The sequence below is a fragment of the Peromyscus maniculatus genome, chromosome 1 (assembly GCF_049852395.1).
Source record: "Peromyscus maniculatus bairdii isolate BWxNUB_F1_BW_parent chromosome 1, HU_Pman_BW_mat_3.1, whole genome shotgun sequence".
NCBI lineage: Eukaryota > Metazoa > Chordata > Mammalia > Rodentia > Cricetidae > Peromyscus > Peromyscus maniculatus.
This window is the reverse complement of record NC_134852.1, coordinates 15,417,642-15,478,327: the sequence shown is the minus strand read 5'-3', so window position 1 is coordinate 15,478,327 and position 60,686 is coordinate 15,417,642. Positions and strand designations below refer to the sequence as shown.

At 42.5% G+C, this 60,686-nt stretch overlaps 2 protein-coding genes and 2 pseudogenes across 2 annotated transcripts; 2 read left to right on the top strand and 2 right to left on the bottom strand.

The window, feature by feature from the left end:
* Positions 1-9,758: 9,758 nt before the first annotated feature.
* LOC143271969 (elongin-B pseudogene) lies at positions 9,759-10,052 on the bottom strand (annotated as a pseudogene).
* Positions 10,053-24,687: 14,635 nt separating this feature from the next.
* On the bottom strand, positions 24,688-29,729 carry LOC143271968 (pre-mRNA cleavage complex 2 protein Pcf11-like). Its single transcript, XM_076564910.1, is given in 4 exon segments — positions 24,688-28,658; positions 29,120-29,340; positions 29,342-29,387; positions 29,390-29,729. Coding segments are annotated over 4 exon segments (4,578 nt in total).
* A 1,606-nt stretch (positions 29,730-31,335) lies between these two features.
* LOC143273772 (ubiquitin carboxyl-terminal hydrolase 29-like) lies at positions 31,336-34,278 on the top strand (annotated as a pseudogene).
* Positions 34,279-48,044: 13,766 nt separating this feature from the next.
* On the top strand, positions 48,045-54,437 carry LOC143271965 (pre-mRNA cleavage complex 2 protein Pcf11-like). The gene is given in 5 exon segments (XM_076564904.1): positions 48,045-48,312; positions 48,315-48,536; positions 48,539-49,370; positions 51,783-53,979; positions 53,982-54,437. Coding segments are annotated over 5 exon segments (3,975 nt in total).
* The last annotated feature ends 6,249 nt before the right edge of the window (positions 54,438-60,686 follow it).

The window sequence follows — 60,686 nt, the reverse complement described above, 5'->3', positions numbered from 1 at the left end:
GATTTGCTTTGTGGCCAAGTATGTGGTCGATTTTAGAGAAAGTTCCATGGGGTGCTGAGAAGAAAGTATATTCTTTCTTGTTAGGATGGAATGTTCTGTAGATATCTATTAGGTCCAATTGGGTCATGACATCGGTTAAGTCCTTTATTTCTCTGTTAAGTTTCGATTTGGGAGATCTGTCCAGTGGTGAAAGTGGGGTGTTGAGATCTCCCACTATTAATGTGTGGGGTTTTATATGTGGTTTAAGCTTTAGTAATGTTTCTTTTACATATGTGGGTGCCCTTGTGTTTGGGGCATATATGTTCAGAACTGAAACTTCATCTTGGTCGATCTTTCCTGTGACGAGGATGTAATGTCCTTCTTGATCTCTTTTGATTGATTTTAGTTTGAAGTCTATTTTGTTGGATATCAGGATGGCTACCCCTGCTTGTTTCTTAAGACCATTTGATTGAAAAGTCTTTTCCCAGCCTTTTATTCTTAGGTAGTGTCTATCTTTGAATTTGAGATGTGTTTCTTGTATGCAGCAGAAAGATGGATGGGTCCTGCTTTCGTATCCATTCTGTAAGTCTATGTCTTTTTATAGGTGAATTAAGTCCGTTGATGTTAAGGGATATTAATGACCAGTGATTCTTCATCCCTGTTATTTTTGGTGGTAGTGTGTGTGTACTTCTCTTCTTTGGGGTTTACTGTTGTGGCTTTATCTATTGCCTGTGTTTTCAAGTGTGTATCTGACTTCCCTCGGTTGGAATTTTCCTTCTAGTGCTTTCTGTAGGGCTGGGTTTGTGGATAGGTATTGTTTAAATCTGGCTTTGTCTTCGAATGTCTTGTTCCTTCCGTCTATGATGATTGAAAGTTTTGCTGGGTATATTAGTCTGGGCTGACATCCATGGTCTCTTAGTGTCTGCATTACATCTGTCCAGGTCCTTCTGGCTTTCAAAGTCTCCATTGAGAAATCGGGTGTTATTCTGATGGGTTTACCTTTATAGGTCACTTGGCCTTTTTCCTTGGCTGATCTTAATATTCTTTCTTTATTCTGTACATTTAGTTGTTTAATTATTATGTGTCGAGGGGACTTTTTTTTGGGGTCTAGTCTGTTTGGTGTTCTATAGGCTTCTTGTATCTTCATAGGCATTTCCTTCTTTAAGTTGGGAAAGTTTTCTTCTATAATTTTGTTGAATATATTTTCTGTGCCTTTGAGTTGGTATTCTTCACCTTCTTCTATCCCTATAATTCGTAGGTTTGGTCTTTTTATGGTGTCCCAGATTTCTTGGACATTTTGGTTCATGACTTTGTTGGCTTTAGTGTTTCCTTCGACTGATGGAACTATTTCTTCTACTGTATCTTCAATGCCAGAAATCCTCTCTTCCATCTCTTGCATTCTGTTGGTTATACTTGTATCCGAAGTTCCTGATCTTTTACTCAGGTTTTCTATTTCCAGCATTCCCTCTGTTTGTGTCTTTTTTATTTTTTCAATTTCCCTTTTCAGTTCTTGGACTGTTTCCTTTGTTTGTTTCATTGCTTTTTCATGATTTTCTTTCAGTGCTTTATTGTTTTCTTCCAGGACTTTAATGTTTTCTTCCAGGACTTTATTGTTTTCTTGGAGGGCTTTATTGTTTTCTCCTAATTTGTTTGCCCTTTCCTCTAGTTGTTTACAGCGTTCTTCCAATTTTCTTGTCTTTTCCTCTACACAAGCCTCTACCTTCTTCATGAAGTTACTCATAAGGCTACTTTCTTCTGCTTCTTCCAATTTTTGGTGTTCAGGTCTAGATGTTGGAGGCGAGCTAGGTTCTGGTGATGCTGTATTGCTCTTCATTTTGCTGTATGTACTTCTGCCTTGACGTCTGCCCATCTCCTTGTGGTTCCTTCTTGGTCTTATCAGTGTACTTGTTTCACAAAGAGCTGACAGACTCAGGAAGACTCTCTCTCTTGTCCAAAAGGGAGTTCTCTTGTCCAACTCTTTGGTCCAGAAGGGAAGTCAGGGGCAAGCTCTGGTCCAGAATGGCAGTCGGGGACAGGCTGGGAGCTGGGGGCCGGTCTCTAAGTCTCAGGAAGTGGCTGGGGTCTTGGGCAGATGGGCGTGGGAGCAGGGCGAGGAGATTGCAGGGGCTTCCGGGGGGGGGGGGGCTGGAAAAGGGGATCCCTCCTGGTGGGGCTAGAAGGGGAGCTGTCCGGTGGCCAGAACCTGGTGCCAAGTTGGGCAGGTCCTCCCGGAGTGGCTGGTGCCCAGGGATGGGGTCCGGGCTGGACCCAGGCACTCACCTCTGGTCCAGAAGGGAAGTCGGGGGCAGGCTGGGAGCAGGGGGCCGGTCTCTAAGTCTCAGGAAGTGGCTGGGGTCTCGGGCAGATGGGCGTGGGGGCAGGGCGCGGAGACTGCAGGGGCTGTCTGGGGGCTTGGAAAAGGGGATCCCTCCCGGTGGGGCTAGAAGGGGAGCTGCCCGGTGGCCAGAACCTGGCGCCAAGCTGTGCAGGCCTCCCCGGAGTGGCTGGTGCCCAGGGATGGGGTCCGGGCTGGACCCGGGTACTCACCTCTGGTCCAGAAGGGAAGTCGGGGGCTACTTGCTATATTTAAATCCTGATGATATGAGAAAATGGAGGGGTTCAAGGGACAGGGGGTCTGAGACAGACAGTCCTTTAGGTGAGAGCCTCCTATATTAGCACAAACTGCATGGTGGGGTTCTAAAGAGAACATTTTAGTTCATAAGACAAAGCAAGGTTCCCCTTAGTTCCCAGGAGTAGTAAGAGATCCTGTGCCATGAAGCAGCAGACTTCCTTAATACATAGCCCAAAAGACAGACTTGTTTTCAGCCTGTTAACCTGATTCCTGGTTAGCAAGTGGAAAGGGAAACCAGCTGGGGTTGCTGGCTATGAGGGGTGCAGCCTGATCTGAGATACCCACACCACATCTGTTTCAGATGCACCAAAACATAGTACTGATCCTCTGAAGGGGCTGGGGAGATAGTTCAGCAGGTCAGCGCACTTGCTCTGTCGGCAGGAGTACCTGAGTTCAAATCCCCAGCACCCACATAACAAGCTCCTCATTGCTGTGTGTGCCTGTGACTCAGCACTGGGGAGTAGACAAGGGTGGATTCCACAGCTCACTAACCATTCGACATGGCCACAATGGGAAGTGTAAGGTTCAGGTGTGGGACATTCACCAGAGAAAACTGCTGGACCAATGTGCTAAGGTCTGGGGCCCTGTTCACAGTTAGATTGTATTTTGAAAAGGAAACATGTGGGTAGTGATAGAAAACACCCCATGTCCTCTGGCCTTCACATGTGCAAGCTCACAGGTGAAAACACCACACAAAGGATATTTTCCAAATTCCTTATTTGGGCTGCAGAAAGTGTTAAGATCACTTGCTACACTTTCAGAGGACCAAGGTTCTCTTCCCAGAATCCACATGGTGGTTTCCACTCTCTGTAACTCCAGATACAGAGGATCAAATGCCCTCTTCTGGTTTTGTGGTATGCAGACAAAACACCTCTACATTATAGCACTGCCCACTTCCACCATCAAAAAGGCACAACACAGCTTTGTGGCTAATTTAAAGAGCTAATACAATTCCCAGTAACATACTGTGTAAGAACATATGCATAAGTTAACATTTTGAGGGTAGAAAACATACTAAAAGCCTGGTAATGTATAAAATATGGGGCAAAATTAAATGAGGGTCATAGGCGAAAGAAGAGATTAGTTAAGAACAGTAGTTCAAAATACCCAATTATCCAATTAAAAAACTGGGTGCAGATCTAAACTGAGACTTTTCAACAGAAGAATCTCAAATGGCCAAGATACACTAAAGGAATTGTTCAGCATCCTTTGTCATCAGGAAATTCAATTATTTATTTCGCCTTTGTGGTTTTTCTCTGCATAACATGCACACAGTGCCCACAGTGACCACAAGATGGGGGTAGATACCTTGGAATTGTGACCAGAGAGAATTGTGAGCCACATTTAAGGTGCTGGAGCTTAACAGCCATCAATCTGGACCCTGAATTTAGAATTCATAAAAGAATCTAAAGATCCTAATGTACAACAGATAGGAATGCTTTAGGGAATAGACAGATTTATCCTCAGTGAGACCTCAAGCAGAACAGAAGGAAGCCTTGAGATCCACAGATGCAACAATTGACAATGTAAAAACAGGTTTTAGCCATGATCATAACTTGCTGCAAAAAGTGATTCTTAAGATTGGCATAGCATGCAAGTGGACACCTGAGAAGGAACCAGCACATCTCTGCCTTGAGTTTGGGAATTGCAATTGATCAAACCCTTGTATGGAGAGGTGTGACAGTTATATCCAATGTTAAACACCCACTCCTGCACAGGCTAAGAATGAGGCCACCTCCAAAACCTCTGTGGATAAGAGGATTTTTTTTTATTTATTGGTTGGCTTTTTGAGAAAGGGTTTCTTTATGTAGCCCTGGCTGTTCTGGAATGGCTCTGTAGACCAGGTTAGCCTTCAGTTAAGAGAGCTGCCTGCCGCTGCCTCCCCAGTGCTGCATTTAAAGGCATGCACCACCACTACCCTGCCTTATATCTCCTTTTCCGTTAGTGTACATGTTCTTCTCTAATAAGCCCTCCATATACATGAACATGTTGAAAAAGACAGAAAACCTACTGTTGTGGGTGTGGATAAATACACGATCATGTCCAGACAAGGTGAACACATTTTGTTCCCTGAAACCACCCCACCTTGTCTAGACTTCATCCCCAGATGTAACACTGAAACATAAAATTCCTGGTGTCTTTTCTTTTAACAAGGTTCAGAAAGATGGTTGCATGCATTAGCCTCAGGGTTTTGATTAGATTGCATAGTATTTAAAGGTTCAATTTGTTTTCTGCAAGAATATAATATTCAGTGATCCCTGCACACAAGGCCATGGAACACCTTTTTTATATTTCTATATTTCTTTAGAATCCACCTGCTTCTGCATCCAGAGTGCTGGGATTAAAAGTGTGCACCCACCACAAGCCCAGCCTTGTTATCATTTTGAGACAGGGTCTCACACTGCACTGGAACTTCATATCTAGCCCTGTTTGGCTTCTCACTCACAGCAATCCTCCTTCCCAGCCTTCTGAACACTGAGTTTCTAGGCATTAGGCACCACACCTGCCTTCAGTGATGGATTCCTACAGATGGAGATTTGCTGTTACAGGGAGAGTGACCTTTGAGGACATCACTGTGACCTTCACCCCAGAGGAGTGGCAGGTTTTGAACCCTGAGCACAGACACTTGTATAAGGATGTGATGTTGGAGAACTACAGCAACCCGGCCTCTGGGTGAGGAGGGCTTTGGGACTGGGGAGGGGGGTGATGGCCTGAAGTCTGAAATAGACAAGGACCTTTTCCAGGTTGAGCAGGTTTGTTTCTGGTCCACTTTTCACTGTTGGGGTATCCTATGTGAGTCAGGATTAGGATGAAGCAAGAGAGGAGTGTGGAGCCTAATTTTGTGATTGCTTTATTGCTTTGCTTGTGTGTGTCTGTGTCTATGTCTGTTTGATGTAATGTCTGTCAGTGTGAACATGAGCGTGTTCATGTCATGGCATGCCTGGTGGAGGTCACAGGACATTTGGAGGTTCAGCCTCATTTCACCCTTTGACTGTGTTGGAGACAAGGTCTCTCATTCAATCCTGAATACAACTGACTAGCTGGTCCACGAGCCTTTGGGAATTCTCCAGTCTCTGCTTTGCTGACATTACAGAAGTGTCTCTGCCATGTCAGTTTATACCTGAGTCCTGGGGATTCAAACTCAGGTCCGAGCACTCTCACAGCCAGGGCTTTACCACAAGCCATCACCACACAGACCATTTGTTGTTTTTGTTTAAGGATAATTTTTCTAAATTTAGTGTGTGTGTGTGTGTGTGTGTGTGTGTGTGTGTGTGTGTGTGTGTGTGTAGGGCATGTGTATTAAGGTGGCACTAAAGGTCAAAGAGGCCATCAGTCCCCTAGATCTGGGGTCATAAGTCTTATGAGCCACCAGAAGTAGGTGCTTGGAGCCTAACTGGGGTCCTCTGGAAGGGCAGCAAGTGTTCTTACCTGCTGAGCCACGTCTCCAGCACTGGTTTCTTTTATATTTAATTGTGTGTATCTGTGTGTCAGCATGTTTATGTGAGTCCAGAAGAGGGCATCTCTCCAGCCCCTGACCAGTGCTGCTGGCAGTTCATCCCTGGTAGCCAACCACCTTGGTTGAAATAGCTGATCAGACACTTCCTCAGGGAGGCTAGACTAAGGCCAAATCCCTGAGACCAGAATGGCCCCACTTGGTGATTTCTAGCATCCTCATCTCAAATCACAAGAGTGGAAATTTCTAATAGAACATTTCTCTGTAATTCAGTTCAGAAAAGGAGCAGAATACGGAAAGGCATGTTAGGATGTCCATGAATGTGGAGTAGAGTCTCAAGAGAGGAGCTGTATCAATACACACACACACACACACACACACACACACACACACACACACACACACACACACACACAAAACATTCACTAAGCAAAAAGGTGCTGTACATGAAAAGTTATTTCTCCCAAGCAATGATGATGTTCGTTCAACAATCAGACTCTCTGAAGTCAAACCTGAAAACATCAGAAAAATCAGGGTGGATAAAAAGCATATGCATGTAATGCATGTGGGAAATCCTTCAGCAGCAAAGAAGCCTACATAAAATTCCATATTGTGCAAAAACCTTATAAATGCTCTGAGTGTGGAAAAGGCTTTGCAGAGAAGTTGTATTTTGATGGACACCAGAAAAGATTTCACGCTAGGTAGGGGCTTTGAGCACTTCAGAAATATGAGGAACTTCATTTATAGAATGGCATGGAATAGTCATGCTAAAAATGGGCTGCAAAATGGTTACAATTTTTGAGTCTATTACAGAGAACATCGAGGTTTAAACTCAGAGACTTTCTCTTGAAGATAGGATTAGCTCATTCATTCACAGATATTTGTTTTGTCTTTTAAAATATGTGTCCTTGTGTATGTATGTAACGGGTTTATAGGTGCCTGGTGTGTGTGGACCCACAGAGGCTCCCCCATAAGACCTTACTCAATGTCAGAGAATCTGAGCTCACTTTACCTAGCATGGCTGCAGAATTGGGATAATTTGGCCACAGGATGGTTTTCAGGCGTTTTGAAGGGTCTACATTGGGCTATTCATTGTGCTTTGATCTTGAAAGTAGGAGGTCTTTTGCTTCTCCCCTTGGGAATGCACTAGCAGCTGGGAATAATATAATGTCTTTATTGCAGTGGGTATTTGTTCCACCTGGGGTAACCTGTGGTACCAGCCCCTAGTCATGGCCTCTTGGCCAGTTCAAGACCTGAAGAGCACCAATTCGAGGAGCTCTTTCTCTTGTGCTTGCTCGAATTCTTGGAAGGCTGAGAGCTGGTCCCACGCTGCTTCCTGCTGCCTGAGTCAGTCTCTACCATCAGAGGAGAGGGAGAGAGAGAAGGAGAGAGTGGGAGAGGCAGAGGGAGCCCTGACTGTGTGTTCTTTGGGTCTTAAGCTAGCCTTTAATGGAGGTTAGGCTTTTGTGGTGTTTTAAAATTCTATCTCTTGTCAGTGTCTGACCATTTATCAGACCAAAGAAAAGTATAAAATTAAAAGCAAACAAAACATATTTAATGAACAATGGTCACTGATTTTTTAAAAAGATTTAAACTTAAGGCTATACAATTTGATAATTTTAAATTTAGTGCAGTTTTAATTTTGAGGTTACGATTCAATTATTAGGTAACAGGATACTTAGAATTACCTGAGAAAGAATCACAGAAAATCCTGAAGGAGAAAACAATTTCTTTTTCTTTCTTTCTTTTCCTCCCACCAAGTCCCTCATTTTTTTTTATTTATTTTCAGCTCAATACAGTATAAATTCTTATCCTAATATGAAATGTTTCACTGAAGCTTGTCCAGTGATTGAGTAAAACCACAGTCATCCTAGGGTCCCCCCTGCTATGTAGCCACCCTGGTTCTGTGGTTGCCAGGCTGATTGTTCTTTGCTTTATATCTAGTATCCACTTATGAGTGAGTACATACCATGTTTGTCCTTCTGGGTTTGGGTTACCTCACTCAGGATGATATTTTCTAGTTCCATCCATTTGCCTGCAAATATCATGATGTCGTTTTTTTTTCTGCTGAGTAGTACTCTGTTGTGTATATGTACCACATTTTCTTAATCCATTCTTCAGTTGATGGGCATCTACGTTGTTGACAGGTTCTGGCTATTACAAATAATGCTGCTATGAACATAGTTGAACCTGTATCTTTGTGGGATGGTTGAGCATTCCTTGGGTATATGCCCAAGAGTGGTATGGCTGGGTCTTGAAGTAGACTGATTCCCAGTTTTCTGAGACACCACCATACTGATTTCCACAGTGGTTGTACAAGTTTGCACTCCCACCAACAGTGTCAATGTAATACACCATATAAACAAACTGAAAGAAAGAAACCACATGATCATCTCATTAGATGCCCAAAAATCCTTTGACAAAATCCAACATTCCTTCATGATAAAGGTCTTAGAGAGATCAGGAATACAAAGAACATACCTAAACATAATAAAGGCAATTTATAGCAAGCCAACAGCCACCATCAAATTAAACTGATAGAAACTCAAAGCGATTCCACTAAAATCAGGAACAAGACAAGGCTGTCTGCTTTCCCCATATTTATTCAATATAGTACTTGAAGTTGTAGCTAGAGCAGTAAGACAACAAAAGGAGATCAAGGGGATACAAATTGGAAAGGAAGAAGTCAAACTTTCACTATTTGCAGATGATATGATAGTTCACGTAAGTGACCCCAAAAATTCTACCAGGGAACTCCTACAGCTGATAAACTCCTTCAGTAAAGTAACAGGATGCAAGATCAACTCAAAAAAATCAGTAGCCTTCCTATACACAAATGATAAAATGGAATGAAGAAGAAGTCAGAGAAACATCACCCTTTACAATATTCACAAATAATACAAAATACCTTGGGATAACACTAACTAAACAAGTGAAGGACCTGTTAAGAACTTTAAGTCTCTAAAGAAAGAATTTGAAGAAGAACTCAGAAAATGGAAGGATCTCCCATGCTCATGGATAGGTAGGATTAACAGAGTTTTTTTTTCCTTTATGTAAGAAAGAAAATTTAGAATCAGCTCATATTATAAATGAAAGCAAAAATGTAAATAATATCCAAGCATGAGAGATCCACAGAGGAAGAACTTGTTTAAAGGATTTATCTTTTACTACAGTGTGGTATAACAGATCTTTAGCCTGTTACAAACTAGTTTTTGACAAACAAACAAACAAAAAAACAAAAAGGAACTAAAAACCCTTTAAAATAATCTATTTTTTATTGACTGTATTTTGGTTTAATTTCCTATGGCCTTCAAGGTAATTTGAGAAGTATATAATTATATTTGTATTTTTATGCCTTATTATTTAGTAGATAGTTTAAAAGTCTTTTCATTTTAATTTATTTTTAATCCATCCTAATTCTGTTTACATTGTTATTTTAAGTTTATTATGTTGTACAAAAATAAAATTAAAAATTGAAGTTTTAGTAATAAAGACAGGATACAGTTTGTATTTTGTTAATGTTAAAGTGTGTTATTGAATGGGTGCTAAATTAACGATGTAGTCATGTATTAAATATTTCCTAATTTAAGTAACCTTTTATTTTGACAGCCACATCGTCTTCATTGAGGGAATAGGTCTCTAGGCCTGGGAACCTCACTGCACACCTTGTTCATTGGCACTGCCTCCAGAATCCTATGGGTTCATCACATCTGGAAGCTCCAGAGGGATGGAGAAGGGCTCAATGTGCAGGGCTTCACAGGCATCAAAGGCCAGGCCCACTGTGGCTGGGGCCTGTATTCGTGCTGTCTGGCTAGTGAAGCCACAGTCTCCCAGAGTTTTTCTGTCATCAAGGAGCTGGTCATCCTTGTACAGCCTCTGCTCTTCTGGAGGCCGCTGGAGCATGCCTTGGACAACACGCTTTAGCTGGAACACGGTACTCGACTCCTTGGCTTCCGTGAAGATGGTGGTCTTGTGGCGGCGAATCATGAGAAATCCCATTAGGATGGCAAGCCCGTGTCAACCCCAGCATGCAGCCCCGGCCCTGCCCTGTTCCCTCCCTTATCATCTACACCGCCCCCACTCAGCCCTGAGCCCCTCACACTTATTATATGTTATAGCAGATCTAATTTTTTACACAAGACTTGAATCATAGATATGTGTTATATAATCATATATATATATATGCTATAGCAAACTAAAATCACATATATGTAGCTCATTTTCTCTTCAGCCTTTTGTTACAAGTTTTAAGTTAAATTAAAAAAAAAACCTATAACAGGAGACTTTACAGACTTTTTAACCATACCCAATGATCTTATAAATCTTGATATAAGGAGTATATTGAACAGAGAGATTCCATTAAAAAGAAAAACCTTCGAGCTGGAGAGATGGCACAGTGGTTGGGATTGATGGCTGCTCTTCCCGAGGACCAAGTCTGTCTGAGCAACCACATGGCAGCTCACAATGGTCTATAATTCCTGTTCCAGGAGACCTGACACCTGCACCCAAACAGAACACCAACGCACATAAAAAACTAATTAATAATTCTTTAAAAAAAGAATGAAAAGAATACCTCAAGCAGGCATGGTGGTACATGCCTTTAATCCCAGCACTTGAGAGGCAGAGGCACAAAGATCTGAGTTTGAGGCCAGCCTGGTCTACAGAGAGAGTTCCAGGACAGCCTGGATTATACAGAGAAACCCTGCCTCAAAATTGCTAAAAGCAAAAGAGAGTACAAAAGGAGAGAGAGAGAGAGAGAGAGAGAGAGAGAGAGAGAGAGAGAGAGAGAGAGAGAGAGAGAGAGAGAGAGAGAGAGATTTCCTAAGCCATGTGTCCTAGAGCTTGCCTTTAATGCTAGGATTCAACATGCAGAGACAGGAGAATCTCTATGAGTTTAAGACTTGAGTTTGAGGCAACCCTGATCTACAAAGCAAATTCCAGGACAGCCAGGAATTACACAGAGAAGCCCTGTCAAAAATAAACAAAAAACTTCTCAGGCTTAACATGGTAGCTCATATCCTTAATTTTAGTATGAGAGGACCTGATGCAGGCCAATCTCTTGAGTTCCATGCCAGCCAGAGCTGCACAGTAGACCAAGTTTCAAAACCAAACCCCACACAGGAGCTACACATATAACCCAGTCAGTCTTGTGATTGCTCACCATACATAAAGACCTGGGTTTGATCCCCAGTACTACTAAATGGAGCTTAGTAATGTGCACATGTCATTTAACTCTAGGAAGTGGAGGCAGGAGAATCAGCATTTCAAGATTATCTTCCACCAAAGACACAAGAGTTCCAGAAAGGACTACATGAGACCCAGATCATGCCCATGAAGAATCAGGAAATGAGTCTCATGACTCAGGATATATCTGTAAGAACTGAAGAGTCAAATTGCTCCAAATTCAAAAACTTCTGAACAGCAGAAAGAGCACTGATTGGAGTGAAGAGAAAGTCTAGAAAATGGGAGAAAAATCATTGCCAGCTCTTTTCTCTTACAAGGGATAAACAACATCCAGAATATACAAAGACCTCAAAAATAAACAGCAAACAACAGAACAGGGTATCCAATCAATGAATAAGCAAATGCACTCAACAGTCAGAACAGACAGAAGAAGAAATACAAATTATCAATATCTACACTATCACAACTCAAAAAAAAAATAATAATGCTTTACTTACCCAGGCCCACTCAGGAATGTCACAGCTGTTACTCACAATCCTGCTGCAGGCAGAATAGTCATAGAGTCCAGAAAATGGTGGCACACACGCCTTTAATCCTATCACTTGAGAGGCAGAGATCCACCCGGATCTCTGTGAGTTTAAAGCCACACAGTAAATAGCCAGGCATGACGACTCACGACTTTAATCCCATGAAGTGAGTCTTTGATCCCAGGAAGTGATGGCAGAAATCAGAAAGGAATGTAAAGCATAAAATCCAGGAAATGACTGGTTACGCTTTCAGGCTTTTGAGAAGCAGTTCAGCTGAGTGTCATTCAGATAAGGACACAGAGGCTTCTAGTCTGGGGAAACAGGATCAGCTGAGAAGTTGGCAGGTGAGGTAGTTGTGGCTTATTCTTCTTCTTTGGAGCAGAGTTTGCCTTTCTGTACAGTCGCCAATAAACCTCTTGCTATTGTATCAACTGGACTGGAGTCTGGGTTCTTGGGGCGTGCACTTGAGATGCTAAATTTTGGGGTCCAACGCTAGAACATATTTATAATGTGAAGAATCATTCTTTTTTACCATTTAAAGAAGGAAAAGTTCTTAGACTTATTTATGCATGTGTTTTATGTATATAAGTGCTTTTTCTTCACACATGCTAGAGGAAGGAATCAGATCCCATTTCAGATGATTGTGAGCCACCATGTGGATGCTGGGAATTGGACACAGGACCTCTCAAACAGCAGTCAAAACCCTTAACTGCTAAGACATCTCTTCAGCCCCCACACCCACAATTTGTTTTAAGTGTCAGGGAACTGATAACATAGCTTCCTTGGTAGATTGTGTAGCTAACACACAGTAAGCCCCAGGATCACCTTCACCAACACATAAGCCAGGTGTGGTGTAGCAAACCTGTAATCACTGCATTTAGGCGATGGAGGCAGGAGGACCAGGAGTTCAAAGTTTAATAATGAGTTTGAAGCCAGCCAGGGTTACACAGAATCTGTTTTTTTAAAAAATGGGGTCAGGGTATTCTAGCCAGTTTTTCACTTTACTCTTTATGGGCCTGCCACTCAGTTCCCAAATAAATACACAGAGGCTTATTCTTACTTATAAATGCCCAAACTTAGCTTGTCTTATTTCTAGACAACTTTTCTTGAATTACTCCATGTACCTTTGGCCTCTGGGCTTACCTTTCTCTATTTCTGTAGGTCTTTTCTTTCCTTCTTAATCCTTGTTGCATGTGAAGATGGGCGGCTGGCCCCTGGCATCCTTCTCTCCACCTTTTCTCACACCGCTTTCTTCTTCCTTTTATTTATTCTCCCTGCCTGCCAGGCCTGCCTAAACTTTCTCCTGCCTCACTATTGGCTGGTCAGCTCATTATTAAACCAATATGGTCTTTGAAGCAGGCAAAATGACACAGCCTCACAGAGTTAAACAAACGCAACATAAAAGAGCACAATACATCTTTGCATCACTAAAACAACATTCCACAGCATAAAAGAATGTAACACATCTTAAATAATTATTCCACAGCAGGGTTTCAGGGAGGTGGTTCAGTAGGTAACTCTATTTGCTACCAAGAATCTGAGTCTGATCCCAGGGACCCATATGAGGAAAGGACAGAAATCATTCCCACAAGTAGTCCTTACTCTGACCTTCACATGCCACCACCCCAAATAAATAAAAATGTAAAATGAAAAATAAAAAAGTTTGGCTGAGTGTGGTGTGTTAAAATTCTAATCCCAGTATTAGGGAAGAAGGGGAAGGTGGATCTTAGTTTGTGGCCACCCTCCTCTACACAGTGAGGTTCATGACAGCCAGGGCTATACAGAGAAACCCTGTGTCAAAAAAATAAAGATTATAAAATGCTTGTTCATGTGTATGTATATGTAAGCAAAATGAATCCACACAAAATAACTCATGATTTTATTTAGATAGGATTTTAATGAACTGAAAATCAAATACTGTACTTGAAATGGATATTAACTTTGGTTTCCAAAAACTTCTTGAGTCATCTGTGTATAATGTATGCATGTTCATGTTTGTGTGTGTGTGTGCATGTATATGTGGTATATGTATGTGTAGTGGGGTTGGGTCGATGTTGGGTATCTTCCCCTGTCTCTCTCCCCACCGTAATCTTTTGGAGACAAGGTCTCTCAGTGAATCTGGATCTCACTGAATCAGCCTGACTCTGTGACCAGAAAATTACTAGATCCTGTTGTCTCCCCTTCCTCAGCTCAGGAATTACAAGTACACAGGAGTGTGCCCAGATTTCTACATGGGTGCAGTTACATATATGAGATTATAATGCAAAGCCTCATATTTGGGTGGTTAGCACTTCACCCTTCCCTAGTATACTAAACACCTATTTTAACCATCAGCTAATCTCAGCTTTGTGAATGCCTTAGCCAGATGTTGTAGTCCATGCGTGTAATCCCAACTCTCAGGAGGCAGGTTCCAGGCTAACCTACATTAGTGTGAGACCCTCATCTCTACCTCCAGCCCTAAACAAGACTAAGTCAAATGGCATCTGCTGGCTACCTAACATTCCAGACTTTCTGACTATGGCTTAGTTGGGTAACAGACTTGTCAGAAGAAAAAACATTCAGGAGTAACTAAGGTGAACAAATCTTGCAAGACTGGAAAATAAACTAACAACAATAACAACAAAAATCTACAGGAAAATCTAATTTGTTGTGGATCACTATTACTGATTGCTTTTCATCCAATACAGCAGTTGAGATAAATTATTCTCTCTGGAAAAATCATATGAGGTGGTGAAGGCCAGAGCCTTAAAGTCAGAAAAACATGAATCCCAATTGCTCTACATCCCTGCAATTAAAAAAAAAACAACAACAGCTAGGTTTTCTATTTGTGTCAGTGGGCCTCTGTGTATTCTATATTTGTGGGTGCATTTTAGGCCAGAAAAGAACATCAGATCCCTTCGAGGTGAAGTCAGGCAAAACTAGGGCTGGAGATGGCAGCAGAACTCATAGCATTGTCTGTTTTTCCAAGGACTTGGGTTCAAATTCCATTATCTACATGGCAGTCACAAACATCTATAACTCCCTCCCAGGAGTTCCAAAGCCTTATTCTGGCCTCCATGTGTACCAGGCACACATGTGGCACATGCATACATGCAGGCAAAACACAACACAACACACACACACACACACACACACACAAACACACACACACACACACACACACACACACTGCATGAATGAAACAGGAGGTGGAGAGATGTCTCAGCATTTAGGAACACTTAATGTTTTTCCAGAGGAATGAAGTCAGTTTCCAGCTCTCTATTGAGGCAACTCACAAAAACCTGCAACTCTATGTCATCATTTGGCTTCAGCAATGTGGGAGGATAGCTCCACACTGTTGAAGGATTCTTGGGAGAGGTGAGTGCAATGAGGAAATAATAGAAATATAGGCAGAGATGCAGAGAAAGACAGAGATACAGAATAGCTGTGGGTGGGCCTAGGGTGAATACCATGTCTCCTCAAGATTTATTATAATGGGCTTTTTGTACCATACAAAGGGGAGAGGCAAAATCGTACCACTATCAAGATCAAATCACAATGTACAGCCAAGTGTAGACCCTTCAAAATACCTGGTAACCTCGCCTATGGGCAAAGAATCTCATTCTACAGCCCTGCTAGGTAAAGCAAGCTCAGATTCTCTGACCTTGAGTAAGGTCTCACCAGGGGAGCTTCAGTGACACCCACAAATTCCCCCTTATAATAATATAAAGATCTTAATGAGGGTGCAGACCTTGACTCTAGTCAGCTTTTACTAAGAGCTAATAAGTATCTGGAATAATCACACAAATACACATTGTCCTTTATGGCTGCTATAACTCCTAATAAAACAGTAGAAGATGATCAAGATAGAATGTCTGTTTTCAATAGGTCTGGTATGTCTATAGCAATTTTAGCTACATCAAGCACTTTTTAAAATCAATAAACCCCTGATGCAACGACATCAAATATAAGAACTCCTTAGCATCACCATTCACACTAACACATTGACATCATAATTTTAGTATGAATATTACTATACACAATTACAATTCTCACAAAATTACATCCAAAAGTAAACTCTTAAAAGAACTATTTACACTTCTTAAAATTCACCAAACATCCAACTTAACTTTTTTGCATTTCTTACTAACAAAACATAGGATATATTAATACAAGATAACATTATCCATACAAAGAAAAAGAAAGTGTTTTGCATTTGAGCTGCTCTAATCCAGGAGCAAATACTTTATCCCAACTTCTACTCATCAGTACATTTTTTAAAATAAATAGACTAAGGAATATAACATATCTCCCGTACTTTATATTTTTTGAAGCTTCATCTTGAGCCTGGGCAGAAAAAAACAAACTTCTCTATTACAACAAAAAACAGTTTCATTTTTACAAAAACAGTTACATTTCTACACAAAACAGTTTGTAAGTCATCACAGTTGATTGTGTGTCTGTGTTTGTGTGTGTGTATGTGAGTGTGTGTGTAGCCAAAACTGTTCCATTGCTATGAACTACTCTTGTGTATTCCATTTCTTAAGTCTGAAAAGTTCAGTCAGTTCTAATACTAGCCTTAAAGTTCCACTGAAATCTCAAGATCTGGGCCTGGCTCCTCATATGCATTGAAATCTCTATAGAGCTGTATAAGACATAATGGACCTTAAGCAAAATGATCAAAAAATTAAGAGACCCACAACCAAAAATTTGTTGCAGTTCCCTTGAATGCAACAACCCAATTTAAAAAAGAGTCTCTAAAACTTTTGCTCTGCGCTTCAGAGGCACTTTATGGACTGATTGCTAGCCTGGCCCTAAGAACCTTGTCCCAAATGAAGTAAATATTGTGTCACCATAGCTGAGTAGCTGTAGACCTCTTCCAAAGACCTCTCTGTGCAGCCAGCATGAACCAGGAAGCTGTGTCTTAAGGAAGCCATGTATTTTTCATTGCCAGCAAACAGAGGCTGCACAGCTTTGGCTGCTGACTCCAACCCATTCAGTTTTACAATCCCAGCCCTGAGACCTGAGGGATTTCAATCTCCCATGCTGCATGGGATAGAGTTGCCTCAATGTCCCTATGAGCTTTCCATTCAGCATGCTGGTCCTATTACCTGCTCTGCTGGTGGCCTAGATTCCTCTGTGTGCTGACTTCTGGTAGCCAGACATTCATCCTGGAGTAAGACTCTACCTCATTTAGCAGTTCAAGTACTGCTGCTAGGGAATCAGACCCTGTGCACAAATGCTTTGCTGCCCTCTCCATACCTGGGCCCTCCAGCAGCAGTCTCCCTTGGATCTACAGCACTGCTTCCATCAGGCTTCCATCTTTGGGGATGCTGCCTCATCTCCACAAGGACCTTGGTGTTCCCTGAATGCATACACACTCAGAATGGAAGGTACCTGCTTCCTGGTCCACCTAGGGTGCACACCCTGGCATCTTGGTGCCCTGCAGGATCACCCTCCACTGCCTGCTGACAGACCTATACTGGTGCTGGGGTTCAAAGCCTCTGGCTGCAATTTCTAAGCCAGCACCACTGCCTGCCTTTCAGCTCTCCCATGGCATCTCTATGTGGCTCCTCAGGGTTGCAAATGTCAGAATAGCTCCCCCACACACTCTGTCTGATTGTGCTCTCTTCACTCTGGCTTCTTCAAAGCAGAAAATGTACAGACCCTTGGTGCTCTGCTGGCTCTCTGGGGTATCTGCTACCTGTGACATAATGATGCCCTGCATGTCTCACCAGTTCTGATGCTCCAGCTGTTGCTGTTCCCAGTGGGAGCTTTGAAAGCTGCTGATCATACTGGGACTGCTAAGTTTGCAGTGGCTGCTGAGTTCTGGATGCTGCTTTCTGCATCCTAGGTTCCTTAACCAGGAAAATATACTCTATACTGTTACTGTTTTGATGTTGTTGTTGTTGTAGTTACTTAAATAATTTAAAATATGCTTTAGATCTCGCAAATAATTCTCCAGAGACCAAAAGAAATCTGATGGTTATTTGATTCTGTTTTGTCCAGGTCAAGGCTTCTCAGCCTGGGCCATGGCCATTTGCAGAGGAGAATCTGCTGTTGTGAGCTATTCTGTACATTGTAGATGTGCCCCAGATTCTACCCTCCAGATACCAGAAGCAACATCAGTGTCAGCAGACACAGTCCAGGGCCAAGAGCTTGGTCTGCCCTGTGTGGACAGGGATAGTTGCCTGTGCTCAGGATGAACACTGCCTCAGCCTCTGCAGGGAGATGTGTGTGAGCTCACAACACAGATGAGTCTTGTCTTATGTGAAAATGGAGTGTCACACCTTCTTCAGAGGGGTGGGATAGAGGAATATTGGAGTCGCACAAAGATGAGGACATGAACTCAACAATTTTAGTATAGCAAAATACTTTTATTTATAATTTAGAGTTCAAAAGTGAAAATCGCATATTTTTACATATTTTATTAAATTAAAGAGACTGAAGAATATAACAAATCCCCTTAACTTTATATTTTTTGAAGCTTCATCTTGAGCCTGGGCAGAAAAAAACAAACTTCTCTATTCCTACAAAAAACAGTTTCATTTTTACACAAACAGTTACATTTCTACACAAAACAGTTTGTAATTCATCACATTTAATTGTGTGTGTGTGTGTGTGTGTGTGTGTGTGTGTGTGTGTGTGTGTGTGTCTGAAATCAAAATTGTCCCATTGCAATGAACCACTCTTGTCCATCCCATTTCTTAAGCCTGAACAGTTCAAACAGTCAGTTCTGATACTAGCCTTAAAGATCCACTGAAATCTCAAGATCTGGGCCTGGCTCCTCATATGCCCTGAAATCTCTGTAGAGCTGTCCAAGTCATAATGAATCTGAAGCAAAATGTTCTAAATATAAAGAGACCCAAAACCAAAAATTTGTTGCAGACCCCTTGAATGCAACAACCCAGTTCACACAAGAGTCTCTAAAACTTTTGCTCTGAGCTTCAGAGGCACTTCATGGCCTGCTAGCCTGGCCCTAAGAACTTTGTCCTGGGACAAAGATTGTGTCACCATAGCTGAGTAGCTGCAGACCTCTTCCAAAGAGCTCTCTGTGCAGCTAGCATGAACCAGGAAGCTGTGTCTTAAGGAAGCCATTTATTTGTTCACCGCCAGCAAACAGAGGCTACGTGGCTTTGGCTGCTGACTCCAACCCATTCAATTTTACAATCCCAGCCCTGGGGCCTGAGGACCTTCAATTTCCCATGCTGCATGGGTTCAAGGTGCCTCACTGTCCCTATGAGCCTTCCATTCAGCATGATGGTCCTGCCTTGCATCCTCTGTGGACTGCATTATGGTAGCTTGACATTCATGGTGGAGTAAGGCTCTGCCTCATTTAGCAGTTCAAGGTCTGCTGCTAGGGAATCAGACCCTGTGCACAAAAGCTTTGCTGCCCTCTCCATACCTGGGCCCTCCAGCAGCAGTCTCCCTTGGATCTACAGCACTGCTTCCACCATGGCTTCCATCCTTGGGGATGCTGCCTCATCTCCACAAGGACCTTGGTGTTCCCTGAATGCATACACACTCAGAATGGAAGGTACCTGCTTCCTGGTCCACCTAGGGTGCACACCCTGGCATCTTGGTGCCCTGCAGGATCACCCTCCACTGCCTGCTGACAGACCTATACTGGTGCTGGGGTTCAAAGCCTCTGGCTGCAATTTCTAAGCCAGCACCACTGCCTGCCTTTCAGCTCTCCCATGGCATCTCTATGTGGCTCCTCAGGGTTGCAAATGTCAGAATAGCTCCCCCACACACTCTGTCTGATTGTGCTCTCTTCACTCTGGCTTCTTCAAAGCAGAAAATGTACAGACCCTTGGTGCTCTGCTGGCTCTCTGGGGTATCTGCTACCTGTGACATAATGATGCCCTGCATGTCTCACCAGTTCTGATGCTCCAGCTGTTGCTGTTCCCAGTGGGAGCTTTGAAAGCTGCTGATCATACTGGGACTGCTAAGTTTGCAGTGGCTGCTGAGTTCTGGATGCTGCTTTCTGCATCCTAGGTTCCTTAACCAGGAAAATATACTCTATACTGTTACTGTTTTGATGTTGTTGTTGTTGTAGTTACTTAAATAATTTAAAATATGCTTTAGATCTCGCAAATAATTCTCCAGAGACCAAAAGAAATCTGATGGTTATTTGATTCTGTTTTGTCCAGGTCAAGGCTTCTCAGCCTGGGCCATGGCCATTTGCAGAGGAGAATCTGCTGTTGTGAGCTATTCTGTACATTGTAGATGTGCCCCAGATTCTACCCTCCAGATACCAGAAGCAACATCAGTGTCAGCAGACACAGTCCAGGGCCAAGAGCTTGGTCTGCCCTGTGTGGACAGGGATAGTTGCCTGTGCTCAGGATGAACACTGCCTCAGCCTCTGCAGGGAGATGTGTGTGAGCTCACAACACAGATGAGTCTTGTCTTATGTGAAAATGGAGTGTCACACCTTCTTCAGAGGGGTGGGATAGAGGAATATTGGAGTCGCACAAAGATGAGGACATGAACTCAACAATTTTAGTATAGCAAAATACTTTTATTTATAATTTAGAGTTCAAAAGTGAAAATCGCATATTTTTACATATTTTATTAAATTAAAGAGACTGAAGAATATAACAAATCCCCTTAACTTTATATTTTTTGAAGCTTCATCTTGAGCCTGGGCAGAAAAAAACAAACTTCTCTATTCCTACAAAAAACAGTTTCATTTTTACACAAACAGTTACATTTCTACACAAAACAGTTTGTAATTCATCACATTTAATTGTGTGTGTGTGTGTGTGTGTGTGTGTGTGTGTGTGTGTCTGAAATCAAAATTGTCCCATTGCAATGAACCACTCTTGTCCATCCCATTTCTTAAGCCTGAACAGTTCAAACAGTCAGTTCTGATACTAGCCTTAAAGATCCACTGAAATCTCAAGATCTGGGCCTGGCTCCTCATATGCCCTGAAATCTCTGTAGAGCTGTCCAAGTCATAATGAATCTGAAGCAAAATGTTCTAAATATAAAGAGACCCAAAACCAAAAATTTGTTGCAGACCCCTTGAATGCAACAACCCAGTTCACACAAGAGTCTCTAAAACTTTTGCTCTGAGCTTCAGAGGCACTTCATGGCCTGCTAGCCTGGCCCTAAGAACTTTGTCCTGGGACAAAGATTGTGTCACCATAGCTGAGTAGCTGCAGACCTCTTCCAAAGAGCTCTCTGTGCAGCTAGCATGAACCAGGAAGCTGTGTCTTAAGGAAGCCATTTATTTGTTCACCGCCAGCAAACAGAGGCTACGTGGCTTTGGCTGCTGACTCCAACCCATTCAATTTTACAATCCCAGCCCTGGGGCCTGAGGACCTTCAATTTCCCATGCTGCATGGGTTCAAGGTGCCTCACTGTCCCTATGAGCCTTCCATTCAGCATGATGGTCCTGCCTTGCATCCTCTGTGGACTGCATTATGGTAGCTTGACATTCATGGTGGAGTAAGGCTCTGCCTCATTTAGCAGTTCAAGGTCTGCTGCTAGGGAATCAGACCCTGTGCACAAAAGCTTTGCTGCCCTCTCCATACCTGGGCCCTCCAGCAGCAGTCTCCCTTGGATCTACAGCACTGCTTCCACCATGGCTTCCATCCTTGGGGATGCTGCCTCATCTCCACAAGGACCTTGGTGTTCCCTGAATGCATACACACTCAGAATGGAAGGTACCTGCTTCCTGGTCCACCTAGGGTGCACACCCTGGCATCTTGGTGCCCTGCAGGATCACCCTCCACTGCCTGCTGACAGACCTATACTGGTGCTGGGGTTCAAAGCCTCTGGCTGCAATTTCTAAGCCAGCACCACTGCCTGCCTTTCAGCTCTCCCATGGCATCTCTATGTGGCTCCTCAGGGTTGCAAATGTCAGAATAGCTCCCCCACACACTCTGTCTGATTGTGCTCTCTTCACTCTGGCTTCTTCAAAGCAGAAAATGTACAGACCCTTGGTGCTCTGCTGGCTCTCTGGGGTATCTGCTACCTGTGACATAATGATGCCCTGCATGTCTCACCAGTTCTGATGCTCCAGCTGTTGCTGTTCCCAGTGGGAGCTTTGAAAGCTGCTGATCATACTGGGACTGCTAAGTTTGCAGTGGCTGCTGAGTTCTGGATGCTGCTTTCTGCATCCTAGGTTCCTTAACCAGGAAAATATACTCTATACTGTTACTGTTTTGATGTTGTTGTTGTTGTAGTTACTTAAATAATTTAAAATATGCTTTAGATCTCGCAAATAATTCTCCAGAGACCAAAAGAAATCTGATGGTTATTTGATTCTGTTTTGTCCAGGTCAAGGCTTCTCAGCCTGGGCCATGGCCATTTGCAGAGGAGAATCTGCTGTTGTGAGCTATTCTGTACATTGTAGATGTGCCCCAGATTCTACCCTCCAGATACCAGAAGCAACATCAGTGTCAGCAGACACAGTCCAGGGCCAAGAGCTTGGTCTGCCCTGTGTGGACAGGGATAGTTGCCTGTGCTCAGGATGAACACTGCCTCAGCCTCTGCAGGGAGATGTGTGTGAGCTCACAACACAGATGAGTCTTGTCTTATGTGAAAATGGAGTGTCACACCTTCTTCAGAGGGGTGGGATAGAGGAATATTGGAGTCGCACAAAGATGAGGACATGAACTCAACAATTTTAGTATAGCAAAATACTTTTATTTATAATTTAGAGTTCAAAAGTGAAAATCGCATATTTTTACATATTTTATTAAATTAAAGAGACTGAAGAATATAACAAATCCCCTTAACTTTATATTTTTTGAAGCTTCATCTTGAGCCTGGGCAGAAAAAAACAAACTTCTCTATTCCTACAAAAAACAGTTTCATTTTTACACAAACAGTTACATTTCTACACAAAACAGTTTGTAATTCATCACATTTAATTGTGTGTGTGTGTGTGTGTGTGTGTGTGTGTGTGCGCACACGTGTGTGTCTGAAATCAAAATTGTCCCATTGCAATGAACCACTCTTGTCCATCCCATTTCTTAAGCCTGAACAGTTCAAACAGTCAGTTCTGATACTAGCCTTAAAGATCCACTGAAATCTCAAGATCTGGGCCTGGCTCCTCATATGCCCTGAAATCTCTGTAGAGCTGTCCAAGTCATAATGAATCTGAAGCAAAATGTTCTAAATATAAAGAGACCCACAACCAAAAATTTGTTGCAGACCCCTTGAATGCAACAACCCAGTTCACACAAGAGTCTCTAAAACTTTTGCTCTGAGCTTCAGAGGCACTTCATGGCCTGCTAGCCTGGCCCTAAGAACTTTGTCCTGGGACAAAGATTGTGTCACCATAGCTGAGTAGCTGCAGACCTCTTCCAAAGAGCTCTCTGTGCAGCTAGCATGAACCAGGAAGCTGTGTCTTAAGGAAGCCATTTATTTGTTCACCGCCAGCAAACAGAGGCTACGTGGCTTTGGCTGCTGACTCCAACCCATTCAATTTTACAATCCCAGCCCTGGGGCCTGAGGACCTTCAATCTCCCATGCTGCATGGGTTCAAGGTGCCTCACTGTCCCTATGAGCCTTCCATTCAGCATGATGGTCCTGCCTTGCATCCTCTGTGGACTGCATTATGGTAGCTTGACATTCATGGTGGAGTAAGGCTCTGCCTCATTTAGCAGTTCAAGGTCTGCTGCTAGGGAATCAGACCCTGTGCACAAAAGCTTTGCTGCCCTCTCCATACCTGGGCCCTCCAGCAGCAGTCTCCCTTGGATCTACAGCACTGCTTCCACCATGGCTTCCATCCTTGGGGATGCTGCCTCATCTCCACAAGGACCTTGGTGTTCCCTGAATGCATACACACTCAGAATGGAAGGTACCTGCTTCCTGGTCCACCTAGGGTGCACACCCTGGCATCTTGGTGCCCTGCAGGATCACCCTCCGCTGCCTGCTGACAGACCTATTCTGGTGCTGGGGTTCAAAGCCTCTGGCTGCAGTCTCCAAGCCAGCACCACTGCCTGCCTTTCAGCTCTCCCATGGCATCTCTATGTGGCTCCTCAAGGTTGCAAATGTCAGTCTAGCTCCCACAAACACTCTGACTGACTGTGCCCTCCCCGCTGTGGCTTCTTCACAGCAGAGATGGACAGACCCTTGCTGCTCAAGCTGCCTCTCTGGGGTATCTGCTACCTGTGATGTAATGATGGCCTGCATGTCTCACCAGTGCTGATGCTGGCTCAGCGGATACTCCAGCTGTTGATGCTCCTAGTGGGAGCTTCTGAAGCTGCTGCTTATTCTGGGACTGCTAAGTCCACAGTGGATACTCAGTTCTGGATGCTGCTTTCTGCATCCTAGGTTCCATGATCAACAAAATATATTCTCTCCTGTTACTGTTTTTTTTATTAAATAATTTAAAATATGCTTTGGATCATGCAATGAACTCCCCCAGAGACCAAGGGAAATCTGATGGTTATTTGATCCCATTTTGTCCAGGTCAAGGCTTCTTGGCCATGGTCATTTGCAGAGGAGAATCTGCTGTTGTGGGCTATTCTGTACATTGTAGATGTGCCCCAGATTCTACCCTCCAGATACCAAAGCAACATCAGTGTCAGCAGACACAGTCCTGGCCAAGGGGCAGAAGCATGGCTGTGTCTAGCAGGAAGTATCCCCACACAGTCCCCACTGTTCAGGGACAACACAGTGCTGAGGCAGTAAGGGCAGAATTGTCATGCCAATCCTGGAGGTGTCTGGCCACCAGAGGCCTTGGTGGACCCAAGAGCCTGGTCTGGACAGGGACAGTGGCCTGTGCTCAGGATGAACACTGCCTCAGCGTCTGCAGTGTGATGTGTGTGAGCACACAACACAGATGAGTCTTGAACCAAACACTTATGTGAGAATGTAGTGTCACAGCTTCTTCAGAGGGGTGGGATGGAGGAATTTTGGAGTACAAAAGCAGCTTTTCTTACAAAAACAAAACCCTAACTTTCTCATTTTATCTAAACTGACTCAACTGTGTCCTCTTCTGTTTTTATGTCAGTGGGGGTTGCTACACTTTCTTCTGCACAGGCTGGTGGGGCATCTGTTTGCTCTTCCTTAACTTGGGGACTTTCACAGGGTTCTTGCAAATCGTTTTTGACAGTGTTCAACATAATGTTCCAAGGGTTTTCAAATGGAATCTTGATGGCAGATGGTGTACAAGCAAAAGAAGATGTATTTTGGTCACCTGCATAACACGATGGATGGCAAATCTTTCCGTCTACTCCAATGGCATTTTTTAAGTGCCATTCTTCCTCCTCTCCATCCCAGTACTGTTCAAATTGTTCTTGACAGATTTCACAACTCTCAAGTGCTCCAGCTGGTCCAGCAGGGACACTGTGGATCTCCTTTTCTTTAGCAGCCTCCTGAGATTTGAGGACAACCTCTTTATGAACCTTTTCGAAACAACGGCGTTCTGCACCTTCTTCCAGATCAGCTATTTCTTCAAATTCTATCCAGGCTGTTAAACTGCAGTACCAACGTCTATGAGTGACCTTTCTGCTAACATCTTTCTCACTTCTATTTTGCCGATAACGCCAGTCCAAGTGATCTGCATAAACATCTCTCTGGGATGTCGGAAACCTCATTCCACAAGAAGAAAACGGAATCCCAGTGTACAGCCGGTTTATGACACTGTCATAACGTTGTTTCAATTCTTCAGTTGTAAAATGAGTGAGATCTGGAACATCTTGATCTTCATTCTGATCCTTCCCCTCTTCAGGGGGACGCTGAGCATCAGCCTCCTTTTCCTGGGTTGTAGTTGAATCAGGCTGTGACAATTTGAGAATTCCTGCTTCTACCAGTTTTGAAAACAATTCATTTACATCCACCTCACTGAGATGATGATCAGGATATGCTTCAGGAAGACCTCCTGAAGGATTTTGAATGAAAGCTCCAGCATTCTGTGGATGAACTGGTAAAAACTGTTGTCCTTGGCCAAATGCTACTGGCTGAGCAACACCAGTCACAACCTTTTGAGATGGCTGAATATCTCCTCCTGACATCGGACTAGGTAAATTGCCCAAGTTTCCCAACTGAGAACTCTGAAGATTCTTTTCATCAAAAGAGTGTCCTGAAGCTCTGGTAAGGGCACTTGGGAAATTCTGGTTTCCAGGGCCATGAGGTCCATTACAATTTGGTCCTTGAGGTGCATCAAGTATCTGTTCATGTCTTTGGAATTGTAGTCCTTCAGATGGAACATTCAAAGCATTGCCAGGTGGGTCATTATATGGGCCAGTCTGATTGAAAGATTCAAGCCTTTGTGAAGGATGAATGTCATATTGGGGACCTTGCAGACTGAGAGGAATATCAGATCTTGATGCTTGATCCTGTTGTGGCCCATGAAATCTTTGAGGTACCCTACCAAATCTCAGTTGAACCTGCTGTCCAGGTGGCCCAGCAAATCTCTGTGGACCTGGCTGAACAGTTCTTTCCAATCTAGGACCTGGCTGGCTGTGTGTTCCATCCAATCTTGGCAAAAGTGACGGCTGACCTGGCTGTCCATCAAACCTTAGAGAGTGACAACCTTCAAATCGGGGACCACCTTGACCCAGAGGTGATTCAATTCTCCGGCCACCTCCTGGTTCAGGACCCTCAAACCTCATTCCACCTCCCTTTTGTACTAAAGGTCCTTCAAACCTGATCCCAACACCTGGTTGGCCATGTGGTCCCTCAGAAATAAGGTTCCCACCTAGTTGATTATATCCTTCCAATCTCAGACCAGCTACGGACTGACCCTGGGGACCCTGAAACCTCATTCCAGCAGCTTGCTGTAGCAAAGGGCCCTCAAATCTGATAGCACCACCTGGCTCACCATGAGGCCCATCAAACCTAATTGCTGCCCCTGATGGACCATGATCCCCCTCAAATCTGAGACTACCCACGCTCTGTCCATGAGGGCACTCAGACCTCAGACCACCCCCAGGCTTACTCCCTGGTCCTTCAAATCTCCTAACACCTGTAGATCCCTGAAAAGTCACACGAGTTGAACCTTCAAATAGAATACTGCCTCCTCCTCGTCCTCGTCCTTGTCCTCGTCGACCATGTCCTCCTTGTCCTCCTTGACCAATTGTCCCTCCACACCACAGAGGTGTTCCTACTGGTCCTGGAGGAACTTGAAATCTCAAAGGGCCCCCACCTCCAAACTGACCTTTTGGTCCTTGGAATGGCATAATGCCTCCTCCTCCCATTGGTCCTGGTGACCCATCAAACCGAAAAGAACCTGCTGTAGGAGGTCCATTCATTCTAGGGCTTAATTTATTAGGTCCATCACAAATTATCTTGGCTGGGCCATCTCTCTTCACAGATGGCTTACCAGGCCCATCAAATAATGGTCGGTCTGCAGCTAAAGCTGGAAGCCGCTCATTTGTTTGGAGGCCAACAAATCTTGATGCTGGGCCATCTACAAACGCTTTATCTGAATCTTCATATCTAGGTCGCTTAAGTGGAAATCCATCAATGAATTGAGATGTCTGCTCCTCTCCTCCAACTTCTTGATCCTCAAAAAGCTGTCAAAATTGATGCACAACACCAAGGAACTCATCCTGTGTAATTTCACCAGAAGCTAAACGTTCACTCGACTTTTGAGGGTATTCTCTATGGCTTGCAAGAGTTAAGTCTTTAGGAATCTCAAGATTGGCATCTACCCTTGCTCCATGGGGCTGCTCTGGGCTTCCAGGTGACAAGATTCCTTTAGTGCTTGACCAGCTCTCCTTATGCCTTAGATGAGGTGCTTTACTCTGGTCATCACACTGTTGGAAGCTTTGACTTTCTTCCCAACCAGATTTCCATCTTTCTGCAGACTTAGAGCTTTGCCAATCCTCTATATTCTCTTTTGGCTCAGCATCTGACCTCATAGAATGTTTACTTGCAGTTTCTTGAGGCCGACCTTCATGCATCATTTTCAGCAGTCTGGGATCTCGAACATCCTGCTTAGTACTTTTCTTAACATTTCTTTCTTCCCTATGTGACTGTGTAAGTCCTGACTGATGCATCTTTACAGCTGTGGGGGCCAAAGTTGGAAACATACTTTTTTGCCTTTCTTTGGGTGACCGTTTATCTCTTCCCTTTGGGGAATTTATAGTTGGTGAACAAGACTTAGGTGACCTCGATCTTGATCTCTTTCGAGTGTTTGATCTCCCTGGTTTTGTCCCCTGGTTTTCCAATTCTTCTGTAACCATGTCCTGTTTTTGCACAATGCCATTTATGATTTGACTTCTACCTCCAATCAGCCTGTGTTCAGATGATTTCATGTGCTCATCTTTATCCTTTTTCTCTGCAGTACTTCTCTTTTCTTTGACATCTTCATCTTTGCCCTCAGCTCTATCCTGAAGATACATTTTTATAATTGGATCTCTCTTGTTCATATCACACAACCTCATCCATTCTGATTCTTGACTTTTCAAGTCTTTGGGGTGGGATAATTTGTTTTTCAAAGGTGATTTAGATTCAGATTTAGAATCTAACTGCTCAAGTTCTTGCTTGGTTATTCTTTCACTTGATTCACTTGTCTCTTGCTTGGGAAAATTGAGTTTATCAGAGGGGACAGTTTGACCTGTTTTAACATCAGACTTGTTGAATGTGTTCATTACAAATTCCTTCCTATGACTCTGCTCTTTGCCATGGGAAAAATGTTGGCTCCTCCTGTTAAGACGGGGATCCCATGTAGTTCCTTTCAATTCTCGAATTTGTAAGGATGGACCTGGTCTGCTTTCCTCAGGTTTTCCAGGAACCTGATGGGGAGGTTTAATGGCCATGGTGGGAATCTGTGGAACACGACGTAATTTAGATGGTGCTGATCCAGCACCCAAGTTGGCTGTCTCCTGCTGAATGCTAAGAGATACTGCCAGTTGTGCCTTAGCTTCTTCTAACTCAAGCTCCAGCTTTTTTTGCTAAAGTTTTGACAACTGCTTTTGTTCTGCAAGTAATTGTTTGTAGACGAATTTCTAAAGAGTCTTATTAAATAAGAAACACAGAGCCAAATACAGGGGTAATAGCCGAAGAGATGAGAGAAATAACAAAAAGCCACCAGGGGCCTTACCTTACCAGCCCGCTGTAGCTTTCACAGAGAGAGCTTCTTCCTGTCTAACCTCTGCTTTTATAGGCTTCCTGTTCTGCCTTCTCATTGGCTCTAAGCCCAGCCACATCACTTCCTCTTCACTGCCTATCTATACAGACCTCCAGGTCTCTATGGTTGCTACTAGAAATACAGGGTGTGTCACAGAGACCACTCCTGTCCCATGATGGGATTAAGGGATTAAGGGTGTGTGCTACCAACACCTGACTGCTGTTTATGGCTTTCTTTGTGACCTCTGATCTCCAGGCAAACTTTATTGATCAACATACACATACAATATCACATTTCAGCACCAATAAAACATCACCACAACTGTTGTCTTATGAGTTGTTTTTCAGGAAGATTCTTTTGTATGTCAGGTACAATCAGAGGAGTAGAGATACTGGGTCAGCTGACCACTGTGCCAGGTGCTGAAGGCTCCTCAGGTGGTTTATTTAAAAATGTGGGCTTTATGTGGCTGCTACACGTCTTCCCATTAAGGGGTAGAGGTTTAATAGGCTAAGAAGTATCTAATGAATGGACTCTGACATCCAAGACACAGTTTCTTCAAAGGGAATATTTCATCCCATGTGGAACGTAATTTAATAAACTTTTTCTAGTATTTTCATCCACCTTTTCAAACACACAAATCAATGTTGCAACTAGATTGTTAGTAAAGGCAGTCAGATACACTCTTTCAATGTTTTCCACGATAGAATCCATAAGGTACATAAGAGGAAGCTTCTCTCAGGAGGAACCTTGGCTTTTGGGGCCTCAATGAGAGAGGATCTTCCTGGCAAAGGGCAGGTTCTCCTAGGTTACTATGGTCAGCATATTGATGTGTGGTTCGCCATTGAAGGTCAGGTCTTCCAACAAGGACTGATAATCCAGACATGTGTCCTCCCTTGTCCCCAGAGACCTGGCCTCAGCCAGAGTCTGCTCTGACATGGCACCTGGGCCGCCTCTCTCTGCAGTCAGTGCTGCCAAAGCTGAAGCTGCTCCACACCATGCCTCCCTTCTAACACCTAGGCCACGCTCCCCAGGTCTATAGGGGCTGTGACTTCAGCAGAGGATGATCAAGGAGGAAGGATGGGGAACAATCCAGGGGAACCTCGCGGAAGAAACCCCACAGTTTCACCGGGAAACTCTGGCCGCTTCCAGAAGCCACTGAGGCTCCTTTCCCTACAGACACAAAAAGGCCCAGGTAACTGTTTCAATGGGGTTCCAGAGTGTTCAAAAGTTGGGTTTCCAGAAGGTGCCCTCTTACTGGGAAGGTCTAGACTTAACTTTACAGGCTCCAACCTAGGGAAAGGTCCATCATTTTAGACTTGACCTTACAGGCTCCATCTGAAGGAAAGGGCCACCATCTTAGACTGCCTGCTGTCCTCAGTAAGAGTTTAGTAGCCTGGTGGTGGTGGCACAAGCCTTTAATCCCAGCACTCCAGGAGGCCTCTGAGTTTGAGGCCTGCCTGGCCTACAAAGTGAGGTTGAGCTTTGGAGATCACTGCCATTCTATCCCTCCATACAAGGGTTTGATGAATTTTAATCCCCAAGCTCAAAGCAGCAACATGTGTGTTCCTTCTCAGATGTCTGCTTGCCTGATCTGCCAATCTTCCTTTCTTTCTTTGTTTGTTTTTATTTTTTCAAGACAGGGTTTCCTTGTGTAGTTTTGCTGCCTCTTCTGGACCTCACCTTGTAGACCAGGCTGCCTGCAAACTCACAGAGATCCTCCTGGCTTTGGCTCCCAAGTACTGGGATTAAAGCCTTGAGTCACCTCTCCTGCTGTTCTCTGCCAATCTTTTTTTTTATTTTTTAAATTACACTCATCACTCATGATATTCATTACTTACACTCATGCTACTAATCACATTTGTGGTATTCATAGATTACGTTCCCAGTATGCATTCAATTATATATACATATTTTAATTTTAAATATGGAATGTCATTTCTTGAAGGGGATAGGAGTTTATATACAGGCTTACAGCACAATGGGAGGATCCCGGAGGGCGGAAGTTCGCTACTGATGTTTTACAATCTTGCATCTAAGCTGTTAACACCCATTATTCAGGATACACAGACAAGGAACTTCACTTAAGCATTCAGGAGGTGGAATTGGGCTGGGAATTAGCATTGGGAGGATATCAAGGTCAAGGTCTGCAAGCAAGGCAACAGTTACCAAAAACGGGCACCAGGGCACTGCAGGTCCCCCTTTTATTAAAAAATGAGTTTGAGGCCTGCCTGGGCTACAAAGTGTGTTCCAGGAAAGTGGCAAAGCTACACAGAGAAACATTGAGACAGACAGAGAGAGAGAGAGAGAGAGAGAGAGAGAGAGAGAGAGAGAGAGAGAGGAGTTTACCACGGGAAGAAGACCGAAGTGGGTGCTTAGGCCTGTGGGAAATGATTGTGCAGGAAGAAAGGGAAGGGATGAGATGGACCTGGCTTGTTATAGGTGACCCCCCTCCCCCCTCCCCCCCCCCCCCCGTCCCCAACCCACGCACAAGCACATATGGTTTTAAGTAGCTCTGCCCCACCTGCACATAGATCACGTGATCATGCTGCACACATAGTATGAGACCAAGATGCACAGGGATCAGGTAGGAAGAAAGGCACCCAGAGTCTCACTAGAAATTCTGCCATCCTCTCTGGTCTATTTTCTTTTTATGGTCAGAGGGGTGAGAGAGAGATTGCCTTAGAAGTTTCTGTGTTTCTTATTTTCACTTGTGGGTCTGCAGTCATCAATAACACTGCAAAAGAAGCTTCCTTGCCCCTCCCCCTCTTTTTGAGCCTTCCTCTGCCTTTGCCCACTTGGTTTGGAATTGTGGACCTTCCTGCCTCAGCTTCACAAGTAGTTGAAATTACAGGCCTGAACCCTAGGTCCAGATATATTTTTGTTTTCATTTGATTTTAGAAATGATTTTTAGTTTTATTTTTTTAATTTTAATTTATTTGTATAGTTGTTTTGTCTACATGATTATGCATCTGCCCTGGTAGATTTCAGTGTTTCTTTTTTCTGATAATTCCTTACTATTCATTCCTTTTCCATTTTAGAATTTGGAATGTATATTTTGTGGTGAGGTTATATGTCAGAAAAATGTCACGTATATGGTATTCTTTTTTTGTAGAAAGGGTTTTGCTGAGTAGCCCTGGCTATCCTGGAACTCACTATGTAGACAGGTTGGCCTGGAATTCAGAGACCTGCATGCCTCTGCCTCAGTGCTGAGTGCTGGGATTAAAGGCTTGCACCACCTGGTAGAAATATGTTTACCAGGAGCTGCCAATGTAAGGAGTGCCAAGAGTTTCAGTGTCTGAATGGACTTTGGACTCATTATTATTACATTTACTTCGTGTGTGAGTGTGTGTGTGTGTGTGTGTGTGTGTGTGTGTGTGTGTGTGTAACATATTGGGTATTGTCATCAGAGGACCACTTACAACAGTTATTTCTCTCCCTCCATCAAATGGTTCCCAGGAATGGAAATCAGGTCCACAGGCTTGGTCACAAGTAGCTTCACCTGCTGAGTCATCTTGTCAGCTTGGGCTTTGGGCTTTTAGATAGTGTTGGAATAGTTAATGATGACAGATCTTTTGCAATTTGACTGAATGCATTTTGTGTGATTAAGTCTCTGAACACGTGAAAGCGGTGATCCATTTTGCAGAAAGCACCAGGAGTCAGTTTGTGGATCCTTGAATACTATACAAGAAAGTGGAGCTCCATTCCCCATGAAGATGCCAGTTTTAGGGCCAAACTCCAGCAGTAGTCATGTTGAGAAAGAGAGTGGAGAAACACAGAGCAAAAACAGGAAGATAAATGTAGCATGAATCGTAAAAGGTCTTAATATAAACAAACCCAGAGCCAGATATTGGGGTGAATGCTGGAAGATCAGAGAAATAGAACAAGCCTCAGCTTCCTAACCTTGCCAGTTCCTCAGATGATCGTGTTTCCTCAGACTGGAAGCCTTGAGTCCTCATCCAGAATGAATCTCACCTGAACTGCTGCTAAAAGCTTAACCAGCTCCACTTCCTGGTTTTCACACCTTATATACCTTCCTGGGATTAAAGGCTCACTTTGTGGGATTAAAGGCATGAGTCACCAGGCCTGGCTGTTTCGAATGTGGCTTTAAACTCAGAGAGATCCAGATGAATCTCTGTCTCCCAAGTGATAGGATTAAAGGCATGTGTGCCACCATTTTCTCCTCTCTATGTCTATCTATGGCTGTTCTGTCCTCTGACCCCAGATAAGTTTATTAGGTTGCACAATATTTTGGGGAACACAATATCACCACAGAGAAAATCCACCTCCAGTGTAGAAATGAATGAGGACATCTTAAAGAAAAATAATCCTGAATCAGAAAAGAAATCCAATACCTCTAACTCCAGGAATAAAAAGGGTGAAGGAGAGAAACCAATGGCTTTAAGAGATTAGGAAAAGGCTGACATTGGGAAACTTGAACCCTCATTCTATCCCAACATGTGCTTGAAGCCTAAACTGGATGACACTATTGTTCCAACACTAACATGATCTGATGAAAGTTGATCAAAGTTTAGCCAGGAGACCCACACATACACATACAATGAAGTCCAGCCTTCTCAAGACATTTATGTAAAGGAATTGAAATGTGAAGGCTTATCCAATTTGGGAAATACCAGGTACATGAATTCCATTTTACAGCCTGTCTTTGGGATTCCAACCTTTGCAAAGGACTTGCTCACACAAAGTATCCCATGGGAAAAAGTTTCAAATGATGATCTTATCAAGCCTGTAAGCCAACTGCTTGTCTTGAAAGACATCCAGGATATAGAGGTCAAAGGAATGTTACTCATGGATATGAAGAAATCCATTATCACAGTTGCAGACACATTCTTGGGTGATGAACAGAATGATGCCCATGAATTTCTAAGTCAGTGTTTAGACCAGTTGAAAGTGAAAATGGAAAAACTAAATACCATGTAGATTATTGAGAGAGATAATGAAGCCAAGAGGTCATCTCCCTCACCGTATGCTGGGACTGCCACCACCAAAAGGTTTGTTTGTCATATCAGTGCTAATTTTGAATTAGAGCTGCAGAGCTCTATTGTTTGTGAACCCTGTGGTGAGGCTACTCTCAAAACTGAAGTGAATAATTACCTCTCTGTTGACCTGTACCAATGAACAAGAGAAGAGCCTCTATCTATTCAAAAGTCTCTTGATCTCTTTACACCAGAAATAAAATTGTTTTAATCATGAGAAGTACAAGAACAAGAATTCATTTCTCGGGTACACTTTGAAGAGGCTCCCCAGTGTCCTCATTGTTCACCTGAAACGCTACCACTTGATTGCTAATGGATTCTTGATCAGTCGGCAGCCAGTTGAGATTTCTAAGTATCTAAATGTATCTTCCCACTATAATGAAAACAGGAAACCACCATTTCCCTTGACTGATTAGGTCCCTCTTGATGACTGTGACGTCCCAAATGTCTCTGGAGGGAATCTGCCTCTCAGCCAGTCAAAAATCATCTAGGAATGTGAAGAACTATGAGAAAATTAATGCAGATGGGATGTGAGATCATCACACTACCACTAAGATTGTCAATTGTTATTGTCACCTTGATGAAGAAACAAATCTGGAAATTCTCACTAAAAGGCTAAACAGCTGCTCCCTAATCATTGGAATAGATTCCACAAGGAATACCTTTCTCAGGCATCACCGTAATGTGTTAAGGGTACTCAGGAGGAAACAGAGGAGGATCTGAAAAAGTCTTCAGAATTGAGAGATCAGAAAGATGATGAAAATATCCTCAGTACATCAGGGAATCCTAGAAATAACAATGTTCCAGGAAGCAACAACACAGTAGATGCTGACGAGTCAAAAAATGTGGCATTGAAAGATGATCCTCAGAATTATAGTCTTATCAGTGTTGTTAGCTATTTTAGGAGTTCCCAAGATTCAGTTCATTATTTAAGCTATGTGTATGATTTTCCAAAGCAAGCATGGCTCCTGTCAGGGATGTCCAAGTGTTTGAGATCCCAGAGGCCTTGACTCAGGAGAATTAGCTTCACATTGGATATTTTTTTAAAATGCATAAGGTGATATTGGAGTGGCTGCTGAAGAAGGCATCAGAGTGCTAATCACTTGCAAGATCTAAAGAACAAAAGAAGCTGGGTGGTGGTGCCACAGGTCTTTCATCCCAGCACTCAGGAGGCAGAGGCAGGCGGATCTCTGAGTTCAAGGCTAGCCTGGACTCTAGAGTGAGATTCAGGACAGGCACCAAAACAACATAGAGAAACTCTGTTTCAAAAACAAACAAACAAACAAATAAATTGAATATTTTTTAAAAGAGCAAATGAAGAATGTGGATCTCTTCTCATCATTGCTTAATGGCTTTACACACTGCCTAGAAGAATCCTAAATTCTACTCACAGTGAAGACTCATTTAGGTCAACTGAAAACTCAGTAAACAAAACAAACATCATATTAGGACAGAAACCCATACATCCACGATGCCATTTAATGTGTTTCCCTAGCATGTCTGTCTGTGTGAAGGTGTTGGGTTTTCTGAAATGAGTGACAGGCAGTTGTGCCCTGCATATTTGTGTAGGGAATTGATCCAGAGCCAGTGCTCTTATCCACAGAGCCTTCTCTCCAGCCCTAACACAATGGTTTTGGTTTGTGTTTTTTTTTAAGTCATTCATTACCAATACAACACAGAAAGGAACTGACTAAATGTCCCAAAGTTAGCTTCCAACATCATAATGGGTTCAGAACTAATGCTGATGGTCTTCAAGTTTTGAGATGCAGTATATAAAATGTTTCATTTTGTGAGTGTATATATGAATTGCTCATGTCATCTGGAGGATATTCATGATATTGTTTGCTTTCCCTAAATTCATGTATACCATTCTATTGTCAATTTATTAAAACCATTGTTTTCTGCACGTGTCCATGACTATTGCTGGTGAAATTATCTAACTGCCCACCAACTGGTCTTGTGCTTCCTTCTCAGAATTGCAGGGCATAGCATCAAGGTTGCATGGGAAATGAAATAGATAGAGTGGTAAATTTTGCAAATTCAAAAGCTCTTTAAGGGCTCAGTGGATGCAAACACCTGCCACCAAGGTTGATGACACCAGTCCTGCAAGTTGTTTTCTGACCTCTAGAGCTAACACATGTGCACATATATGGGTAAACCATGAACAAAAAAATGCAAGTTTTTGAATCTCACTATGTAGCTCTCTCTGGCTTAGGACTCTCTATTTACATAATGCTACTGTGAAATGTAGAGGTTCCCTGGCTTTGATACCTGAGTGTTGGTATTTAAATGTCTGGGCCACAATGCCTAGCACAATAACATTTTTAAGGCACTCTTTTAAAAAAAATTTGAAGTGCCAAATATACTTCTTATATTTAAATCCTGATATGAGCAAATGGAGGGGTTCAAGGGACAGGGGGTCTGAGACAGACAGTCCTTTGTGTGAGAGCCTCATAAATTAACACAAACAGCATGGTGGGGTTCTAAAGAGAACATTTCAGTTCATAAGACAGAACAAGGTTCCCCTTAGTTCCCAAGAGAAGGAAGAGACCTTGTGCCATGAAGCAGCAGGCTTCCTTAATACAAAGTACCAAAGCACCTAGTAGTTTCAACCTGATTCCTGGGTAGCAAGGGGAAGGGAAAACCAGCTGGTGTTGCTGGCTATGAGGTATGTAGCCTGATCTGAGACACCTACACCACATCTATTTCAAATATAAAAATAATATTAGTACAGATCCACTCTCAAGGACTCTTCATTGCCATGTATGCCTGTGACTCAGCAATGGGAGGCAGGCACAAGTAGATTCCACAGCTCATTAAGCAACAAACAGAGCCACAATATGAAGTGTAAGTTTCAGATGTGGGACATTCACCAGAGAAAACTGCTGGGATGTTGTGCTAAGGTCTTGAGCCCTGAGAATATAATTAATGAAGACCAAAAATGTAATTAATATCATGAGTATAATTAATGAATATAATGAGTGCATATAAGAAATAAATTTTAAAAACTATGCTTTAATACAAAAAAAGATAAAAGGTAGATTTTTGGACCTACTCAAAAAAATATAGATATAAGATAAAAGGGAGATTATTGAATCTACGTTTAGATAGGAACTACTTGTCTTAAATAGGATAAGTAATGAAAATTTTTGTCTGAATTTGTCAAATGTTAATGGACTAGACATTGTTAATGTAATTCTAGACTGTATATGTTGTATATACTTATTAGATATAGTTTTTCTTGTATTAGTTATAAGCTTTTTTAATTTTAGACAAAAAAGCGGGGGAAATGTGGTGATATTGTGTTCCCAGTATATTGTTCACTTTAATAAACTTATCTAGGGTCAGAGAACAGAACAGCTGCTAGATAGACATAGAGACCAAAAAATGGTGGCACACACACCTTTAATCCTAGCATTCAGGAGGCAGAGATCTGTTTGGATCTCTGTGAGTTCAAAGTCACACTGGAAACAGGCAGGCATGGTGACACATGCCTTTAATCCCAGGAACTGATGGCAGGAAACAGGTATTTAAGGGGTGAGGATCAGGAACTACAGCCTGGTTAAGCTTTTAAGCTTTTAGCAGCAGTTCAGCTGAGATTCATTCTGGATGAGGACTCAGAGTCTTCCAGTTTGAGGAAATAGGATTGACTGAAAAGTTGGCAAGGTGAGTTTCGCTGTGGCCTGTTGTGTCTCTCTGATCTTTCAGCACTCACTCCCCCTGTAACCCCAAAAAAGAATATAACACTTTACTTAACCAGGACCACTCAGGAATGTCACAGCTGTTGCTCATGATCCTGCTGTATGCCTCTAACTAAAGTGTCGATCTTGCTGCAGGCTGTCACCTAAAGAGTCCCTCACAAATTGTAGCTTAATTTAAAGGGTCCTACTTTATGCTGGAGAGGATGTGGAACTCGGGGAACTCTCCTCCACTGCTGGTAGGAATGCAAGCTTGTACAACCGCTTTGGAAATCAATATGGCGCTTTCTTAGAAAATTGGGAATCAATCTCCCCCAAGATCCATCTATACCACTCTTGGGCATATACACAAGAAATGCTCAATCATACCACAAGAGCACTTGCTCAGCTATGTTTATATCAGCATTGTTTGTAATAGCCAAAACCTGGAAACAACCTAGATGCCCTTCAACTGAAGAATGGATAAATAAATTGTGGCACATATACACAATGGAATACTACTCAGCAGAGAAAAACAATGACATCATGAAGTTTGCAGGCAAATGGATGGATCTAGAAAAAAATCATCCTGAGTGAGGTAACCCAGACTCAGAAAGACAAATATGGTATGTACTCACTCATAGTGAGATACTGGATGTGGAACAAGGATGACTGGACCGCTACTCACATCACCAGTGAGGCTACCTGGAAAACAGGACCCCAAGAAAGACACAGGGATCACCCAATGATGGAGAAATGGATGAGCTCTACATGAACAGCCTGGACATGAGTGGGAGCAATGAACAGCGAGGGTGGAGGGAAAGAGAGCGGGAGATCCCACCTGGATCAAGAACAGAGAGGGAGAACAAGGAATAGGAGACCATGGTATGTTGGTGGTATTGTGTTCACCAAAATATTGTGTACCTTAATAAACTTACCTGGGGTCAGAGAACAGACAAGCCACTAGTTAGTCAGTGATAGCACATGCCTTTAATCCTAGCATTCCAGAGATAGAAATCCCTCTGGATCTCTGTGAGTTCAAGGCCACATTGGAAATAGCCAAGCATGGTGACACACACCTTTAATCCCAGAAAGCCAGCCTTTAATCCCAGGGAGTGGTGGTAGAACGCAGAAAGATATATAAGGCGTGAGGACCAGAAACTAGAAGATTTTGGCTGGTTAAGATTTTGGCCTGGTTAAACATTCAGGCTTCTAGCAGCAGTTCAGCTGAGAGCCATTGGGATGAGGACACAGAAACTTCCAGTCTGAAGAAATAGGACCAGCTGAGGAACTGGCAAGGTGAGATAGCTGTGGCTTGTTCTGTCTCTCTGATCTACCAGCATGGACCCCAATAACTGGCCTCGGGTTTGATTTTATTAATAAGAACTTTTAAGATTCCTGCTACATCTGGCGCCCAACGTTTGTGTTACGAATTCATGAAAAGCTGTTTGCCTGTGGCCTTGTGAGCCCCAGCTCAGGCCCAAGCTACACTCAGGCGGTTGTGGTGGCGAACACTGGTAGGATTTGCTGAAGTTGACAGAGGCAGTAGGATCCCGAGTTTGAGCCGGCCTAGAAGGCTTGGGAGAAGCTTTGGCCCAGACTGAACCACAAACAGTGGTGGGACCATGGAAGCAGTGGCTACTGCTCCACGTTGCCAGCTCCTTCTCATCGTGTTGGTGACTGTGGTGATGCTGCTACCTGGGACGAATGGTTTACTGCTGCTGGTTCAGAGAAGAATTGCCAGGACCATCGTGTTACAAGAAAGCATCGGCAAAGGTCAGTTTGGAAAAGTTTGGGAAGAAAAATGGTGGGGAGAAATTGCTGTGAAGATTTCCTGTACTAGGGAAGAATGTTCATGGTTCCAAGAGAGAGACATTTATCAGACTGTGATTGCTCCAAACCACAGAGGAGGCAAAAAAAAAAAAGTCTGCAGGAAACCATGACCATGCTTAACAGCAACTTTGAAATCTTCAAAAGGACTATGGTAAAACCATTAAGCTGATTAACACCACAGAAAGATCTGCTTTGGACTACAAACTGGTTAGGACAATTCTGAGATGGCTAGCTGAGATGAACCAGCCTGACAGACTACTCGAACAAGGACTTGAAACAAGCCCTGAACTTTCCTATTATGCAGAGACTGGACAAACGATACAGGACTTGATGATTAACCCCCAAATTTTCTTTTCAAGATTCCCTAAAGATATCTTCACCCCTAGAAAGCAAAAAGAAAAAGAGAATATAGATATGAGATAGATCATCGAATCTACTCTGAGAAAAAAGATAAAGAAATAATAGGATAAATAGGTAGATCACTGAATCTACACTGAAGAAAAAGGGGAAGATATAAAAATGACAAAAGGTAGACTACTGAATCTATTATGAAAAGAAAGAAGAGAAAATATGGATATGATAAGGTAAAAAGGGAGATTATGGAATCTACTTTTAAAAAGGAACTACTTGTTTTAAATAAGATAAGTAATGAAAATTTTTTGGTCTGAGTTTATCAGATGTTACTGGACTGGACATTGTTAATATATATAATGGAGCTTTTTATCTGAAAAATGTTAATGGACTAGACATCATTAATGTAATTTTGGCTGTATATATTGTATATGCTTATTGGATAGTTTTTCTTGTATTAGTTATAAGCTTTTTTAATTTTAGACAAAAAGAGAGGAGATGTTGGTGGTATTGTGTTCACCAAAATATTGTGTACCTTAATAAACTTACCTGGGGTCAGAGAACAGACAAGCCACTAGTTAGTCAGTGATAGCACACGCCTTTAATCCTAGCATTCCAGAGATAGAAATCCCTCTGGATCTCTGTGAGTTCAAGGCCACATTGGAAATAGCCAAGCATGGTGACACACACCTTTAATCCCAGAAAGCCAGCCTTTAATCCCAGAGAGTGGTGGTAGAACGCAGAAAGATATATAAGGCGTGAGGACCAGAAACTAGAAGATTTTGGCTGGTTAAGATTTTGGCCTGGTTAAGCATTCAGGCTTCTAGCAGCAGTTCAGCTGAGAGCCATTGGGATGAGGACACAGAAACTTCCAGTCTGAAGAAATAGGACCAGCTGAGGAACTGGCAAGGTGAGATAGCTGTGGCTTGTTCTGTCTCTCTGATCTACCAGCATGGACCCCAATAACTGGCCTCGGGTTTGATTTTATTAATAAGAACTTTTAAGATTCCTGCTACATGGTAAATGAAGACCACATGAGAAAAGGAAGAAACAAAGTGCTAAAGAGGCCCACAGAAATCCACAAAGATACCCCCACAATAGACTGCTGGCAATGGCCGAGAGACAGCAGGGACTGACCTACTCTGGTGATGGGATGGCCAAATACCCTAATAGTTGTGCCAGAAACTCCATCCAAGTACTGAGGAATCTGGAGGCAGACATCCACAGCTAGGCCCCAGGCAGAGCACTGGGAGTCTAATTAGTGAGAAAGAGGAGGGTTTATATGAGCGAGAATTGTTGAAACCAAGGTTGGATAAAGCACAGAGACAAATAGACAAACGAATGGAAACACATGAACTATGAACCAAAGGCTGAGGGGCCCCCAGCTGGATCAGGCCCTCTGAATAGGTGAGACAGTTGATTGGCTTGATCTGTTTGGGAGGCATCTAGGCAGTGGTACCAGTTCCTAGGCTCATTGCATGAGTTGGCTGTTTGAAGCCTGGTGCTTATGCAGGGTCGCTTGGCTCAATCTGGGAGGAGGGGACTGGACCTACCTGGACTGAGTCTATTAGGTCGAACTCAGTCCTCGGGGGTGGCCTTGATCTGGAGGTGGTGGGAATGGGGGGTGGGCTGGGGAGAAGGGAAGGGGGACAGGAAGGGGGAGAACAAGGGAATCTGTGGCTGTTATGTAGAACTGAATAGTATTGTAAAATAAAATAAATAAAAGAAAAAAAATCAAAAAAAATTAAAGGGTCCTAAAAAAGCCACGCCCACATCTCACATCATCACCTCTTAGGAACAGGGATTGGGGAAAGAAAAAAATGATGAGTGAGAAAGAAGATACAGAAAACAGAGGAGGCTGGAGAGATGCTCAGTGTTGAAGAGCACTTGCTATTCTTCCAGAGGAGACCTCGGGAGTCAGATGCATGTGGATCTCTGAGTTCCCTGCCACCCTAGTCTACAATGAGAGTTCCAGGACAGCCAAGGCTACACAGATAAACCTATCTAGAAGAAAAAAACAAAACAAAAACAGAGAGAATCATGGATCAGACAGATCAGGAAAAGATGTTTACCAAGTAGACATCTAATTCAGAGCTAATACCCAAAATAAATAAAGAATCCAGAAAACTGGATATCAAGAAAGCAACCCAAATAAACACTGGGATACAGATTTAAACACAGAATTTGCAAAAGAGGAAACTCAAATGCCTGAGAAACACTTAAATATTAAATATTCTTAGCCATCAGGGAAATACAAATCAAAACAACTCTGAGATTCTTATACCTTATACCTGTTAGTAATGCTATGGTCAATAACAGATGATAAGACATGTGGTGGTGCTCACCTTTAATCCCAGCACTTGGGAGGCAGAGAGAGGCAGATCTCAGAGTTCAAGGCCAGCCTGGTCTACAAAGTGGGTTCAAGGAGAGACAAGACTTTACCAAGAAACCCTGACTCAAAACACACACACACACACACACACACACACACACACACACACACACACACACACACAAAAACAATGCCTGACCTGATGGCCCATGCCTTTAATCCCAGCATTCAAGAGACAGAGGCAGGTGGATCTCCGTGAGTTCCAGGCCAACCTGGTCCTCAAAGTGAGTTCCAGGACAGCTAGAACTGTTACACAGTGAAAGCCTATCTCCGAAGACCAAAAATAATTAATAAATAGCACAAGATAGCTCATGCTGGAGAGGATGTGAGGGAACACTCCATTATTGGTGGAGGGAGGGCAAACTTGTACAGCCTCTATGGAAACCAGTGCAGTGGTTTTTAGGTAAATTGAAATTGATGGACCTCAAGATCAGCTGCACCACTCTTGGGCATATACCCAAAGGACACTTCATCCTACTACAGAGACAATTGCTCTAACATACACATCACTGCTGTATCCATAATAGCCAGAAAATGGAACAGACCTGGATGATCCTCAAAAGAAGACTGAATAATGAAAATGTCGTACTGCTGGGATGTGGTGGCACATGACTTTAATCCCAGTATTCAGGAGGCAGAGAAAGGTGGGTCTCTGATTTCCAGCACAAGTTGGTCTACAGAGCTAGTTCCAGGACAGTCAGGGCTACACAAAAAACTCCATATCAAAAAACAATAAAATGAAAAGAAAGAAAGAAAGAAAGAAAGGAAGGAAGGAAGGAAGGAAGGAAGGAAGGAAGGAAGGAAGGAAGGAAAGAAGGAACGAAGGAATGAAGGAAGAAAGAAAGAAAGGAAATGTGGTATATTTACAAAATAAAGTATTATTCAATTGTTAAAAAGAGAATGACATCATTGGGTGGTAGTGGTGCTTGCTTTTAATCTCGGCTCTTCAGAGGTAGATTCAGAAGATCTGTGAGTTCAAGACCACACTGGTATATAAAACATGTTCCAGGACACCCAGGACTACACAGAGAAACCCTGTCTGGATAAAACAAAATGGAAACCATACCCAACGCTGCTTGGATGACCAAGAGCAAGAGATACATAGCCCAGAGTCCTAGGGTAAAACCAAATATTACTGTTATCCACAAATAAAGAAATGAAATAATGTACTGATTAACTCCTAATGACATTCTGCTATACTCATAAATCAGTGCTTTGCTCAGCCATCATCAGAGAAGCTTCATCCTGGATTAGAAAGGAGCAAATATACCAGGAACCAGTGTAAGACCCAGAGGGGATGGAGGACACCAAGAAAACAGGGCCTTCTAACTCAACATGATCAAAGCTCATATGAACTCACAGAGACTGAAGAGGACTGCAGAGGACTCCATCAGGTTCTCTGGGTACACCTTATGGAATCCAGTTTAATGTTTTAATGAAATTCCAGTGTTTGAAAGACTGGTTCTCAGAAGTTTCAAAACTTACCACTAAGCAATGAGTCACAGACATTGTTTCCTGCAAATGTATAGAGGGTTAGGGACATGAATAACACAAGGAACACTTTATAAGGAGATTTTTGGCTTCAATATTATTTTCTTACAGTTTTGGGGATTGAATGGAGGATCTTGAGCATGCTAGGAAGCACTCTGTTAGTAATCTCCATAAATAAACATGTTTACTTACTGAGAAGATTTTGTTTGAATTATTTTGAGACATGGTACTCTATTATTATTATTCATGTTCGAAGAAAGGAGAAGGATTTTTCAGCTGGGTGGTAATGGGGTAGGTGTAGTGGTTAGTTGGTATGAGAAGGAACTTCACAATCTGCATTTAACTTTAAAAGATGACAGTTCCTTACTCATAGATAATGAAAGGCTGAAGTTATTCCTGGATTTTTTCATCCATCTGTATCCCAATAATCCAAGGAACCCAAGAGTTATCAGAATGTTCTTAAAAGCAATAATGTTTTTTCAGAAAGCACCAGGAGCCATTTTGTGGGTCCTAGAATACTACACAAGAAAGTGGTACTTCACTCCCCATGAAGATGCCACTTTTGTGGTCACAGCCCAGCAGCAGTCATGTTGAGACAGTGAGGGTAGACAAACAGAGCAGAAAGAAGAAGAGAAAATCAACATCCAGTATAGAAATAAATAATGACATTGTGAAAGAAAATAATCCTGAACAAGAAAAGAAATCCCAGACCTATAACTCCAGGAATAAAAGAAGTGAAGGAGAGAATCCAATGGCTTTAAGAGATCAGGAGAATCAGAACATTTGGTAACTTGAACTTTCATTCACTACCAACTCTTGCAAGAGGACTAACTTAGGTGACACTGTTCTTCCAACCCTAACAGGTTCTAATGAAAGAAGTAGATCAAAGGTTAGCCAGGAGACCTCCAACAAATAATGATGTCAAGATTCCTCTTGACACTTAAGCAAAGCAACTGAAATGTGAAGGCTTCTTCTATATGGGAAATACATGTTGCATGAATTCCATTTTACAATCTCTCTTTGGGATTACAAGCTTGGCAAAGAATTTGCTCACACAAAGTATTCCATGGGAGAAAGTTTCCTATGATGATCTTATCAAGCCCTTAAGTCAACTCATTCTCTTGAAAGACATCCAGGATATAGAGGTCAAGGGAGTGTTACTTATAAATGTGAAGAAATCCATTTCCATGATTGATTTTCAAAAAGAAGCATGGCCTCTGTACAGTGATGTCCAAGTGTTTGAGATCCCAGAGGCCTTGATTCAGGAGAATCAGCTTCATACTGGATATATATACACACACACACACACACACACACACACACACACACACACACACACACACACACATATATATATATATATATATATATATATATATATATATATATATATATATATATATATGACGTTTTCCTTGTCCTGCCCTGCCTGTCCCATGGTCAGGACAAATCTTTCTCACCCACCAGTCCCAAGCCACTTGGACCCACTCCAGCACACAGAGACTTATATTACTTTTAAAACGTATGGCTGTGGCAAGCTTCTTGATACCTAGTTCTTATATCTTAAATTAACCCATTTCTATAAATCTAGACCTTGCCAGTGGCTTGTGGCTTACTGGTATCTTACATCATGTTTCTCATGGTGGTGGCTGGCAGCATCTCCTGACTCATCCTTCCTCTCCCAGAATTCTCCTCTCTCCTTGTCCTGCCTACTTCCTGCCTGGTTACTAACCAATCACCACTTTATCAATCAATCATCCACATCACTTCCCCCTTTCCTTTTTTTTCAAACAGGAAGGATTTAACTTTAACATAGTAAAATTACATATAACAAAACAATTATCAAGCAAGGATTACAGTTACAATATCTAGTCTATTCATAATATCTAGTCTTTTTCTATTTGGCAAAATTAAAGAAGATATCTACCCTATATTTGTGAGTCTAAGGTTTCATATTTACCTTATATTTTATCATAACTAAAGACATTATAACTATCTAGTCTTCAACTACATCAAAGACCTCATAAGGATATAATATTACCTGAGAAAGAGAGAAGGACACAAGCAACCTTCAAAAGTCTTGCCATAGACAGAGACAGCTGGCAGCCTGAACAGTCATCCAAAGTTTTTTGATGACATTAATATTGAGTTTTACTCCAGGACTCTGGGCTATGTATCTCTGGTTCTTGGTCACCAAAACAGCGTTGGGTATGGTTGCCACCCAGAAGCCATGATGAATAAGATGAGGAGAAAAATGGGATGCGGAGACGAACGGATGCCAAGATGAAGCCATCGACAAGCCAAGGAGAATGGACAGCTGACTTCCAAAAACACCAACAATTTTCTGAATTTAAAACCCTGAATCATGACAGGACACTAGTGGAATTCTGATGTTTCTGGTACATGGACTACTCTCACCAAATGTGAGGTCAAACTGTAGTCGTTGTGTACATCCTACTTCACAAATAAGTCTGTCAGATATGCCAAGCATATAGGCTGAAGATGATGGCCCAATGTTGCAAAGAAACCTCAGGTGACTGTCCAGGCATCTGGCTCTTTCTGTCAACTAACAATTTTTTTTGAAAGTCCCTTGTTTGTACTTCCTGTTTTTTAGGTAATATTATTTCCTTCTTGAGTCTCTGAGGAAATTGAAGATTAGATTGTTATAGTTACAGTGAGTTAAAACTAGATACGGTCATAGTTATATTTAAAGATTAGATAATTACAGTTTTACTTGTTAAGAATTTCAGAAAAGAAACTCACTAAAGAGGTGTAAGTGTATAAATTTGAAAGACATTATAAGATAGTTCTGTTAGTAATATAAGTTAGGATAGAAAGTGAATCAGGTACATTTTGGACTTGCCAAAATAGGATAGATAATGGAATATTTTCTCTGAGTTTGTCAAATGCAAATGGACTAGAAATTGTTTAAGTATTTATTGTTTGTACATATTGTATATAGTTATTGTACTTATTGTATATAGTCTTTTTTATACTAGTTATAACGTTTTTCTTTTTATTTTTATTAGACTAGAAAGGGGAAATATGGTGATAATTTATTTGTGCTGAAATGTGACTTTTATTTGTATGTTAATAAATAAAGTTGTGTGGGAATCAGAACTAAGAGCAAGCCATTAAGCAGAAGTCTGGGAGTGGTAGCACACACCCTTAATCTGATCACTTGGCAGGCAAAGTCTCTGTGGGTTCAAGGACACAGGCAGCATGGTGACACACACCTTTAATCCCAGTATCAACCATAGAGACCTGGTGGTTTATAAAGACAGGCAGTGACGAGGAGTTGATGTGGTTGGGTTTAGAACCAATCAGAAGGCAGACCAGAAAGGCTATAAAAAGAGAGGGCACAGGAAGAAGGTCTCTGTGTCTCAGGGGAAAGACGCCAGCAAGTGGTAAGAATATGTGGTCTTGGCTCTTGACAACTGCTCTTATCTCTAGGCTTTTACCTCTTTATTTGGCTCTTGTGTTTCTTATTTTAATAAGACTGCTTAGAATTTCTTAATTACATGCAATTGAGATTTTTGAGTGGCTGTTGAAAAAGGCATCAGAGTGCAAGTTAATTAGCACATCTAAAAAGCAAAAGAAGAATACGGATCTTTCTTCACAATTGCTTAATAGCTTTACATACTTGATAGAGGAATCCTAAATTCTGTCCATAACAAAGACTTACAGCTCAATTAAAACTCAGCAAACAAAAAACAAACAACAACATATTAGGACAGAATCTCAAACATTTAGAAGCAGGGTGTGCACCATTCTCTTCTCCAAGGTTATAGTGATGCTCTTCATGGTTCAGTGTTTGTTTGGTTTGGTTTCTTTGAGACAGTGTTTCTCTGGGTAGCCCTGGTTGTTCTGGAAGTCACGCCATAGAGCTGGTTGGCCTCAAACTCAGAGATTCACCTTCCTTTGCCTCCCAAATGCTGGGATCAAAGGTGTGTGATATGACCTCCCACCAATTTTTTAAAATGTATTTGTTAGTTACTGTGCAACTGCTGTTTTGCATGCATGTATGTCTGTGTGAAGGTCTAGACTTAACTTCACAGGATCCATCCTAGGGTAAGGGCCACCATCTCAGACTTGACCTTAAATGTTTCATCTTAGGGAAAGGATCACCTTCTTAGACCACCTGCTGTGCTCAGTTCCAGGAAGAATCTCAGGAATGTGCCATGACACCTTGAACAGATACAGGGCATAAAAGTGAAACAGGATCCAGATACTCCTGCAGACACCCGGTCTCCAGTTTATACCGTAAAGGAAACTTTAACAGAATCCAGATACTCCTAGAGAGCTGGAAGTGGACAGGGATTCCCGGTGAGGCTGTGACTTTTCTTCCCCGAGGTTCCAACTGGGTGGTCCCCTGTCCTTCCTCCAACATCTGCATGCAGTGAAGCCCCAGCCTAAGGAGAATCAGAGAGCAAGGCCCAGGCTTCAGAAGGGTGGGGGTGTCCAGCAACTTCACCTTAGTTGGTAGCAGACCTTGGAGTGCTGCCTGGGCACAATGTCAGAGCATCTGCTGGCCAAGGCTGGGGCTGCCGGGACACTAGAAGACATCTGTCACGATTATCAGTCTTCACTGGAAGACCTGACTTTCAATAGCAAACCGCACATCAATATGCTGACCATTATAGCTGAGGAGAACCTGCCCTTAGCCAAGGAAATCGTCTCTGTCATTGAGGCCCAAACGGCCAAGGCTCCTTCCTCAGACAAACTTCCTCTTATGTACCTTATGGATTCTATTGTGAAAAACGTTGGAAAAGAGTATATCACTGGCTTACTAAAAATCTAGTTGCAACATTTACTTGTGTGTTTGAAAAGGTGGATGGAAATACAAGAAAAAGATTATTTAAATTACGTTCCACATGGGATAAAATATTCCCCTTGAAGAAACTTTATGCCTTGGATGTCAGAGTCAATTCAATAGATCCTGCTTGGGCTATTAAACCTCTGCCGCCTAATGTGAAGACATGTAGCATCCACGTGAATCCCAAATTTTAAATAAATCACCTGAGGAGCCTTCAGCACCTGGAACAGTGGTCAGCTCCCCCAGTATTTCCACCCCTCCAATTGTACCTGACATACAAAAGAATCTTACTCAAGAACAGCTAATAAGGCAAGAGATACTTGAAAAACAAAAACAGTTGTTAGAACTTCAGCAGAAAAACCTGGAGCTTCAGAAGGAAAAAGATGAGCAAATGAAATCATCTGAACACAGGCTGATTGGAAGTAGAAGTCAAATCATAAATGGCATTGTACAAAAACAGGACATGGTTATAGAAGAATTGGAAAAACAGGGGACAAAACCAGGGAGATCAAGCACTCAAAAGAGATCAAGATCGAGGTCACCTAAGTCTTGTTCACCCAAAGGAAGGCAAAGAAGTATGTTTTTAACTTTGGCCTCCAAAGCTGGAAAGACGCAACAGTCAGAACTTACACAGTCACATATGGAAGAGTTCTCAGCATCTTCGAGGGAAGAAAGAAACGTTAAGAGAAGTACTAAGCAGGATGTTCAAGTTCCCAGACTGCTGAAAAACATGCATGAAAATCAGCCTCAAGAAACTGCAGGTAAACATTCTATGAGGTCAGATGCTGAGCCAAAAGAGAATATAGAGAATTGGCAAAGCTCTAAGTCTGCAGAAAGATGGAAATCTGGTTGGGAAGAAAGTCAAAGCTTCCAACAGTGTGATGACCAGAGTAAAGCACCTCATCTAAGGCATAAGGAGAGCTGGTCAAGCACTAAAGGAATCTTGTCACCTGGAAGACCAAAGCAGCCCCATGGAGCAAGGGTAGATGCCAATCTTCAGATTCCTAAAGAGATAAGTCTGGCAAAAAAGAGAGAATTCCAGACTTATCTCTTTAGGAATTGAAGAAGATCTCAGAAAATGTAAAGATCTCCCATGCTCATGGATAGGCAGGGTTAACATAGTAAAAATGGCAATCTTACCAAAAGCAATTTACAGATTCAATGCAATCCCCATCAAAATACCAACACAATTCTTCACAGATCTGGAAAGAACAATACTCAACTTCATATGGAAAAACAAAAAACCCAGGATAGCTAAAAGAAACCTGTACAATAAAACAACTTCTGGAGGCATCACAATCCCCGACTTCAAGCTCTACTATAGAGCTACAGTAATAAAAACAGCCTGGTATTGGCATAAAAACCGACATGTGGACCAATGGAATCGAATTGAAGACCCTGACATTAACCCACACACCTATGGACATATAATTTTTGACTAAGAAGCCAAAAGTATACAATGGAAAAAAGAAAGCATCTTCAACAAATGGTGCTGGCATAACTGGATATCAGCGTGTAGAAGGCTGCAAATAGATCCATATCTGTCACCGTGCACAAAACTTAAGTCCAAGTGGATCAAAGACCTCAACATAAATCCAGCTACTCTGAACCTGCTAGAAGAGAAAGTAGGAAATAGTCTTGAACGCCTTGGCATAGGAGATCACTTCCTAAATATAACACCAGTAGCACAGACACTGAGACAAACAATCAATCAATGGGACCTCTTGAAACTGAGAAGCTTTTGTAGAGCAAAGGATACGGTCAACAAGGCAAAGCGACAGCCTACAGAATGGGAAAAGATCTTCACCAACCCCACATCTGATAGAGGACTGATATCCAGAATATATAAGGAACTCAAGAAATTAGACATCAAAAGGACCAATAGTCCAATTGAGAAATGGGCTTTAGAACTAAACAGAGAATTCTCAACAGAGGAATCCCAAATGGCTGAAAGACATTTAAGGAATTGCTCAACTTCCCTAATCATCAGGGAAATGCAAATCAAGACAACTCTGAGATACCACCTTACACCTGTCAGAGTGGCTAAGATCAAAAACACTGAAGACACTTTATGCTGGAGAGGATGTGGAACTAGGGGAACTCTCCTCCACTGCTGGTGGGAATGCAAGCTTGTACAACCACTCTGGAAATCAATATGGCGCTTTCTTAGAAAATTGGGAATCAATCTCCCCCAAGATCCAGCTATACCACTCCTGGGCATATACCCAAGAAATGCTCAATCATACCACAAGAGCACTTGCTCAGCTATGTTCATATCAGCATTGTTTGTAATAGCCAATACCTGGAAACAACCTAGATGCCCTTCAACTGAAGAATGGATAAATAAATTGTGGCACATATACACAATGGAATACTACTCAGCAGAGAAAAACAATGACATCACACGGTTTGCAGGCAAATGGATGGATCTAGAAAAAATCATCCTGAGTGAGGTAACCCAGACTCAGAAAGACAAATATGGTATGTACTCACTCATAGGAAGATGCTAGATGTGGAACAAGGATGACTAGACTGCTACTCACATCACCAGTGAGGCTACCTGGAAAACGGGACCCCAAAAAAAGACATGGAGAAATGGACGAGATCTACATGAATAGCCTGGTCATGAGTGGGAACAATGAAGGGCGACAGTCGAGGGAAAGAGTGGGAGATCCTAACTGGATCAAGAAAAGAGAGGGAGAACAAGGAATAGGAGACCATGGTAAATGAAGACCACATGAGAAGGTGAGAAGGGGAGGAAGCAGAGAGCTAGGGAGGCACACGGAGATCCACAAAGATACCCCCTCAAAAGACTGCTGGCAATGGTCACGAGACGGCAGGAACTGATCTACTCTGGTGATGGGATGGCCAGACACCCAGATAGTGGTGCCATAAACCCCATCCAAGGACTGAGGAATCTGAAGGCAGACATCCACGGCTGGGCCCCTGGTGGAGCACTGGGAGTCTAATTAGTGAGTAAGAAGAGGGTTTATATGAGCGAGAATTGTTGAAACCAAGGTTGGATAAAGCACCGGGACAAATAACCAAATGAATAGAAGCACAGGATCTATGAACCAAAGGCTGAGGGGCCCCCAACTGGATCAGGCCCCCTGAACGGGTGAGACAGTCATTAGGCTTGATCTGTTTGGGAGGCAGCTGTGCATTGGTGCCAGGTCCTGGGCTCGTTGCATAAGTTGGCTGTTTGAAACCTGGGAATTATGCAGGGACACTTGGCTCGGTCTGGGAGGGGGGAATGGACCTGCCTGGACTGAGTCTACCAGGTCAACCCCGGTCCTCAGGGGAGACCTTGATCTGGAGGAGGTGGGAATGGGGGGTGGGCTGGGGGGAGGGGTGGGCGAGAGGGGGAGAACAGGGGATTCTGTGGCTATTATGTTGAACTGAATGGTGTTGTAAAATAATAATAATAATAATAAAAAAAAAGAGAGAATTCCTTCAAAGGACAAGTGAATGTATAGCTTCTGGGGAAATTTCACATAAAGAGTTCCTTGTTGTGCATAAAATTCAACAGCTCTTTCAGTATCAACAAGGTGGAAGAGAGGAGCAGAGATCTCCATTCAATGATCATTTTCCACTTAAGCGACCTAGATATGAAAATTCAGACAAAGCAGTTGTAGATGGCTCAGCATCAAGATTTGCTGCCCTTAATACAAATCAGTGGCTTACAGCTTTAGTTGAAGAGGGACCATTATTTGATGGGCCTGGTAGGCCATCTGTGATAAGAGATGGCCCAGCCAAGATGATTTTTGAAGGACCTAACAAATTAAGCCCTAGAATTGATGGACCTCCTACACCGGGTTCTGTTCGGTTTGATGTGTCACCAGGACAAATGGGGGGAGGAGGCCCTATGAGATTAGAAGCACCACATGGTCAGTTAGGAGGTGGATGCCCTTTGAGATTTGAAGTTTCTCAAGGACCAGTAGCAACACCTCAGTGGTTTGAAAAGTCAATTGTTCGACGAGGTGGAGGAGGAGGCTGCAGCTGCAGTTTACGATTTGAAAGTTCACCTAGTGTGAGTTTTCAGGGATCTACAGGTGGTTTGGGATTTGAAGGATTTGGGGGTAAGCCTTTGGGTGGTCTGAGATCTGAAGGTCCTCATGGACAGCCTGTGGGTAGTCTTAGATTTGATAATCCTCGATGTCAGCCTGTAGGTAGACTTAGATTTGAGGGGGGTCATGGTCCATCAGGATCAGCAATTAGGTTTGATGGGCCTCATGGTGAGCCAGGTGGTGCTATCAGATTTGAGGGCCCTTTGCTACAGCAAGGAGATGGAATGAAGTTTGAGGGTTCCCAATGTCAGTCTGTAGCTGGTCTGAGATTGGAAGGACATAATCAACTAGGTGGGAACGATATGTCTGAGCGACCACATGGTCGACCAGGGCTTGGGATCAGGTTTGAAGGACCTTTAGTAAAACAGGGAGGTGGAATGAGGTTTGAGGGTCCTGTACCAGGAGGTGGCCTGAGAATTGAATCACCTCTGGGTCAAGGTGGTTCAAGATTGGAAGGTTGTAACTCTTTAAGATTTGATGGACAGCCAGGTCAGCCATCACTTTTGCCAAGATTTGATGGAACACATGGCCAGCTAGGTCCTAGATTTGAAAGAACTGTTCAGCCAGGTCCATAGAGATTTGCTGGGCCACCTGGACAGCAGGTTCAACTGAGATTTGATAGTGTACCTCAAAGATTTCATGGGCCACAACAGGAGCAAGCATCAAGATCTGACATTTTTATTGCTCTGCAAGGTACCCAACAAGACAATCATCATTCACAAAGGCTTGAATCTTTCAATCAGCCTGGCCCATATAATGACCTACTTGGCAAAGCTTTAAATGTTCCATCTCAAGGACTACAGTTCCAAAGACATGCACAAATATTTGATACACCTCAAGGACCAAATTTTAATGGACCTCATGGCTCTAGAAACCAGAATTTCCCAAATGCTCTTAACAGAGCTTCAGGACACTATTTTGATGAAAGGAATCTTCAGAGTTCTCAGTTGGGAAACTTGGGCAATTTACCTAGTCCAATGTCAGGAGGAGATATTCAGACATCTCAACAGGTTCTGATAGGTATTCCTCAGCCAGTAGCTTTTGGCCAAGGACAACAATTGTTACCAGTTCATGCACAGAATGCTGGAACTTTTATTCAAAATCCTTCAGGAGGTCTTCCTAAGGCATATCCTGATCATCATCTCAGTGAGGTGGATGTAAATGAATTGTTTTCAAAACTGGTAAAAGCAGGAATTCTCAAATTGTCACAGCCTGATTCAACTGCAACCCAGGAAAAGGAGGCTGATGCTCAGCCTCCCCCTGAAGAGGGGAAGGATCAGAATGAAGATCAAGATATTCCAGATCTCACTAATTTCAAAACTGAAGAATTGAAACAACGTTATGACAGTGTCATACAGCGGCTGTACACTGGGGTTCAGTGTTATTCTTGTGGAATGAGGTTTCCGACATCCCAGAGAGATGTTTATGCAGATCACTTGGACTGGCATTATCAGCAAAATAGAAGTGAGAAAGACGTTAGCAGAAAAGTCACTCATAGGCATTGGTACTACAGTTTAACAGACTGGATAGAATTTGAAGAAATAGATGATCTGGAAGAACGTGGAAAAAAGCCAGTTTTTTTGAACAGGTTCATCAAGAGATTGTCCTCAAAACTCAGGAGGCTGCTAAAGAAAAGGAGTTCCAAAGTGTTCTTGCTGGACCAGCTGGAGCACTTCAGAGTTGTGAAATCTGTCAAGAACAATTTGAACAGCACTGGCATGGAGAGGAAGAAGAATGGAACTTAAAAAATGCTATTGGATTAGACGGAAAGATTTACCATCCATCGTGTTATGCAGGTGACCAAAATACATCTTCTTTTGCTTGTACACCATCTGCCATCAAGATGCCAGTTGAAAACCCTTCGAACATTATGTTGAACACTGTCAAAAACGAATTGCAAGAACCCTGTGAAAGTCCCCAAGTTAAGGAAGAGCAAACAGATGCCCCACCAGCCTGTGCAGAATAAAGTTTAGCAACACCCACTGACATTAAAACAGAAAATGATACAGTTGACTTGGTTTAAAAAAAAAATTGAAAGTATGGTTTTGTATTTGTAACAAAAGCTGCTGTTGGATCTAGAATTTCAAGAATTTTTTATGTATTTGTAGACATCTATCTCTATAAATTGTCTAGCTGAGGCAGGGCCTTCAGCTATCACTTGGTTATAAATAGGTTTTAGTATTTGCATTTCCTACTGCCTGCACAGTTTCAGGTGCTTGTTGTGTGAAAGTTCTCTAGATGAGTGCAAATTTAACCAAATGAAATTGTCTGTGTAAAACTGTATGATTTTCACTTGTGAACTGCAAATTAAAAATAAATATATTTGCTATAAAAGTAACCTGTATGCAGGGCGTTGGTGGCGGCGCATGCCTTTAATCCCAGCACTTGGGAGGCAGAGGCAGGCGGATCTCTGTGAGTTTGAGGCCAGCCTGGGCTACCGAGTGAGTTCCAGGAAAGGCGCAAAGCTACACAGAGAAACCCTGTCTCAAAAAACCAAAAAAAAAAAGTAACCTGTAAACTGGATTATATTATATAATGTGTACACAGAGGGCCGGATGGATTCCCAGGCAGGCCCTGGGCTGGCTTTTTCAGTCTCTGTGAGTTCATATGAGCTTTGAACATGTAGGGTTAGAAGGCCTGGTTTTCTTGATGTCCTCCATCCCCTCTGAGTCTTACACATTTACCTGCTCCTCTTCCAAAATGTTCCCTGATCTCTGAGGGGACAGAATGTTAGGAAACATCACATTTAGGGCAGTGTTCCAAGATCTCTCAGTCTCTGTGTAATATCTGGCTGTGGGTCTCTATATTTGCTCCCATCTGAACAGGAGGATGCTTCTCTAATGATGGCTGAGCAAGGCACTGATCTATGAGTACAGCAGAATGTCATTAGCAGTGAGTTTATCACTGTATCTTTCCTTTCTTCATAACAGTAATATGTGGTTTTACTTTAGGATTCTGGACTATGTATCTCTGGTTCTTTGTCACCCAAACAATGATGGCATGGCTTCTATCTCATGAAGGGGGACTTGAGTCAAATCAGTTATTGGTTGGCTACTCCCACAAGCTCTGTGCCCCCATTGTCCTAGCATATTTTGCAAACAGGACAGATTATAGGTCAAAGGGTCTGTGGCTAGGCTGGGTTTATGATTCTCTTTTGATAGCAGCCAGAGTGCCTTCTTGTACCAAAGGTTTTGGAATGATGGGGTGAAGGCTCTGTGTAGGCACCAGCTTGACTCCTCCATGTTCATTGAGCTGTGTAGGTGTTGTCTTCAGCCATGTGGGCTTGCTGCCAGTTTGTCAAGAGCGAGCTATGGTCTTGGTAACACCTTGGTTGTTTGGGGATTCCCATGGGACCCCGTGAACAACAACTCAATTAGATGTTACCCAGTCCCAGTACTGGAAGCTTCACTGGGTGACAAGTGATGGTCAGTTGGGGCTCTGTCTCCCTCATTAGTAGGCAATTTCATCTAGATTGCCTTCATATACGTATATATTCTAGGAAATTTCTGCTGTTAGGTTTTCATACTAGTCCTCAAATTTTACCTGTCTTTCCCTATATCCTCCCCCACAACTCCCACTCCTCTCCCTTTCCTACTCTATCCTCTCAACCCTCCCCCTCTTTCATCCATATCTATTTATTTTATTTCCCCTTCCTAAGGATATCTATTTATTCTCTCAGGCCCTTACTCTGGACCTACCAACTGTGATTCTGTGGATTGTAGCTCGGTTATCACTGACTTAAGAGACAATATCCACATATAAGCAAATACTTCAATATTTGTATTTCTGTCTCTTGTTTCCTCCCCCCCCATGATTTTTTGCATATTCATCCATTTGCCTGCAAATTTCACCATATCTTTTGTTTGTTTGTTTATTTGTTTGTTTCTGTTTGCTTGTTTTTCTAGACAGGGTTTCTTTGTGTAGTACTGGATTACTTGGAACTTGTTTTATATACCAGGCTGGTCTTGAACTCACAGATCCTACTGATTCTGCTTCTGAAGAGCTGAGATTAAAAGCAAGCACCACCACTGCCCAATGATGTCATTCTGTTTTTAACAACTGAGTAATACTTTATTTTATAAATTTACTTTTTTTTCTTTCTTTCATTTTAGTGTTTTTTGTTTAGGAGGGTTTTTTTTTTTGGTTTTTTTGTTTTGTTTTGTTTTGTTTTTAATGTAACCCTGGCTATCCTGGAACTAGCTCTATAGACCAACTTGGGTTGGCACTCAGAAGTCCACCTATCTCTGCCTCCTCAGTACTGGTTTTAAAGTCATGTGCCACCACACCCAGCAGTACCACATTTTCTTTATTTATTCTTCTGTTGAGGAACATCCAGGTCCTTTCCATTTTCTGGCTGTTATGAATAGAGCAATGATGAATGGGTTGAGCAAGTCTCTCTGTGGTATCATGAAATGTCCTTTGGGTATATGCCCAAGAGTGATACAACTGATCTTGAGGTCCCTCAATTTTAATTTTCCGAAAGAACCACTGTTAATTTCCAAGGAGGTTGTACAAGTTTGCCCTCTTTCCAGCAAAAAAATGGACTGTTTCCTCACATCCACACCAGCATGAGGAATCTTATGCTCTTTTATTCTTTCTTACTTTTTTTGTTTTGTTTTTGGAGACATGCTTTCTCTGTGTAACAGCTCTAGCTGTCCTGGAACTTGCTTTGTGGACAAAGGTGGCCTTGAACTCACAGAGATCCAACTGCCTCTGCCTCTTGAGTGCTGGGATTAAAGGCATGGGCCACCAGGCCAGGTATTGTTTTTGTTTTTTGAGTCAGGGTTTCTCTGTGAAGTCTTGTCTGTCCTTGAACCCACTTTGTAGACCAGGCTGGCCTTGAATTCTAAGATCTGCCTCTCTCTGCCTCCCAAGTGCTGGGATTAAAGGTGAGCACCACCACATGTCTTATCTTGTGTTATTGACCATGGCCTTGCTAACAGGTATAAGGTATAAGAATCTCAGAGTTGTTTTGATTTTCATTTTCCTGATGGCTAAGAATAATTAATATTTAAGTGTTTCTCAGGCATTTGAGTTTCCACTTTTGCAAATTCTGTGTTTAAATCTGTATCCCAGTGTTTATTTGGAATGTTTTCTTGATATCCAGTTTTCTGGATTCTTTATTTATTTTGGGTATTAGCCCAGAATTACATGTGTACTTGGTAAACATCTTTTCCTGATCTGTCTGATCCCCAGATTCTCTCTCTCTGTTTTATTTTTTTCAAGATAGGTTTATCTGTGTAGCCTTGGCTGTCCTGGAACTCTCGTTGTAGACTAGAGTGGCATGGAACTCAGAGATCTACATGCTTCTTCCTCTGAGTGATGGGATTAAAGGCATGGGCCACCACCCCTGGTTTTTCTCCATTTCTTAGGAGCAGTGCTTGCCTGGAACTCACTGAGTTCTGTGTCTGGACTGTACCTACTGAGTGATGGAATTAAAGGTGTAATCCACCGTGCCCAATGTAGATTTTTTTCATCTTACACAACTCTGTGAGCACATGCCTTGTTCCTTCAAAAGGCATCAGATTCCTGAGAGCTGGAGATACCAACCTTTGTGAACCCCCACCCACCCTGCAAGTGGGTGCTGGAACCAGAACACTGGTGTCCTCTGGAAGAGCAGCAAGTGCTCTGAAACACTGAGCCATCTCTCCATCCTCTTTTCTGTATCTTCTTTCTCACTCATCCTTTTTTCTATCCCAAATCCCTGTTCCTAAGAGATGGTGATATGAGTTGTAGGCATGGTAGAGAACTGCCCCGGAATACTTGAAGTCCTTGGCTTGATCCCCAGCCACACACCAACTGAGCATCAAGGAACAACCCCCTAACTCCAGCAACCCAAAGGTGGTGGATCTCAGGGATGAGGAGTTTGGGGTCATTCTTTACTACATAGTGAATCTGAGGCTATCATGAGCTATATGATACCCTTTCTCAGAAAAAGAACATTTTTTTTAATGAGTATGTATTTGTAGAAAGTAATGGGCTTCATTAAGACATTTTGTAGAGGCATACAATGTACACAGGTTATTTTTGCCCCGTTCATCTCTTTATTGTTTGAGAACTTCAGACAAGCATGTATGTTGCTAGAGGGCTTTTCTCCAGGTTCCACCAAGCCCCACAGTTCCATAATCCACGTATAAAATAATCACTCAGACACTTATATTATTTATAAACTGTATAGCCATGGCAGGCTTCTTGCTAACTGTTCTTATATCTTAAATTAACCCATTTCTATAAATTTATACCTTGCCACGTGGCTGGTGGCTTACCAGCATCTTTACATGTTGCTTGTCCGGGCGGTGGCTGCCGCCACCTTCTTCCTATTTTCCCAATTCTCTCTCCTTGTCCCACCTATACTTCCTGTCTGGTCACTGGCCATCAGTGTTTTATTTATATAGAGCGATATCAACAGCACATGTAACAATTTTGATCAAATCCACCCCAGTTTCCCTTCCCTCCAATTCCTCCCTTATCCTCCCCATCATTTTTCCATCTCAACTTCATATGTGCTTTAAGAAAAACACACCCACCATTCATCTACATCCTCTGTCCAAAAAAGTCTTCCCACCCACTTACTTGGGAGTCTCTTGTCTACTTTAAATCCCTTTGTTTAAACAATGTAGATTCTGCATGTGAGAGACAATTCGAAGTATTTGTCTCTTGGAATCTGGCTTATTTTTACTTAACATAATTTCCATTCCAAATTTTCCTGCAAATAATGTAATTTTGTTCTCTTTGGCTGAACTAAGTGCCTCTGTGTATATATACATTTCTATGCATTCTTCTCTACATCTCTTTTATTTAACCTTTGGCCTGTAGTTGAATTTTTTTCTATAAAAATTCATAGGTGAATCCCTACTTGGTGGCATACATCTATAATCCCAGCAGAGGCAGAGGCAGGCAGATCTCTGAGTTGGATGTCAGTCTGGTCTAAGAGGGAGTTCCAGGACAGGCTCCAAAGCTACAGAGAGAAACTTTGTCTCAAAAAGAAATTCATAGACATTCAGGCCCCATTTTTACCCTGACATTGATTCCTTCAGATAAACACCCAGAGCTTTAGCAGGGTCAAACTGTAGCTCTGCTTTTTGCTCCTTTTTTAAAAAATTTTTCTTTGTAATATTAATTTTGTGGTTTTCTTTGTTGTTGGTTTTTTGTTTTGTTTTGTTTTGCTTTCAAGAGAAGATTTCTCTGTGTAGTCCTGAACAGGCTGGCAAAGAACTTAGGGATCCACCTGACTCTTCTGCCTCCCAAATGCTGGGATTAAAGGTGTGATATACCACACAGCTATTACAGTTTTTAATTAAAGTATTTAAATTTAATATTATTTATTTACATATTGGGTTTTTTGAGAAAGGGTTTTTTCTGCCTAGCCCTAGTTATCTAGGAACTTGTTTTGTAGACCAGGCTACCCTCAATCAGAATCTCCTGCTTCTGCTTCCACTGGCTGGGATTAAAGCTGTGTGATACTATGAACAGCTACCTACCTTGACTGAAAATGGATTCTTCTTGATCAGTGGGCAGCCACTTGAGATTTCTAAGTATCTAAATGTATCTTTCCAGTATAATGAAAACAGGAAACCACCATTTCCCTTGACTGATTAGGTTCCCCTTGATGAATGCAATGCCCCAAATGTCTCTGGAGGAAATCTGCCTCTCAGCCAGTCAAAAATCATCTAGGAATGTGAAGAACTATGAGACAATTAATGCAGATGGGATGTGAGATCATCACACTACCACTAAGACTGTCAATTGTTATTGTGAACTTAATGAAGAAACAAATCCGGAAATTCTCACTAAAAGGCTAAACAGCTGCTCCCTAATCATTGGAATAGATTCCACAAGGAATACCTTTCTGAGGCATCACCACAATGTGTTAAGGGTACTCAGGAGGAAACAGGAGGATCTGAATAAGTCTTCAGAATTGAGACATCAGAAAGATAATGAAAATATCCTCGGTACATCAGGGAATCCTAGAAATAACAATGTTCCAGGAAGCAACAACTCAGTAGATGCTGACGAGTCAAAAAATGTGGCATTGAAAGATGATCCTCAGAATTATAGTCTTATCAGTGTTGTTAGCTATTTTGGGAGTTCCCAAGATTCAGGTCATTATTTAAGCTATGTATATGATTTTCAAAAGCAAGCATGGCTCCTGTCAGGGATGTCCAAGTGTTTGAGATCCCAGAGGCCTTGACTCAGGAGAATTAGCTTCACATTGGATATTATTTTTAACATGCGTAAGGCCATATTGGAGTGGCTGCTGAAGAAGGCATCA